The sequence below is a fragment of the Camellia sinensis genome, chromosome 11 (assembly GCF_055761805.1).
Source record: "Camellia sinensis isolate YWXY chromosome 11, ASM5576180v1, whole genome shotgun sequence".
Taxonomy (NCBI): Eukaryota; Viridiplantae; Streptophyta; class Magnoliopsida; order Ericales; family Theaceae; genus Camellia; species Camellia sinensis.
In genome coordinates, this window is record NC_138971.1 from 29,529,646 (window position 1) to 29,601,734 (window position 72,089).

General features: G+C 36.6%; 1 protein-coding gene, 1 long non-coding RNA gene and 1 pseudogene across 6 annotated transcripts; all 3 read left to right on the top strand.

The window, feature by feature from the left end:
- The first annotated feature begins 22,805 nt into the window (after nt 1-22,805).
- On the top strand, nt 22,806-34,805 carry LOC114266098 (uncharacterized). 4 transcript variants are annotated; one of them, XR_014343681.1, is made up of 5 exons: nt 22,806-23,062; nt 23,213-23,352; nt 24,854-25,081; nt 34,188-34,232; nt 34,644-34,805. It is a non-coding gene; the product is annotated as an uncharacterized LOC114266098 (long non-coding RNA). The 4 variants fall into 4 exon arrangements; XR_014343682.1 differs by lacking the exon at nt 24,854-25,081; XR_014343680.1 differs by lacking the exons at nt 24,854-25,081; nt 34,188-34,232.
- A 533-nt stretch (nt 34,806-35,338) lies between these two features.
- On the top strand, nt 35,339-36,904 carry LOC145788686 (uncharacterized). Its single transcript, XM_082893684.1, has 4 exons — nt 35,339-35,509; nt 36,343-36,428; nt 36,525-36,597; nt 36,675-36,904. Exons 1-4 carry the CDS (start codon nt 35,453-35,455, stop codon nt 36,828-36,830), a joined length of 372 nt encoding a protein of 123 aa, XP_082749810.1. The 5' UTR covers nt 35,339-35,452; the 3' UTR covers nt 36,831-36,904.
- A 9,525-nt stretch (nt 36,905-46,429) lies between these two features.
- LOC114297446 (glutamate receptor 2.8-like) lies at nt 46,430-48,565 on the top strand (annotated as a pseudogene). The gene is made up of 4 exons (XR_014344546.1): nt 46,430-46,624; nt 46,741-47,053; nt 47,156-47,556; nt 48,029-48,565. The product of XR_014344546.1 is annotated as a glutamate receptor 2.8-like (transcript).
- The last annotated feature ends 23,524 nt before the right edge of the window (nt 48,566-72,089 follow it).

Here is a 72,089-nt window from a genome sequence, read left to right on the forward strand (position 1 = left end):
GGAGCCGATGGAGGTCACCCAGTCGGCAGTGAAACCGACCAAAGGGGTTTGGAGGAGAGACAAGCTTTCTTTCCCAATCTTGAGCTGGCAGAAGCAGTTGAGGAATATGATGCCTGAAGAACTGCCATTGTCGATGAGAACCCGTCTGACCTTATAGTTGGAGAGGAGGGCAGAAATGACGAGAGGGTCATCATAAGGATAACGGATGCCTATACAGTCGGCATCCGTGAAGGTGATGGGCTCTGTCCACTGTTTAGGCTGTTTGGAGGGTCGGTCTACTGTGGCAACTGCTCTGTCCGAGCCTTGCCTTATCTTCTTAAGCTCTGCCCTCTGAGCAGAGCGGGATGGTCCGCCACAAGCAAGGCCACCTGAAATGACTCGGATTTCACCAACTGGCGGAGGGGGATTACCTGGTGGCCGAGGCTGTTGTGGGGGGCGATCATGGCCTTGGTTAGGTTGGGCTGGCTGCCGGAGTGGGGTACGCCGGCGGTTGTTTCTAAGGGCCTCGGTTTTTTGCCTCTGCTGTGGGCGGGTGTCCGTGAACCGGCTGAGACGCCCTTGACGAATGAGGGTCTCAACCTAATCCTTGAGGTTGATGCAGTCATCAGTGTTATGGCCATGGTCCTGGTGGAAACGACAATATTTGGATTGGTCCTTCCGGTTAGAAGCGGTCCGTGAAGGTAGGGGCCATTTGAGGGGGTAGTCCCGTTGGATCTGGTAGAAGACTTGTTCCATGGGAGAATTAAAGGGCGTGTACCGCTCGAACCGACCGGGCGGTCGGGCTAGTGCCGACCGGTCAGCGCGAGGAGGTCGGTCTGTATAGTGGGGTGTTTGGCTGTTATACTGGGTGTTTCTGAGTTCTGAGTCTTTTCTCTTTTCTTTGGGGGTCGGGTTTTTAGATATTGGATCCTGCCGTGCGGCTAATGAATCTTCGGCATTCATGTATTTCTGGGCTTTGGAGAGTAGGGCGGCCATGGAGGTCGGGGGGTTTTTGGAGAGGGAGAAGAGGAAATCTGACGATCGTAGCCCGACCATGAAAGCCGTGAGGATGACCTTGTCATCATTTTTCGCTACCTGCAGGGCTTCGGTGTTGAAACGGGTAATGAAACTGCGTAGCGACTCCCCCTCGGTCTGACGGATGTTGAGGAGTTAGGTTGTAGGGCGGCGTTGGCGCTGGGCCCCAATGAAATGGCTAAGGAAGGAGTCGCTGAGATGCTGGAAAGTGGAGATAGAGTCTGTTGGTAATTGGCTGAACCACAGTCGAGCTAACCCCTTCAGCGTTACAGGGAAAACTTGACACATGATCTCGTCAGGGAAGGCATGGAGGATCATGAGGGTATGGTAAGTCTCCAGATGGTCGACTGGGTCCATCGTACCGTCAAAATAGTCAATGGTGGGCATCTTGAACTTGGCGGGTAGAGGTTTGTCCCGGATGAAGGCAACAAATGGTGAGCTTGCCGTGGTAGAGGGTTTATGTTGAATGTTCTGCATGACCCCTTGGAGCTGGAGCTTCATTGCTTGGAGTTCAGCGTCCTAGAGGGGAATGTGGTCACCATGGTCAGTCAATGGGGGCTGGACGTTGCTGGCTTCCCCTTCAGGGACTGGTGCCACGACCGAAGGGTGTGGGGGTGGAGGTGGTAGATTTATATGCCGGGGGTGTGGTTGCAAACCTTCCAAGTTGGATGGATAGGGTTGTGGAACAGTATGGCTCGGGACTCTTTCTTGGTTGGGTGGGATATCTGGAGGTAGTGGAGGAGGCATCGGAAGGTTTCTTTGGAGTAAAGCATTTATCAGGGCCTTGTTTTGTTCGGCCATGCGGTTAATGCTGTTAGTAAGCTCAATGATATACTGTGGTGGGTTGTTTGGATTGGGAGGGTCAGTTTGATGGTCGACAGCATTATGGTGAGAAGCCATGGATCTAGTCGTGACCATACACTTGGATGGGTAGGATGAAAAGGTTGTTAGGACAGGGTCTCCGGCGACAATGAGCACAACTGGCGTCCGGATAAGAAGCACTTCCCACAGACGGCGCCAACTGATGATACAGTTTGTCCCAGTGAATGGATCGGACTGGTCCAAGCTCCTCAAGCCCAGGTCCAAATGATCAAGCCCAACGGATAACCTGCAAACAAGTTCAACGGGGAACGAGGTAGTCCCCCAGTGAACCCTCCGACGAGCAAGTTAGGAAGAGAAGTGGAGTGTAGAGGGAGAGATTAGAGATAAAAAAGCTTAACCTTCTTCTTGTCTTCAATGTTTGCTTATATCCTTTGGTAATAATTTCGCTGTCCTTTCTGACCTGCCCTCCTCGCCGAAAGTCTATGCTGTAGCTTACCTTGTTCAAGATAAGGGTGTCCTGCTCCGACGGAGAGGTGTTGTCGTAATAAATGTTGTGATGGGCTGCATTAATGGTGATGTGCAGTGCCAATAACTTTGTAGATCTTTGTCTGCTGATGTGGCTCGTCCTTTACTTGTCGTGTGTCTGAATGTCATTGGTTCTTTATGCCATGTTGGACTCCAGCTGCCCTGGACCTCACCAGCTGGGTTATGCATTGGGCTCCAAGTGATGGGCTTGGATTGTTCATAGTGATTCGTGGCCTTTATGGGCTTATACACGTCAAACTTAATAAGTATACTTATTTGCTTATAAGTATGACTTATTTTTTATTTTATTTTTGACTTTTTATTGATTACGAAAATACCTATAAAAAAAGGTAGAAAAATGATATGATTAATCCAATAAGTCAATAATTATTATTATTATTATTATTTATTTTTTATTTTTTTTTTGTATCCAAAACAAATATAAATAAGCAAACCCACGCTAACCCCACCAATTCCTCATTGCGCCTTTAGTACAAAACGATCGTCACTTGACGCTCTCTGTGGTGTACTGATCTGCGAAGGTGTGCTCTCACATCTAGATTCTAGGGTTTGGTTTAAAAATTAGTTTTTTTTTTTTTTTTGTCAATTGAAGATATTGTGCAATGTTTAATCATATGTTCATGTATTTTTTCAATCATACGTGTGTTTGTGTGGGCGCTAGCAAGCATATCTGTGTGAGAGAGATTCAATATTGTAAATGTACTGATAACATGTGAGTTAATTTTGGTAGCAAATTCAAGGCCAAAAGTAATAGAAATTATCCAGTAACCACGTGTTCATGTGTCCGACTAATGAATTGTTATAATTTGTCCACCTTCTCGTTGTTATTTGGGTCATTTATTTATTTAGCCTCTTACAATTGGTTTGTCACACAACCAATATGGAATTTCTAGAGGATAAGATAGTTACTTCAAAAATAGAGCCTAAAAGAAGGGTAAATTACAAATACACATTCTCAAGATTTGTTTAAAATACAAATTGTCTTATGTGGTTCTCAAAATTACATTTCGCCTATTGAAGTTTCTAATTTTATAACAAATGACTCATTTTATTAATAAATTTTCAAGTCAATTAATAATTTTTAATGATGTTAGAAATATATTTCAGTTAATAATTTAGGTAATTTTATTATATAGGAGAGCAATTAACATTTTTAGTTAATTTTGTTAAAAAAAATTCAAACAAGGAGTATTTTTAATTTTTCAAATTATACGGACAATTCATATTTTAAGCAAACGTCATAAGTATGTTTGTAATTTACCCCTAAAAGAAAAACTGAAAAGGGTATGCTTTTCATTTCTTGGGATTAGCCGAGGTCGAGTTCCTCCCTTATTGAGAATCTATATGGCTTTGTTCGTCTCTATTATATTCTTTTTCAATAGCCAAAAACTTGAGTTTCAGGCCTACAAGAGGTCAATGTACTAGGGCTCATTCCCAAATAGGGGCTTTCTTTTCTCTTGCATACGCCTTCGTTCCTCATTCATTCAAATCAAAGGAAGCTTCATCGGGAAGGGATAGGGATGGCGCATTGGCTTGGTTGACGGCTGGCAAGCTTAGCTTAGAGAAAAGGTTACTTCTAGTTCCTTTCGGATAGCGCAAGTGGAAAGCCCTACAAAGTCAGCCCTCAAAGTCTTTAAGGAAGCCGAGTTGAACAAAAGATGGAGTTTCAGTTCCAGTGAAAGCCCCTACTCCCTACAAGTTGGGAAGTGAAGTTCAAGTGCCGAAGTCAAAGAGAAGTTTCTTATTTCTATGGCCGTGGTTACAGTTGCAATAAGTACTTTAAAGCTCATTAGAATTTCTTTACATTTCCCTTATATTTTAGTTTTCATGACACTTGCAACTTAAAAACCTTTTGCAGCAAGGACAATGCATCAGCCAAAGCCTAAAGATGGAAAAGAAATAAGTACTTTTTGGCAGTTTTGATTTGTATATAATTGTAACAATAGTTTGAGAAAGAGAGAAGAGAGAGCAAATGAATAACTCTATATTTCTGTGTGTTTTTACAAGAAGATGAACACTCTCTTTATAGAGAGGAGATGACAGCATAGGATGCTAAGTTAGGCACCGAAAGCAGGAAACATTACATATTATATAATATAAATGACAACTAGCTATGCTTTACTTTACAGCTTTTCTGTACACTAATAACACTAACAGCCCCCCTCAAACTCAAGGAGGATAGATACAAACCAACTTGAGTTTGGAAAGAATAACAAAACAAGAAAATAAACTAATACATAAAATAAAATAAGATGGGAGACACTGTATGATCGTGTCAGACCGTTGGTGAAGACACTGTATGGTCGTGTCGGACCGTTGTAACAGCTAACCGGAATCAATGTCGAGACAGTTTACGAGGTCATGCCGGACCGATGTAGAAGCTAACCGGAATCAATATCGAGACAGTTTACGGGGTCATGCCGGACCGTCGTAGAAGCTAACCGGTTGTGCACCAAGGGGGCGACTTAGGGAGTGTGCCATAGGGTGGCTTAGGTGGTTCCTATGGTGTATAACCATGCTCACCAGCTTGGGTGGTTCGCATGGTGTGTAACCATGCTCACCATGATGTGCAAGCCGGATGGCAAGAATGGTACAAGATTGTTGGAGCAGAAAAATCAATCAGGTGGTGTTGAATTTGTGTTTTGTTTTGTGCTTTTTTTTTTTTGGTGGAAAGAAAAGTAAATAAATAAAGAAAAATAAATAGGTAAATAATAATAATGTATTTGAAATCAAAGAGGAGAGAATGGGAAGCATGTAAGTGAAAAGGGACTCACCAACTGAGTTTTTTTTTTTTTTAATAATAAAATAAAAAGAAGCACAACACAACTATCTCGAGGGGATGGGGCCCAAGGGAGTAACAAAAAAGAGAGAGCATGGATGAGTGAGGTTCGGCGGGCAATAAAAAAGAAAAAAAGAAAGAGCAAGTGGGGCTATGATCATTGTTCCTGGGGAGGTGCTCCCCCTTTGCCCATTGTTGTGGCTTTCAAGCGGGGAGGTGCGCAGGATACGCAGAGAGTGGGTGTAGGATTAGAGCTGAGGAGAGAGAGAGAGAGAGAGAGTCCGCCGTGTTGTTCTGCCGGGCTTAGAAGTGAGCTCCGGCAGCGGAGGACTGCGACATAGCGGTGGTGCGATGGACCAAACGACGTCGCTTGGCACGTCGAGGTGTTGGGCGAGCAGGGATGAGCATGAGACTGAGTTGACGTGGTAGGTGTGGAACTCGGTGATGAACCGATTCAACTCGTTGAACACGTCCTGGGTTAGACCTGGTGGTGGGTGGTGGTGGTGTCGTTGGATTGTTGGTTTTCTTCGGCGAAGGAGGAGGTTTGCCCTTTCTCCATTGCTGCATATGGAGAGAGAGAGAGAGGTTAGTGAAAACCAGATGCAAGCCGACCTCAGTGCATGCATGTCCATCTGTGTATTATTCCCCTGAGAGAGAGAGCCGTGGGTGTGGTCTTTGAGCTAAAGAGAGAGCCCATGTGTGTTGATTATTACCCTCCTGAGAGAGAGCTTGTGTGTTCATGCATGTGTATCTGTGTGATCTATCCGAGAGGGAGAGAGATGAAGATATGATCTGTTGGGTGTTGCAGAGACCGAAGAGAGAGTTGCAGAGAGAGAGTTGATTGTTGTGTGTGTGGAGAGAGGATTGTTCCTCAGTTCAGCAATGATACGTAGATGGCTGGGCTCTATGTTGCTGTTAGCCTCTCCCCAGTCTAGAGAGAGAAGAATGATATTCCTGGATGTGGAATTTTTGTGGAGTTCCGGAGGTGACCAAGATGGACGATGGTGATGATGCTCTGATCTTGAAAGTGAATGTTGAATTGGGTTTAGTAGCAGCAGAGTCAAGGTATGTGTAGAGGTCCAGCGGGCGGCCAAGGCGAGGCTGCCGCCCGCCGGTGAAGCAGAATGACTAGGTTCTTAACTCTCTGATACCATGTAACAATAGTTTGAGAAAGAGAGAAGAGAGAGCAAATGAATAACTCTATATTTCTGTGTGTTTTTACAAGAAAATGAACACTCTCTTTATAGAGAGGAGATGACAGCATAGGATGCTAAGTTAGGCACTGAAAGCAGGAAACATTACATATTATATAATATAAATGACAACTAGCTATGCTTTACTTTACAGCTTTTCTGTACACTAACACTAACAATAATGATTATTCTAATTCTACATGTTGATGAAGCTATTCTTGCAAGTTCTTTTTCTTCTTTCTTACTAGGTGGTGATGCAGACATGGATGAGCGGATGAAAACTAAGATGGACACTGAGGTTGACCAAGCACTTCACAAACTAAAACTTGAAGGAGAAGAGGTATTGGTGGAATTAGATTCTCTAGTTATTTTTATTCACCTACTGTTTTTGTTTAATTTTCAACTTTGATGAAATTGTGGGGTTTTTCTTGAAAATCTCGAGTTGCATGTGTGTGCACATTGCTTGTTTTGATGAAATTGTAGTCTTTAACTTTTTGGTTATTTTTCAATGGTGCTTCTGAATGCTACCTCGTACAATCATTTCTAGATTTGTCAGTTGATTAATTTTGTTAATATAATACTATATATATATGATAGTCTAATAGATAGTTGTCCGATAGTTGTCAATATTAATATACTATGTTACCACTAATAGCATGTATATAATATAGAAAGAAAGCTTTCGGTTGCTTTCGGTCGCCCACCACCTTTCGGCGTCCTTTTGCTTATTTTATTAAATTCCATCATCATGATGTTTTGTATCCGAGCTCCTATATTATGGAGTCTCTAATTTGTTTCTGATATAGAGTTAATATTACAGAATTCCCTTTCAATATTACTCTCTCAATTTCTCTTTCATGGTATCAGAGCACAGGTGTATTTCCTAAGTCTCTGCATCACATATCTTAGACAGTACCATCACCTTCGTCTCTTCACGACGAAGCCAACGCCACCAGATTCATCATCATCTGCCGCCGCACGCGCCTCCACGCGCCGCCAGAACATTCGGCCACGCGCTCACTCGATCCAGACGCGCTCTACGCGCTTCCTACACCGTCCCTACACTGTTTGGTGCTATTGTGCGCCCGACCTCATCTGCTAACGTGAGCCGCGTGTTTCTGACGTCAGCCGACGTCAGCCCTAGCTGCTTCCGTGCGCCGTGTGTCTCTCACCTGCTAACGTGCGCCGCGCCACTCTCTGCTAACGTGAGCCGCGCCTATGACATCAGCCCTGCATCATCCTGTTTGACCAGCTTCGTTGACTAATCCATTTTCGGCCTTTCTGGTCATATTTTTGGTCAGTTTACTCCTTTTCTGACTAATTTCGACCTTCTGAATTCACTGGTAACCTCAGTTTTTTCAGATTCTACCTCATTTGTGCTATTTTTCTCTCATGGATCGCCTAGACTCCACTACCCACCCTATTTCCGCTATTCTTGACGGGACTAATTATGTCCTATGGGCACAAGCTATGTCTGGCTTCCTCAAAGGAAAGAAACTTTGGCGCATCATTACTGGGGATGTGTGCAAACCCATTCCAGAGACCACAGATTCCGCTACCACGGGCTCCGCTGCCAAATATATCGACCGACTGGAAGATTGGGATAGTAAGAACTATCAGATCATCACTTGGTTTCGCAATACTTCTATTACATCTATCAGCCTTCAGTTTGGTCGGTTCCAACTTGACTCTGCTTCCTCTCCTGCCAAAGCCATCTGGGATTTTTTACACGAACGCTATCAGACTACTGGCCTTGCTCACCAATATCAGCTTCTGAGTCATCTTCACGGTATGCGCCAAGAAACCACTCAAACCATTAATGATTTTCTCTCCCAAATGTATTATGCTTGGGATCAGCTCGCTCTTTTTGAACCTCCATGGGACTGTACTAAGGATGCTACCTTGTTTACTACTTACCGTGACCAACAGCGCTTGGTTCAGTTTCTCATGGCTCTCACTCCTCGATTTGAGCCAGTACGCGCATCTCTCCTTCATCGAACTCCTTTACCTACTCTTGAGCAAGCAATTTCAGAACTGTTGTCCGAGGAAACTAGATTTGGTACTCTCCATCCGCACCCTGTGGACTCTGTTCTTGTCACTCCCCAGATTCGAAGTTCTCCTTCCTCACCTTCACCACAGAGGTCCAATGCCTGCAATTACTGTCACAACCGCAATCTTCCATCGACTCATCTTCTGGTTAATTGTCCAGTTCGTCTTTGTCGGTTTTGCAACAAGACTGGCCCTGGTCATCTCCAGCAAGATTGTTTCCGCAATCCCGCCCGTGCCTCTCGCAATGGTCCTTCCACCGGGAATTTTTCTCGCAGCCACTCTCACCGTTCTGGGACTCCGTTTAAACCAATACCTGCTCAACGCACTGCTGCTGCTACCTCCGAGGATTTACCTTCCTCTGTCCCTATAGACCCTTCCACGCCAGTCTTCTCTCAAACCGATGTCGCAGCCATGTTTCAACATTTTTGGCAAAATTCCGATACTCCTCCATCTACTGCTTTATCTGTCACCGCAGGTAACACTTCTTGGTACTTTGATTCCGCTTGTTGTAATCACATGACCTTTGACCCTACTATTTTTACTCCTCTATCTTCTCCTCCTCATGTTCCTTCTATCCATACTGCTGATGGGTCTCTTCTGTCTGTAAGTCATGTTGGTTCTGTTTCAACCTCTCACTTATCTTTATCCCATGTCTATCTTATGCCTACTCTTACTTTAAATCTTATCTCCATTAGTCAATCATGTGAGCATGGTCTAACTATTACCTTTTCCCGTACTGGTTGTTTGGTGCAGGACCCTCGGACGGGCAAACTCTTGGGATAAGCCGTAAGCATGGACGTCTCTACGAACTCATCCATCTTCATGTTCCAGATTCCTCTCAGATCGCAGCTCCTACCACAGCTCCTACCACTACTCCCACTGCTACCACTGCTCCTCTTTTATCTTCTTTTCAGCTTTGGCATTGTCGTTTAGGCCATCTTTCTGTTGGTCGTTTAAAATCTCTAATTTCCAGTGGTCATTTAGGTCCTGTAAGTTCTGATGTTTTAGATTGTGTGTCCTGTCAACTTGCCAAACAACCTGCTTTGTCGTTTAATAAAAGTGACTCTGTTTCTCTTGCACCATTTGATCTCATTCATTCTGATATTTGGGGACCTTCTCCTACTCCTACTATGGGAGGCGCACGCTATTTTGTTGTTTTTATAGATGATTTTTCCCGTTTTACCTGGTTGTTTCTTATGAAAAATCGCTCTGAGCTCAAACAACTTTATTACAATTTTGCTACAATGGTTAAAACTCAATTTTCTAAAAATATTAAGCTTTTTCGCTCCGACAATGCCATGGAATATAAAGATTTTGACTTTCTTTCCTTTCTTCAGAGTCATGGTACTCAACCTCATCGTTCCTGTCCCGGTACGTCTCAACAAAATGGACGTGCTGAACGGAAACATCGACATATCCTTGACACTATTCGCGCTCTCCTTCTGTCTTCCTCTTGTCCGGAACATTTTTGGGGCGAGGCAGCTCTTACTGCTGCTTACACTATCAATTGTATCCCTACACCTGTCATTCATAATCACACTCCTTATGAGCGTCTGCATGGCACCCGTCCCCCTTACACCAACCTTAGGGTCTTTGGATCTGCCTGTTTTGTTCTTCTCTAACCTCATGAACGTACCAAACTTGAACCACGTTCTCGCCTTTGTTGCTTCTTAGGGTATGGTATTGAACACAAGGGGTATCGTTGTTGGGATCCTCTCTCCCAGCGCCTCCGTATCTCTCGTCATGTAGTCTTTTGGGAACACAAAATGTTTTCCTCTCTCTCTCTCTTCCGTTTGTCTGTTCCCTCACCCTCTCTGTTTTTTACTGACCCTTCCACGGATCTGTTCTCTGATGACCTTACTCCCTCGCCCTTGCCAGCCTCTCCACCGCCCCTGCCGGCCTCTCTCGAGACTGCCTTGCCTACTGGTCTGTCCCATGCCCCTGCTCACTCTGATGGTCCTGCTCTTGCTTCCTCAGGATCCTCCTCTCCTGGTGAGTCTCTCCCTCTGGCTCCTCCTGCCTCTACTCGACCACACCGGGTAACCCAACCTTCTACTCGTCTTCGTGACTTTATTGTTGGTTCTACTGCTTTTTCCACTTATGAACCGACCTCCTATCGTGAGGCTCGCTCTAATCCTCTTTGGCAGCAAGCTATGACTGATGAATTGCAGGCTTTAGACAACACTCACACTTGGGACATTGTTGATCTTCCTCCTGGCAAGACTGCCATTGGTTGCAAATGGGTCTACAAAATCAAAACTTGTTCTGATGGATCTATTGAGCGCTACAAAGCCCGCCTTGTTGCAAAAGGCTTCAATCAAGAATATTGTATTGACTATGAAGAGACGTTTGCTCCTGTTGCTCATCTCACCTTTGTTCGCAGCCTGATTGCGGTTGCTACCTCCCGACACTGGGATCTTTATCAAATGGACGTGAAAAATGCTTTCCTTAATGGTGTTCTTCTTGAGGAGGTCTACATGCAACCTCCCCCTGGGTCTACTTATCCCCCTCATAAAGTCTGCAAACTTCAGCGTGCTCTATATGGTCTCAAACAAGCTCCGCGCGCTTGGTTTGCCAAGTTCAGCTCCACTATTCATGACTGTGGTTTCACCTCCAGTTCCTATGATACTGCTCTTTTTATCCGCAACACTGCTCAAGGGACCACCTTGCTTCTCCTTTATGTGGATGATATGATTATCACCGGTGACGATCTTGATGGTATTGTCTGCCTTAAACAGTTTCTTAGCCATCATTTCGAGATGAAAGATCTTGGTCCTCTCAGCTATTTCTTGGGTCTTGAAATCTTCCATGATTCCACGGGGTCTTTTCTCTCTCAGGCTAAGTATACCTCTGATCTTCTCACCCGCGCTGGTCTTACGGATTGCAAGACTGCCTCCACTCCCCTGGAATCTCAGAGTCGTCTTACACCTCTTGATGACACTCTTCTCTCTGATGCTACCTTATATCGTCAGCTGGTTGGCAGCCTTGTCTATCTCACTGTTACTCGTCCTGATATTGCCTATGCCGTTCATATTGTCAGCCAGTTTATGTCAGCTCCTCGTACCCCTCATTATGCCGCATTAGTTCGTATCCTTCGTTATCTCAAAGGTACCTTGTTTCATGGACTTCATTATTCCGCCCACTCCTCTCTCCAGCTTCGTGCCTTTTCCGATGCTGATTGGGCTGGGGATCCTACTGACCGACGCTCTACTACCGGGTTCTGCTTTTTCTTGGGTGATTCTCTTATTTCTTGGCGCAGCAAGAAACAATCTCTTACTGCTCGCTCCAGTACCGAGGCTGAATATCGTGCTCTTGCTAATACTACTCAGGAACTTCTCTGGCTTCGTTGGCTTCTTACTGACATGGGTGTTTCCCCCTCTGGTGCTACTGCCCTCTTTTGTGACAATCAAAGTGCTCTTCAAATTGCTCACAATGATGTTTTTCATGATCGCACCAAACACATTGAGATTGACTGTCATTTTATTCGTCAACACGTCACTCATGGTACTGTCCATCTCCATCCAATCTCCTCTGCTGATCAACCTGCTGATATCTTCACCAAAGCCCATTCTCCTGGTCGCTTCGTTGAACTTGTCTCCAAACTCAAGTTGGTTCATGTTTGTCCTCCTTGAGTTTGAGGGGGGCTGTTAATATAATACTATATATATATGATAGTCTAATAGATAGTTGTCCGATGGTTGTCAATATTAATATACTATGTTACCACTAATAGCATGTATATAATATAGAAAGAAAGCTTTCGGTTGCTTTCGGTCGCCCACCACCATTCGGCGTCCTTTTGCTTATTTTATTAAATTCCATCATCATGATATTTTGTATCCGAGCTCCTATATTATGGAGTCTCTAATTTGTTTATGATATAGAGTTAATATTACAGAATTCCCTTTCAATATTACTCTCTCAATTTCTCTTTCAAATTTTATGGTTGAGATGTTCTATACTCCGTGTTTCTCTTCTCTATTTAACCCAAAAGGTAGATGTTGAAGGTTGTAAACCAACCATTTTAAATATCCTTGGTGTTGTTCATCCATCAACAAGCACAACTCAACTAAAAAATGGTTATTGTGACAGTGCTTGATCATGCCATCATCTGTGGCTTGGAGTGAACTGGTCTTGTTAAACATGGAAACGAGGCTTCTTTCATACTGTATCTACGTGTGTTAAATATGAATTATAAAGGATTGTTTGGTTTTTACCATATTTGAATTGTAGTTGTGAATAGCTTGTATAGAAGTTTTGATTATTTTTGTTTCTGGCCTACTTTTCTAACGTGAAATGAAGAGTCTTTTGTCAATTTGATACAATGTACTAATTCATAAATATATAAACTTTTTCCTAGATATAATTAAGATTTGAATCATATATATCAATCTTTTAAAATGCAGCCATACCTGGTACGCAAGTGGTGGTGACAAAGCTACCTTGCCTGATCACAAGAAATTCCTCGAAGATGTTTTCGGCTGGTGTTAAATGTTTTGCCTTTCTATTTATTTAATGAAAAAGTAGTTGATCATTTAAAGTTGTCTATGATAATTACATGTTCAATGGGATATTTTCAGTCGTGCATCTGAGTTAAAGGCCACGGTTAACCCCATCAATGGCCATGTATTTGTGGTTTGGCCGACAGAGGAGGAGGTGGATCTACTGGCTGGCTGGTTATATCTCTGTGTATGTTGTATGTATGTTCTTTGCAGGGCCGGCCCTAGGCTAAGGCTGGTAAGGCCTGTGTCTAGGGCCCCAAAAATTAGACTCAAAAAAGGGCTCCCAAATTTAGTCTTGTATTGTATTAAAATTTTAAAATGGCCCAATTCTGTTTAATTAATTTAGATCATTTTAAAGGAGGTTTCAACAAATCTATTTAGCCCAATTGATAAAAGGCCTAATTGAAAAATATTTATAAGTTTTAATTGTTAGTCCAATTAAAAAAATAAAATATAAAATATATGTATATGTATTAGTCGTTAGTCTAATTTTATGTGGCCTATTTTTTTTCTCTTTATGGCCCAATTATGTGTTTTTTAGTATTTTTTTTTAAATATTTTATACAATTTTTACTTATTTATTTTGTAGATATATCTAATTTAGATACGCTTAAAAACTATAATATTTATATTTTTTTGAAAAAATGTTACCAAATAAAAAAATATAAAAAAAAATACAAATTATAAACTTAGACAATTATTTTTGAAAATTCTAAACTAAACAAAGTGATTTTTATTTTTATTTTTAATAAATATCTAAAAAGACCCCAAAAAATTAGTTTGCCTTAGACGCCGGAAACCAGGGCCGGCCCTGGTTCTTTGTGTGTATAGTGAGTAATTTACTTTATTGGTTTGCAGGCAGGGATGAAACATTGCAGATTAAAAGGTGGTATCCAACAGAACTGGTGTAGTAGAATATTTAACAATGAATGTTAATGTAAATATCCATTAGAATATGTATGTTTGATTGGGTGGATTAGATCATGAGATTGAAATTATTAATTCGTAGGCCCAATAATTTTATATTTGTTTGAATATTTTGGTTTAGGATTATTAATTCAATGAATAATTAATCCAACAAATTTGCAAGATTATTAGTAATGGGGTAGGGGTAGGATTATTAATCCAATTGGATAGTGAATACTACACTAATTTAATAGGATTATTAATGCTTCACTATTAGTCTTGTGAATCAAACATGGGATGATTGGGTGGATTAGAGCATGTGATTGAAATTATTAATCCGTGGACCCAATTATCCTATATTTGTTTTAATATTTTGGTTTAGGATTATTAATTCAATGGATAATTAATCCAACAAATTTGTAGGATTATTAGTAATGGGGTAAGAGTGAGATTATTAATCCAATGGATATTAATCCAATTGGATAGTGAATACTATACTAATTTAATAAGATTATTAATACTTCACTATTAATCTTGTAAATCAAACATGACCTAATGATCTTATTATCTGTAAGGTTAATAGATCTATAATTAAGTCAGACAATGAGCTGGCAATATGTGTGAACAATTATTTCCAATATATATATATATATATATATATATCTGTTTTTTCTAGTATATATATGTTTTGCCGTTTTAGTTAAGAAAAATGCTTGGGAGCCCTAAAAATGGAGCACTAGAAGGACCACTAATGATGTGGCAGTGGGTCCCGCTCACTTTCTATGTCTTGTTTCTTTTTTTTATCTTTCTTTTTTACCATTCTCAATGCATTAGTGCTATTAATGGTGTATTTTTTAGTGGTCTAAATCATTATTGTTTAGTTAATGGTTGTTTAGTAGATATATTTAGTTATCGTTGCAAATCCGGAGATATTATTATGGGAAGGGATGAACAAAAATCAAAAGCTATAATTTAGACTTCTCTCGAGTCATCCCTACACGATGAATTGGCAAACCATTTGATTCTTTACCTATTTCAATATAAGATTAGTTAATGGGTCAGTTTGAAAAATAAATAATTTAATAGTTGTAGAATATTATTATTGTCAGACTTAAACATAACTAAAATAATAAAGATTTGGATAATTTTGTTATTTTTTGCGATGTAAATATACTTATGGGTTAAGATAAATGACTTTTAACTTTTTCTCCCATTTATGTATCATAAACCAGCAAAGAGATTTTTATTCCTTATCTACTCCTTCTAGTTCCAGTATTTTTTATGACATAGCAATTCGAAATAGATAATCTATATCAAAGATAGATCTAACTATTAAAATAATGATATGTATTATTATGGTCAATAACATTATTACATTAAGGCTTAGCTTGGCATAATAAAAAAAAATTAAAAAGTCAAAAAATCACTATCCTATTTAAATCACATCATTTTATTTGAGTTACATCATCTTTTTACCACATTATTTTAAATCCAACTCATATTCAACTCATATGTCATAAAAAAGTTAAAAAGTACACTTATTTAATTTATCCCAAACAACTGAAGGTAAGGTAGAGAACCCTTGGTAGGTGTTCACCTGTGGGAATACGTAAGCGAATCGAATGTAGTGGGCTAGGAAATTATGAAATATTAGTAGGTGATTTGTGAGATCGCACAAGAATTTGTTTTTAAAATAAAAAATTAATTAATATTTTATGTATAAAAAATTTAATAATTGAAAATTAAATATAAATAGCTTTATTGATGACTGATGAAAATTATTTTTACATCTTAAGTAAAATAGGTTCATAAAAATAATTTCTATCAAAGTAAAAACAAAGTATATTTTCAATCTAAAATCAAATTTGCTAAAAATCATAAATTCCACTTGTATTAAAATATTTTTTTCTAAAAAAAAATAAAAACAACTGAAAATTTTATAATATACAAATTATGACTTGATTATAACTTATGGTGTATTATTTTAATTATTAACCGAAAATGTATTTGCTAATTTTTTATAAGAGAATATTTAAGTATTTTATTATATGAAAAAGTACTTAAAGCGAGTTGACTGAAACGTAGGATTTTTACTTATATCACTCGGACTGTTTCTCGAAAAGTTAATCCTTTTATCGCTTTTTCTTTCATTATAATTTATTTGTTTTACAAAGACGCTTGACTTTGCACATCAAAATGCTATGGAACATATCAACACTATGCAAGTTATACTATTTGTGAGTTTGATTATCACAAATGACATAACTCAATATTACATTGTGTTTGGTTAGAGGATTTGTAAAGGGATTTGAAAAATGAAAGGAAAATGTGTGTGAAATTAGGTGAAATGTAGGTATATTTTATTGGAAAAATTACTTATAAATCCCATTTTGGTAAATGTTACTCTAGATAGTCCTAGGTGTTTTTTTCTTAAACCATTTAGTCCTTTTTATTTTTGGTATGATATATGTTTTTGATATATTGCATATGGAGTTTATATTTTTACCCATATTGATTTCATTTTGCAGGTCTCCCAATCTCTCCAACAATGGCAACTCTTTCTTCAATCGCATCACTCTTCGGCATCACCTCCCTCATCTCTCTCCTCGCCTCCAACAACCTCCCTCTATCCACTCCACCTAACCATACCCTATCCGCTTCACAGACTATCAATATCCCCTTCCCCTGCATTTGCGCCAACGGCACCGGAATCCCCAAAGATTCGCCGCTCTACACGGTGGTTTCCGGCGACAACCTGGACCACATCGCGATAAAGGCTTCACCAGAAAGAGCACCGTCGGCGCACTCGCCTCTCCAGCTTGGGCCACCCCGACGAAGCCCTCCGCATAGCGATGGCGATGATGTTTGATGTTCACATTATTGATGATTAATGTTGAAGATGTTAATGATGTTTGATGTTCACAATGTTGATCATATAGTAAGCTTGATGATGTTTGATGATGGCGATGAAGCTTGATGATGGCGATGATGTTTGATGTTCACAATGTTGATGATTAATGTTGAAGATGTAGTTGATGTTGATGATGTTTGATGTTCACAATGTTGATGATATAGTAAGCTTGATGATGTTGATGATGTTTGTTGATGTTTGATGATGATGATGTAGTTGATGTTTGATGATGTTCACAATGTTTTGATAATGTTGATAGTGTTTGATGATGTTCACAATGTTTTGATGATGTTGATGACGTTTGATGATGTTGATAATGTAGTTAATATTTGCTGATGTTCAGAAAGGGGGGAAATCATGAAAAGGCCTATAGTAAGCTTTTTGGGTATTTTTCTTATTACAGCTTCAGTAAAAACTTACATTTGCCCTTCATCAAAAAAATATTATGTATTAAATAAATGGGTATATACGTAATTAATATTCAAATAGGACTTATTAGTCTACAAAATAAAAGGCATGACCAAATGGTTTAACAAATTAAAACTTGGGATTTATTGGTGTTCACATTTCATCTTCCTTTTTCATTTTTCTTTCCAAATCTTTTCCCAAATCTCTCAATCAAACATAACGTTAATAAATTGATAACCTCACACGAGATATAACCAAACAATTCTTAAATCATAACAAAAATAATGTCATAACCAAAATCACAATGTGTCATAAATAATAACACAATATGTCATAATCAAAGACACAAAAATTATAGCTAAAGGCGCATATGATACCCAGCTCAAACACTACAAGAAAAAGCATCTTTGGCGATTAAAAAAGTACCTTTGGTCGCTAAAAGTATAGGTTTTGGTGACTAAAAAAGCATTACTAGCCAAAACTAAAGATTTTTGGCGACTAAAAAACTTTAGTAGCCAAAAGTATAGGTTTTGGCGACTAAAAATCTGTTTGGTCGCCGACATATGGTTTTTACCGACTTAAAAAAATTTAGTAGCAAAAAGTAAGGCTTTTTGGCGATTAAAAAAAATTTAGTAGCCAAAAGTGAGGCTTTTATCAATTAAAAAAAGTTTAGTAGCCAAAAATGAGGCTTTTTGGCAACTAAAAGTAATTTAGTAGCCAAAAGTGAGGCATTGGGCGACTAAAAAGATGTATAGTAGCCAAAAGTGAAGCTTTTTGGCGACTAAAAAGAAGTTTAGTTGCCAAAAGTGGTAATTTTAGTGCGGGAATTAAATTTTTTAACAACTAAAAAATAATTAGTAGCCAAAAGTATAGAATTGGCGACTAAACTTGTCTCTCTTTATTTCTAGTAAATAATTTTTTTTTTATATAAATTATGTTCAATAAAAAATAATTATCTTTATGTATATACTTTTATATTAATACGGGTCTATGTATTATATAAATAATATATGTTGCATATATAATCATATGGTGTTATAGAGGCGTAGTGGAAAGAGTGTATTGTATAAGGTTTATGGTGTGGGAGGTTGACGGTTTGAATCTCTACAAGAGCAGCAGATGAGAAGCTAGTGAGTGTAATTTTTTTTTTCACGAATGAGCTTTTGGCGACTAAAAGCTTTGGTTGCCGATTCCTTGAGTATTGGCGACTAAAACATTGGTTGGTAAATGTATAATTTAAAAAAATATAATTGACTATTGGCGACTAAAACATTGGTCGGTAAATGTATAATTAAAAAATATAATTGACTATTGGCGACCAAAGTTTTGGTCACTAAAGACTTGCTTTTTGGCGACTAAAAGTTTTTTAGTTGCCAATACGTTTCCCGACCGTCTTCCGGTGATCAAACCAACGACTAAAAAATTTAGTCGGGGAAACTAAAAAACCAACTTTTGGGGACTAAAAATTTAGTCGCCAAATGTATTTTTTCTTGTAGTGAAATAATGGTCTCACTTGGAAGTTCGCTATTTTAGTTGGCTTTTTTATTTTTTAGTTATTTTAGCCTAACTAAAATAGTTATGTGTAAAAATTTATTTGACTTTTTTTTGTAATTAATTTAATGATTGTAAAAAAATAAGATAATTATCAATTGAAAGTGACATTTTATCTTATTAATTTTTTTAAAACATATTTATCTTAATTTGTTATTTTAGTTCAAATGGTGTTTTCCAAAAGGGCCATAAAACACTAAAAATTAATCCTAGGGTTGAGAATTTCATGACCATCTATCCATCTCGATCTCAACTAAAACCCTCCTTCTAAAAACCCTCTCTCCTCGTTCCTTTGCACCTTTTAATACCAAACTGTTGTCACTGCACCCTCTTTCCAATGTACTGATCTGCGAAGTTGTGTCGTATGTAACCTCCCTCTCACATCTACATTCTAGGGTTTGGTTTAAAAAAATTAGGGATTATGTTTGGGAGTAAAATTAGGGTTTTTTTTACTTATTCACCAAAAAAAAAAATTAGGGTTTTTTTGTTGTTGAAGAAATTATTCTACTCTTCTACGGAGTTTAATTAGGGGTGTTCGCGGATCGATTTTTGATGGTTCAATTTGCGGTTTGGACTGGCCCGCATGTCTGCGATTTGGAGAAAATTGAACCCGCAACCGCAACTACCCGCAATGCGGGTTGCAATTTGTGTGGATAAGGTTTGTGAGTAGTAAGGTTTGTGGATTAAGCGTTTTCCTTTAAAAAGTTATTTTAAATCATTTTTATTGCAACACTATCTCTATTAAAGCTGGGTTACAAAAAAATAGAATGAAAATTAAATAAAAACTAACATACAAAAAAAAAAAAACATCACATAACTAAATTTGCAAAAAAATTGAAAAAATTCCAATTGAATAATAAGTTTTTTAAGCAAAGCAATGTGTCAGGTTTGATAATCAGATTAAAGTGAGTGAGAGAAGAGAATATTAGGGTTATACACTTATAAAATTTACAAGAAAATCTGATGGTTCAGATAAAAAAAAAAAATTTGTATACAGATGCCGGTTGGTGAGTACGGGTGCTGGTAAAACCTGCGACCCATCCGCAACCTGCAAAATAAGAAAATCCTAAACTGCATCCGATTCTAATAATTCTGCGAAACCGTCCAAATAGGTGTAGGCGGTTTGAGTTGGACAGGCAGTTCGAGTTGGACGGTTTTTGTGAACTGGATAACCCTATGTCCACCCCTATGTTTAATCATGTTCATATATTATTTTCTATCTAAATTATGTTCAATTGTCTTTTATACGCGCCTTCTAGCTAGCCACAATTTGTTTTTTTTTTTTTTTTTATTTGGAACTCCCTACTCGTATTGAATTTTCTTGGGCTGCATAGATTTCCCTCTTTATCATATCATACTTAGTAGAAAAACACAATTCTTAAGTCTTTTGACTGTTTGTTTCCTTATTGGTTTCTTTCTTTCATCCATGTGCTTTTAGATGGAATCTGAAGCAAGCCAAGTTGCCGATATGGCTGCAGATAACCAAGGTTCAACTGGGTCAACATAACAGGCTGCCACAAATTCTGGTAAAATACCTTACATCCCTAGGAAGATTAATAGGTTAGAGGTTTACAAATTATGATTTTTACCATCTAAGTTAACATAAAAAAATGGAGGGCAGTGATAGAGTCAGGGCACCTTGTAATTATTGCAGTAAATCATATGCGTGTGAAACAAAAAGCTACTGTACAAAGTAATAACTTGTGGGCTCAGCTGCTGCTGCTGCTTAGATGTTTTAGTATTTTAGAGGTTTTGTGTTTGAATGCTTTAGATATTTTGTTTGTTATTCCTGCTTCCTACTTCTATTTGGATGTTTGCTTATTGCTACGTTGTTGGGATGCTGCTATTTATATAATTGGATGGTTTTAGATTGCTAATTGGCATCATGCTATGTAACTATGTTGTTGGATGATTGGGATTGCTAGGCCTAGCTGGGGTCTTGGGGATTTATGTTTTGGAAGATTTTTTTTTTTTTTTGGTTTACTGATATATTGATTAGGTAAATATGGATTTTGGTGATGTATATATTGTATAATAGGTCAAGCACGGGTACTTAAAAAATGTTACCGTATAAATACCGGGTGCATGTGAGCGTATCGGGTACACCAAAAATGCGCCGGGTACATTTTATACAATCAATATAGTGATGGGTACATCATGAGTATGTTTTTAGGTACTTTAGGGTAAAAATGATATTTCTTACAAATTAAAGGGTACAGGAGCAATTGTTTTGGTCTATTTTAAAAAATTATATAAATTTGAGGTTCTTTTGTAATAAACAAAACATAAAACAAATTAAAATTAGGTGTCGTTTGGGAAGTAGATTGGCTTTTTGACTTTTTGGTTTTTTGATTATTTTAGCTTAGGGTTAAAAAGTCTGGTTTGGAGAGGACTTTTTGACTTTTTTGACTTTTTAACTTTTTGGTGAGGTTTCTTAATGTTAAATGACCAAACTGCCCTTCAAGTAATTTGCCCATTTCAACTCCTTGCCGTTGATGCTCCACGTCAGCGTCATTTTGCCGTTTTTCATTTTTTTTTGGTATCAGGCGTCTTTTTATCATTTTTTTTTAAAAATTAATGTTTTTGTATAAGGCGTCTTTTGATGGTTTTATTTCTTTTTAAATTTATGTTTTTGTCTTTTTTTTTGGGTTTTGTATACATTATTTTGTTCCTTATTTTTAATATATGTTTTTGTCATTTTTGTTTTTATTAGTATACATTAATTTATTTTTATTTTTGAAAAATAGATTTTCATGTGTTTAATTTATTTTTAAACAGCGCTGCTTGAGGGCCCTAAATTTCGGGGCTCGAATGCCCCGAAATTCCACTTTTGGTAAAAAAAAAAAAAAAAAAAAAGGAAAAAAGAAAGAAAAAAAGAAAACAGTTTCCAAAAATGGAAATTAGGGGCATTAGGGGCAAATTTTTTAGGGCCACCAATCATTTTCCATTTTTAAATTACGTGGCAAATGCTAAATTATGTTTTTATTTTCTTATTTCTTATTTTTTTTGGTGAGGCGTATTTTTTTGGTTCTTTTTTTTTAATTTAAATTTTGTCATTTCTTTTTTATTTCTATACATTAATTTGTTTTCATTTTTCAAAAATGGGTTTTCTTGTGTTTCATTTTTTTTCAAATTACGTGGAAAATGGTAATTTCTGTTTTTATTTTTTTTTTTTGTTGGATGAGACTTATTTTTGTGGTTCTATTTTTTTTTTTTTCATTTACGCTTTTGTCAATTTCTTTTTATTTGTATACATTAATTTCTTTTTAGTTTTCAAAATTGATTTTTCATGTGTTTTCTTTATTTTTAAATTATGTGGCAATTGCTAATTTATTTTTTTTATTTTTATTTTTTATTTTTTACTTGTTGGTTTTGTTTTTGGAAAAATGTTTTCTTATGTAATTTATTTAAAATGATGTCAAAAATCATTATGTACTTACCGATGCACATGATAAATTTTGATTTTATTATTTTATTATTTTTCTTATTTGTTTGACCTTGGTTATTTTTTTTTGAAAAGGCTTTTTTCTGTGGTTTTTAGTTTTTCACTCCTAGCCAGCTCCTTCCTCCACGTCAGCGTCATTGTACTTTTTTTTTTTGGATGAGGCGTATTAAATTGGAATTATTTTTTTTTAATTTATGTTTTTGTCTTTTTTTTTATACATTAATTTGTTTTTATTTTTCAAAAATAATTTTTCATGTGTTTTATTTATTTTAAAATTACGTGGCAAATGTTAATTTCTGTTTTTATTTTTTTATTTTTTGGATGAGATGTATTTTTGTGATTCTTTTTTTTTTAATTTACGTTTTTATCATTTTTATTTTTATTTATATACATTAATTTGTTTTTATTTTTTAAAAATGATTTTTCATGTGTTTTATTTATTTTTAAATTACATCGCAAGTGTTAATTTCTGTTTTAAAATTTTTTTTTTTCAACTTTTTTTGTTTTTTCTGAGAAAAGGTATTTTTTGGAAAAAGTTTTTTTTTTTTTACTTTGTGTGTGCTGACACTGAGGTGATGCTCCTCTTTCATGTGGGAGTAATTTCGTAAATTTACCTTGACATTGGTCGTTGCCACGCACCCGACAAACTTTTGTCTCCGTTTGGCTAATTTAGCTTTTTTTTTTTTGTTTTTGTCCGGTGTCTTCATTTGGCTAATTTAGCTTTTTTTTTTTTTTTTTTTTTTGGTCCGGTAGTGGCTAAAATTGCCCAAACTTCTCTTGCCAAACGGCACCTTCGGGTTCTATAGTCTATGCGATTGTGTCTCTCTTTCCAGAAACACAGACAGACTCCCAAAAGCCTGAAGAACTCCTTCGAAGCTATTGAAGAGGTTTAATCGAAGGTGCTGATCGATTCTCTCCTTCAAAGATCACATTCCGGTAAGTTCACCTTCGATTCTTCTTCCTCTTCTTTGTTCTGTCCAGATTTTCGATCTCTTTGTTCTTCGATTGTTCCACTTCTCTCATTTTTTTTTCCTGTTTTTTTTTTTTTTTTTTTTTTTTTTTTTTTTTTTTTCGCGGCAAATAAAGAACGAAGACACATCATTTTTCATTTTTTTCCCCCAGATTTCTGTTTCCTCTTTTTTCATTTTTTTTTCCCTAGATTTTTGTACTCCTTCTTGGCAGCAAACGACCTCCTCCGCTCCAATGACGACTCCTCTTCTCGTCAGGTACTCCCTCTTTTCCCTCCGTTTCTAGGGTTTTGAATGCTGTTCTGTTTTTGCATGCTCTTTCTTTTGAATCTCAGTCTGTGTTTTTTTTATGTGTTTGAATGCGTATATTAATATATTCAGTTGGTTTTTTAGACTGTTTGTTGGAATGAGAGGTTTGTTCTGTTGTAATGGTTGTTAAGCTGTTTCTTTGTTTTAGGCTCTGTTTGATTAGAAAGAAAATTTGTTCGAATGTGAAAGGAAAGGAAGGAAAGGAAAATATATTTTCTTGTAAACATTTTATTAGGATGAAATTTTTGCAGGAAAAAGATAGAGATTTTTTTTTTATTTATTTATAATTTTAACTATACGTGACCCCTTGCATTGCATGGACAAATTTTATATTATTATTATTATTTATTTATTTATTTATTTATTTTGTGCAAGAAATTAAAAACTCAGTTACCATTGCTAATATGTGTTGTACAGAAAAAACTAATTTTGTTGTTGTTTCCTACTCTTTCATGCTAAACAAACTTACCAGAACAGATTGGTTTTTGAATCAATGTGAACAACTTGTGCTGAGTTATATTAAAATTTAATTAAGCTAATGAGTGTAGTGTAATAAAACGTTTTTGTTTATAATATTTTTTCTTTGAAATACTTATCAAAAAAAAAAAAAAAAGGGGGGGGGGGGGGAATTACATCCGTATTTTTTATTACACAAATATGGAGGGTGCCCCCCACAGCATTTCACATGTTATCAAAAAAACTGAAATAAATTTTCTTTTTTCATTTTTTTTTCCAGATTTTTGTACTCCTTTTTTTTTTTTTTTTTTCTTTTCTTGTTTCCTCTTTTTTTTTTTTTTTGTAATTTCTCTTTTTAATTATGTTATTGACTTTAATTTATATGTTGGATGTTTAGCTATAAATTAAAAAAAAAAAAAAAATTGGCATACCCCAGCTGTACTCGTACCCTATGTTACACGGACTCGGGCACGGGTATCGGATGCGGGTGCGGGTGCGTATCTAAGGGTCGGATACTTCAAAATTAAAAATTAAGGATAAGTGGATATGTATCCAAATTTAGATACGGGTACGGAGATACGTTAAATAGATTTTTAAAAAATATATATTTATTATATGAAGATGAGTTATATTATATAAATAACAAATAAAAATTATAAAAATAATTTTAGATATAAAATAAATTATATTATATATGATAAAATAAGTTATTTTTATTTTAGACATAAAAATTATATTATTAGTGATATATTATGTTATATAATTTTTTTTTGGATGAATAATATTATATATTATTATCTTAATGTAATTTGTACTATTTGTTAATGCAAATGTAATATGAATAATAATTTACAAAATATATTATTATATATGATATTTTAAGAAATAACAAATTAGATATTTTATTATATATAATAAAAATTATAGTTTATAAATTATATAAATTATGTTATATATATTATATATGATCAGTATATATGATCAATTAAAATAGAGACGAAGAGAGAGGGAACAACAAACAGATTGAGAGATGAAGAGAGAGGGAAGCAGAGACGAGACGAAGAGAGAGAAGCGTAGAGACGAAGACGATCGAGATCGAGATCGGCAGTGAGAGAAGAGAGTGACGAAGATGATCGAAGCCCTTAGAGACGAAGACGATGACGATTGTGATCAATAGTGAGAGCCCTAATCGTGATCGGTGATCGAAGCCAACAGCGACCAGGTTCTCTCTTCCTTTCTCTTCTTTCATTTCTTTTGCTGTCTGTAAAGAGCCGTGTCCGAGAGAGAAGAGGCGAATCCGACACAGATCCCACACCCGCATCCGTGTCGTGTCGTGTCGTGTCGACACGGGTACTTTGTCCCAAAGTGCCGAGTCTATGTAACACAGCTCGTACCCTACTTTTTTTAAAATTTGCCGTATCGGCGTACTCATATCGCACCCGCACCCGCACCCGCACCCGTGCTTCTTATCTTTTATTATGTTTATTGAAATTTGGTATGGCCTTATGGTGTGAAATTTGGATGATGTCTATTATAATGGACCATTTATAAGTTTGCTTTGAAGGGTCTTTTTTTCTATGTGAGGCCATATTGTGAAGTGCCTTTTCAAATTTTTCTCATTTTTTAGTCTATGTGCACCTTGCCCCTAGTCCCCAAGAGACCTTGGCACCTCGATGCGCCTATCACTCTTAATAACACTAGAAAGAACAAATGATAACTTGACATGTGTGTTTTTGTGTTTCATAAGGAAAAATATCGAGATCTACAATTTAAGTCTCACAATTGTACGCATAATGACATGGCAGGTAATATGTGAATTTTTTATTTGTCATAAACTTAACTATGTAATCCTAGACTCTCTTGCCATGTCATTGTGAGATTGAAATTGTGGGTCTTTAGAATTTATCATTTTATAAACTCAAAATTTAGGAAAAATTGGGAAGAGTAGAACTTTCAAGCTAAAAAACCTAAGAACATATGATTATAGTATATATAATAGATGAGCGTATTTATTTTCATTTTGAATAGACTGAACCAATTATTACTTGAATTGAAACAATAGTATGTTTGCTTCGCTTTAGTGGCATAGTGTGATGCGGAATGTGCGCTCTCTAAGTTTGAAATGGAGATTTTATTTATTTTTAATTGTAGCTTGATTAGAATCTTATTAATATTTGGTTTCTTGCATGTGTTTGGAAAAAAAATGTTGATCTTCTTCATCACTTGTCGTCACCCATCATCTTCAACTTCATCGTCATGTTGTCAATCTTCATCTTCAGAGTTTGAGGGAAGGGGTGAGGAAGAGGGGTTTAGGGAGGAGATGGTGATCTAACTTCAAAGAGAAGGGAGGGCTTTGACAAATTGAGATGAGGGATGAGGGCTTAGGGTTTTTAGATTGTGGAAAAAAGGATGAAATTCACTGACACATGTCCGCGCAATAACACTTCAAATTTTAGCTATTGGGTTACTATTCAAAAATTAACATAAAAATCATTAAGAATATATATATATATTTTAAGAAAAAAATAGAGTAACTAAGTCATGAATTTAGCACACAACCCGTACAGGTACGGGTCATGTATTTGATAATAAATTCACCATCTTCTTTAGTCACACATGCCGCTGGAAGTGGAAAGATTAGAGATCGAGGTGTATCATTCCCCTTGCCTATGAGGATAACACCTGCAGCACCAGCTCTCAAGGCAGACATTCCATTTGTGTTGATTGCATAGACATCTATTTTTCCTTTTACTTTTTTGGGATCTAGCTCATTGCTTGACTTGAATTCAAATTATGCAAAACATAACCATTATCATGCCATTTGACAAATAAAAATAGTATGTTTTATTTTATTTTATTACCGGGCATAGAACTTGAACTTCCAGTACAAGTCGCACCTATTGGGGCTCTTGTATTTTTAGAATAGATAAAGCTGCAAAATTCAGTATCCCCGAATCGATTAATTGAGAATCCCTGCATGCAAAATCCAAAATTAAATTGAAAAAAAAAAAACTAATATAATAAGCGTGTGTTTCTGCGGAATTAATAGAATTTTAGCAAATTAAGAATCCCAGGGATGAGACAGCTTTTGGAATGTTCAATTAGCAGTAAGTATTTATTTGTTTTGAAGGTTTAATTTTTTTTTTTTTGACATGATTGAAAATCTTATCTATCCACTAATCAAATATCCAAATTAATTCGGAAAATTCTTTTGAGTTGTGTATCATAGGTACCTTTGGCTGTAACTTTTGTGTCTTTGGTTATGACATATTGTGTTATTATTTATAACACATTTTGATTTTGGTTATGACATTATTTTTGTTTTGATTTAAGAGTTGTTTGGTTATATCTCATGTGGTGTTATCAATTTATTAATCACAAATGACATAACTTGCATGGTGTGTACCATAGCATTTTTTTTAATTATAAATTCCACATATTTTAAGTATGCAAAGTTTATACTTGCTGTTTTGATGTGCAAAAGCATCTTTGTAAAACATATAAATTATAATGAAAGAAAAAGGGAAAAAAAGATTACCTTTTTGAGAAAGTTGCTGTGGCCAACTAATATTTTGGTGGTAAATGTTTTCGGTGAATTATAGGCTGCAACACACAATGTCCATGGGGCAACATTCTTGGTTGTAGCTCTATCATTTCCCGCAGCAGTACAGGATAATATATCATGCAACATAGCCTCGTAAGTTCCAAGTTTAATTTCGTCAAAGTAATCGGATTCTCTCATCTTAATCTTTTCATCATCATTTGTATGGCCGATGGATAGATTTAAGATATCTACTTTATCTTCAATAAGGTCATAAAACCATAACGTAGACTTCTGAGAACCAATTTGTAAACAGCTATCCTTGCTGCTGGTACTCCTCCTCTCGCCGTACCAATCTTCAATTCACCAAAGCTAGCATTTTTCACAAGATTCCCCGCTGTTGTAGAAGCACATTAGGTGCCGTGCTCAATATAATCCTTTATAGAATACAAATTAGCATCAGCACTTCCTTCTATTGGGTCGAACAGTTTAGCTCTAACTATTTTACAACATAAATTAACATAGATATAGGCAATTCTTTAAATTATAGTCTAACTTTACTACCTATAACACAAAAAGGTATAGGTAGTAAAGTTAGACTATGATTTAAAGACATAGGCAACCCCAATCAATGTCTTTTTGTGTTATAGGTAGTAAAGTTAGACTATAATTTACAGAGTTGCCTATATTACAGTAAAATAGTTGGAGCTAAACTGTTCGACCCAATAGAAGGAAGTGCTGATGCTAATTTGTATTCTATAAAAGGATTACATTGGACATGACACCCAATGTACTTCTATAACAGTGGGGAATCTCGTGAAAAATGCTAGCTTTGGTAAATTGAAGATTGGTACCAGCAGCAAGGATAGCGGTTTACAAATTGGTTTTTGGAAGTCTACATTATGGTTTTATGACCAGGGCATTCACTGCTGCTATTGAAGATAAAGTAGATATCTTAAATCTATCCATCGGCCATCCAAATGATGATGAAAAGATTAAGATGAGAGAATCCAATTATTTTGACGAAATTAAACTTGGAACTTGCGAGGCTATGTTGCATGATATATTATCCTGCACAGTTGTTGGAAATGACAGTACTACAACCAAGAAAGTTGCCCCATGGACAACGTGTGTTGCAGTCTATAATTCACCGAAAACATTTACTACCAAAATATTAGTCGGCCACAACAACTTTCTCAAAAAGGTTATCCTTTTTTCCCTTTTTCTTTCATTATAATTTATCTCTTTACAAAGACGCTTGACTTTGCACATCAAAACAACAAGTATAAACTTTGCATACTTAAACTATGTGGAATTTATAAAAAAAAAATGCTACGGTACACACCATGCAAGTTATGCCATTTGTGAGTTTGATTATCACTAGGAATGGCAATGGGGCGAGGCGGGGCCGGGGATCACCGTCCCCAATCCCCGATTGCCAAAATCTCCCGGCCCCGACCTCGATCCCCGACGGGAAACTTATCACCACCCCTGCCCCCATCCCCTAACGGGGATCGGGTTTCCCCGACCCCGAAATATCCCCGACAATTCTCAACACACATACACACACAAGAACTGTTCAGATCAACAATCATCACCAACAGCAACAGATACATATATATATATATATATATAACAACAGATGTATATATATAACTTTAAAAAAAAAAAATTGTTCATCAACAAGAGAGAGAGAGAGGGCTTCTGCAGATCGAACCACGGTCTGTCCAGCAGATCGAACCACGGTCTGTCCAGATCCAGATCGGTAGCTTCAGATCGATCGGAGTTGAGAGAGATCTATCCATCGGTAGCTTTATATCACGGTCTGTCCAGCAGATCTGTCCATCTTCAAACTTGTCCTGTATACGGGGCTGTGACACGGTGAGATGAGAGACGTGAGTGAGGGAGAGAGAGACGAAAGAGATGAGAGGCGTGAGAACAGAAGCAGTGAGGGAGAGAGATATGGGAGAAGCAGTGAGATGAGAGAGATGAGAGACGTGAGTGAGGGAGAGAGACAAAAGACATGAATGAGAGAGAGAGAGTAGATGAATCAAAGATAAAGTATATATATATAATATATAAATCATTCGGGGGACAAACGGGGCGGGGCTTGGGGTCGGGGCCTGGGCGGGCTGGGACTAAAACATGTATCCCCGTCCCCGGCCCGAATATTATCGGGGATTTTTTTTTTATCGCCATCCCCGGCCCATCGGGGGTATTTTTCGGAGAATAACCGTTATATTCGGGATCGGGGGGTCGGGTCCCCATCGGGCCGGTTTCAGATTGCCATCCTTAATTATCACAAATGGCATAACTCAATATTAATAAATTGATAACATCACATGAGATATAACCAAACAACTCTTAAATTATAACAAAAATAATGTCATAACCAAAATCATAATGTGTTATAAATAATAACAAAATATGTCATAACCAAAGACACAAAAGTTATAGCCAAAGGTCATATGATACACAACTCAAAAGAAATTTCCGAATTAGTTTGGATATTTGATTAGTGGATAAGATTTTCAATCATGTTAAAAAAAAAATTAAACCTTCAAAACAAATAAATACTTACTGCTAATTAAACATTCCAAAAGCTGTCTCATCCCTGGAATTCTTAATTTGATAAAATTCTATTAATTCGCAAAAACACACGCTTATTATATTAAAATTTTTTTTTTCAATTTAATTTTGGATTTTGCATGCAGGGATTCTCAATTAATTGATTCGGGGATATTGAATTTTGCAGCTTTATCTATTCTAAAAATGCAAGAGCCCCAATAGGTGCTGCTGGTACTGGAAGTTTAAGTTTTATGCCCGGTAATAAAATAAATTAAAACATACTATTTTTATTTGTCAAACGGCATGATAGAATGGTTATTTTTTGCATAATTTGAATTCAGGTCAAGAAATGAGCTAGATCCCAAAAAAGTGAAAGGAAAAATAGTTGTCAATGCAATCAACACAGATGGAATGTCTGCCTTGGAAGCTGGTCCTGCAGGTGTTATCATTATAGGCAAGGGGAATGATACACCTCGATCTCTAATCTTTCCACTTCTGGCGGCATGTGTGACTAAAGAAGATGGTGAATTTATTATCAGATATATGACCCGTACCTGTACGGGTTGTGTGCTAAATTCATGACTTAGTTACTCTATTTTTTTCTTAAAATATATATATATATAATCTTAATGATTTTTATGTTAATTTTTGAACAATAACCCAATAGCTAAAATTTGAAGTGTTATTGCGTGGACATGTGTCCTTGATTTAAAGGGGTTTGGAATAGGGGTTTGGGGGCTGAATTAGATAGAGAGATAAGGATGAAATTCATTGAAAAAAATGATCAAGGGTGGCACTTAATTCTTTATTTTTTAAAAATGGTTGTTTCGTTCGGTTTCAGCTGGTTCTCCCTGATCTCAGCTAAGATCCGACCATCACCTGAAACATTTATAAGAAGTTGCGTTGTTGACTGAATTTGTTCATGAAATTGTCTGTACACATCCAGCTAGACGAGGGGGTTGGGTGAATAGTTATTTGAACAATCCTAAAGCTGTAATTGAATTAGGGGCAAACACTTGGTGCTTTGCAAGGGTGGGGAGACTCTCATAGATACTAATCTAACAACTAACAATTGACTTTCACCGATCAAAAAAAAAAAAAAAACCTTAATGGAAGTATAAGAAAATCTCACAGAAAATAGTTTCACCAAAAGAAGAGCTTCCTACTAACTCATCACCAATTGATTACTTTATCAAGTTCAAAAGGGTTGTCGTTGAAGATGTTCTTTGTGTGTTCAATCCATGTTTGATGGATCTTGTCAATAACCAGGAAATGAAGATATTTTGGAAAGTGTACTTGGACAAGTTCTTTTTGTAAGTTAGAGAGAATGACGCGGAACATGCACACTTTTAAGTTTGGAATGGAAATTTTATATATTTTATAATTTTAATGTTTATTTATTTATAGTTTAATTAGGATTTTAGTCACTCTTTTTGATTTTGTTTTCAAAATATTTTTTTCTTAAAAGCACTAAAAACTAATTTGGTGAAACATAAGGAAAAATTTAAAAACACTAATCATTTTCTTTTTCTTTTTCTTTTTTTTTTTGGGTGCAAAAATGAATTTAAAACATCTTTTTGGTTTTTATTTTCATCATACTAGTTTTTAGATTTTTTTTTTTTAAAAAAAAAATTTGAAAACAAAACCAAACAAAGTGAGAAATTATTATTATTATTTTGGGGATTTTGAGTTTTCTTTTTTCTATTAAGTTTAGTTTTATATTTTGATTAGGGTTATCTGTCTATAAATAAGATGTTTTCGCATTGTATTGGACAGATTTGGTTATAATAATATTGTGAGAATAGGTTGTGGTCAGCGTTCTTCTCTCTCTTTCCCCAATTCCGTTCTACATTCTACATCAGCGCATCTCCCTTGGGTTTGAAGATTTACTTTTGAGTGGGCTTCTTTCATGGTGAAAAATTTATGGTAGTATACCCGATGGCTGGACCCGAATTTTCGGATATTATATAGAAGTCCATCCCACAACTCGTCCATTAATAGTGAGGCTAAAATTTTTCCAAAGAATTGCTCACGACCTTAAACTAAGCTATCCTAAAATGATTTCATTATGTGTGAAAGTCCTGAATATTTGGTTTTTAAACTTAAATGGCATATTTATTACTTGTCATTCATAAACAGCATCAAAGTAACAAGGTATTTTCTTCCAATTTTATACAAATAGCAAGAAGAGGGTTTTTTTTTTTTTTAATTTCCCGTTAGGTATGACGCAATCATGCCAAGACTACCAGTGGCAATACCATAGAGTAGGTAGATAGATTACCCTACTCTCTCTCTCTCTCTCTCTCTCTCTCTCTCTCTCTTTGAGCCAACATTCTAGCACTAATGATTATTGACTCGCTTTATATTCATTTTAAATATTGCATGAGCAAGTCAAATTAACTGCAATATATATTGGGTTTTGTTTGACAATGATACTTATGTTTTTTTCATTAAGTTCAAGTTTTGTCTTTATTTTATTTTAAATTTTATATTCTCCAATTTGTTATTTTGGCATCTTAATTTTGTTGTTGTAAATTGAACATGTTTTTAGGCTTCGTTTATTTATTATAACATTTTGGTAACTGGGGTGTATTTTCTTAGTATATTAACACCATGCAAACAATATTGTTGATTTAAAAATTTATCTTCATAAGCTTAGACTGACCCTATCAAATAATTTTTTGAGTCTGCCCCCTGTTTTTCTCTCTAGCTCTTGCAATAGGGCAGGACACTTGAATTTCACACTACCATGATCTACTTATCATGTCCAACTTTTGTTTAAAAATTTATTCCATTGTGTGATATTTGTTGCGTTAATCTCATCAAGGTACTGATGGTTGGTTTTGGAATCAAAGGGCTTGTTTCTTGCTTGTGTTTGGGTGTACCATTTAACTAAAATCGAAACTCATCCTTTTAATTTAAGGGAATTCGGTTCCAGTCTTAAGTAAATTAATAATGAGGCAAGTATTTGGCTCAATCCCCTTTTTGATACCCCCTCCCCCTCCTCTTTGAAGCCAAAATCTAGTGCTCATAAAATCTGTTTCAGTTACTATTCCAAAGCAAAAGCTTTCTTTGATTGCTTTTGTTTCTGCTTTGGGTTTAATATTACACGAAACTTGGTTTTCAATTTTTAATTTGTACATTGTCCTTTTGATGTTTGTTTGCCCATTGTTTCCGTTTATTGTATTTTTCTGGAATCTCCTTTAACATATTTTGCGGTTTCTTGTTTGTCAAGTCCTAAGAAACACCGTCACTTCTAAGGTGATGGCATGTCATGTTTGACATGTGTCTGACACAACACGACACAACCCACGTTAGACACTTCCCAACAAGTCATACTATTTTAAAAATACTTTTAAACTTGGACACATTTTTGATAGTTGAAGAAGATATGTTTCTATTGCTTAAACACATCATTACTAGTCTGGACAAGACATGTTTATCCTTAGAAGAAGACTTTAAAAAATATTGTCCTCAATAGTCTTCTTCATTACTAGTCTTCTTCATTACTAGTCCGAAGAAGACATGTTTCTATTGCTTAAATTTATTATATAGTTGAAGAAGACATGTTTATCCTTAGAAGTGACGGTGTTTCTTAGGACTTGACAAACAAGAAACTGCAAAATATGTTAAGCAATATTCCAGAAAAATATGTTAAGCAATATGTTTATCCTTAGAAGAAGACACATCATTACTAGACTTTAAAAAATATTATATTTGTATTAAATATTCATATGTATGACATAATAATTGCTTATCCTTATATATGCCATATAATAAATATATAAATTTATATTGTTGCTCATGTTCCTAAATTTTTTGAAAATTTTTGTGTCTGTGTTGTGTCACGTATCTGTGCAAGTCCAGTTTTATATGATTTAAGCAAATCACGTAATTGAATCCCTTTCTTTGTCCTTTGTGGTTTCTAGTATGTGGTGGTGGTGGTGGTGGTGGTGTCGATGATTCTGTATTCTCTAAATTGCTTTGTGTGTATTTGTGTCGGTGCTCGCAAGCACCCTTGCGAGATAGTTATTCATTATTGTGCATGTACTAATAACATGCAAGTTCAATTTTGGAAAAACAATTAAAGCCAAAAGCAGGGCCTAAAAGAACAACTGAAAGGGGTATGCTTTTCATTTCTTGGAATTGATTAGAATTTCCTTACATTTCCCTTATATTTTAGTGTTCATTACACTTACAACTTTAATACCATATGCAGCATGATCAATGCATCAACCAAGGCCTAAAGAAGGAAAAGGAATATGTATGTTTTATTTTTTTTAATAGTATTGGCTCAAATTACAGCAGTTGCATATGATTATCTTGCAAGTTCTCTTTACATCATTTTACTTTTTTTGGTAATTGTTTAAGCCCATCATGTTTTTATTTTTATCAACTACTGGACACGTCATACGTTTTTATTTTTATCAACTACTAGACACATGTCATACTTCGTAGTTGAAGTCCATTTTGTTCTATGATTTGAAGACACACAAGTAATGTAACTGTATCACTTTCTTTGTCCATTGTGGTTTCTATTTTGTGTTGGGTATGATGATGTTGATGATTCTGCGTTCTTTAAGTGTGTGTGTTTGTGTGGGCGCTAGCAAGCATGTCTGTGAGAGAGATTCAATATTGTAAATGTACTGATAACATGTGAGTTCAATTTTGGCAGCAAATTCAAGGCCAAAAGTAGAGCCTAAAAGAACAACTGAAAGGGGTATACTTTTCATTTCTTGGAATTTATTAGAATTTCTTTACATTTCCCTTATTTTAGTTTTCATTATGCCCACAACTTTAATACCTTATACAGCAAGGTTGATGCATCATCCAAGGGCTAAAGAAGGAAAAAGAACATGTATGTTTTGTTTTTTTAATAGTATTGGCGCAAATTATAGCAGTTGCATATGCTTATCTTGCAAGTTCTCTGTACATATTTTTACTTTTTTTGGTAATTGTTTAAGCCCTTTATACTTTTATTTTTATCAATGACTGGACGCATGTCATACTTCTTAGTTGAAGTCCATTTTGTTTTACGATTTAAAGTCACAAGCAATGTAATTGTATCACTTTCTTTGTCCATTGTGCTTTCTGTTTTGTGTTTGGTATGATGATGTCGATGATTCTGCATTCTTTAAATTGGTTTGTGTGTTTGTGTGGGCGCTAGCGAGCATGTCTGTGAGTTCAATTTTGGGTAAAAGGAAAACTGAAAAGGGTATGCTTTTCATTTCTTAGAATTGATTAGAATTTGTTTACATTTCTTTTCTTTTTTTTTTAAAGTTTTCATGACACTTGCAACTGTAAAACCTTTTGCAGCAAGGCCAATGCGTTAGCCAAAGGCTAAAGATGGAAAAGAAATAGGTATTTTTTTGCAGTTTTGATTTGTGTATAGTGATTATTCTAATTCTATCTGTTGACGATGCTATTCTTGCAAGTTCCTTTTCTTCTTTCTTACTTTGTGGTGATGCAGAAGTGGATGAGGGGATGAAAACTGAGATGGACACTGAGGTTGACCAAGCACTTCACAAACCAGAAGAACAGGTATTGGTAGAATTAGATTCTCTAGTTATTTTCACCTACTGTTGTGTTTAATTTTCAAGTTTGATTAAGTTGTGGGGTTTTGCAAGAAAATTTCGAATTGCATGTGTGCGCGCATCGCTTGTTTTGTAGTTTGCATTTTTAAGAAACTTACTCTTCAACTTTTTGGTTATTTTTCAATGGTACTTTTGAATGCTACCTCATAGATCATTGCCAGATTTGTCAGTTGATTAATTTTATGGTTGAGACGTTATATACCATGTTTCTCTTCTCTATTTAACCCAAAGTAGATGTTGGAGGAGGTTGTAAACCATTTCCAATATCCTTGGTGCTGTTCATCCATCAACAAGCACAACTCAACTGAAAAATGGTTATTGTGACTACTTGATCATAGGGCTGCAAGCGAGTCGAGCCAAGCCGAGTTTTGTTGAGCTCGAGCTCATTTGCTTATCGAGCTCGTTTATTGAGCTCAAGCTCGGGTCGATAACTAAGTAGGCTTGAGCGCTCGCTTATCAAGCTCGTTTGTAGCCCTACTTGATCATGCCAGCATCTGTGGCTTGGAGTGAACTGGTTTTGTTTAACATGAAAACGAGGCCTCTTTTACACAAGTATTATGTGCTAAATATGAATTATAAAGGATTGTTTGGTATTGTGAATAGATTGTATGGAAGTTTTGATTATTTTTGTTTCTGGCCTACTTTTCTAACCTGAAATGATGAGTCTTTGGTCAGTTTGTTACAATGTACTTATTCATAAATTTAATATGATAAATATGTAAATTTTTTCCTAGATATAATTAAGATTTGAATCATATGTATCAATCTTTCAAAATGAAGATATACCAAGTTTACTTTGACGCAAGTGGTGGTGACAAAGCTGCCTTGCCTGATCACAAGAAATTCCTCAAAGATGTTTTTTGCAGGTGTTAAATGTTTTGCCTTTTTATTTATCTAATTAAAAAGTAGTTGATCATTTAAAGATGTCTAAGATAATTACATGTCCAATGGGATATTTTCAGTCGTGCATCTGAATTGGACACCACGGTTAACCCCATCAATGGCCATGTATTTGTTGTCTCGCTGACAGAGGAGGTGCATCCACTGGCTGGTTGGTTAAATCTGTGTATGTTGTGTGTGTATACTGAGTAATTTACTTTATTGGTTTTCAGGCGGGGATGAAGCATTGGGGATTAAAAGGTGGTATCCAGAAGAATTGGTGCAGTAGAATATTTGTCAATGAATTTTTCTTTTTGCCAAAAAACAGAAATGAACTAATGGTTTATCAGAATGTTAACGTAAATTATCCATTAGAATATGTACTCTAATGGTCTTATTATTAGGAATGGCAACGGGGCGGGACGGGGTCGGGGATGACCCTCCCTGTCTTCAATCCTCGAAGATTAAAAAGTCCCCGTCCCCGGCCCCGATCCCCGTCGGGGAAGGTATCACCTCCCCCACCCCCGGCCCCTAATGGGGATCGGGTTTCCCCGACCCTGAAAAATCCCCGACAGACCTGTTCACAACACACACACAGAGATCTGTTCACAACACACACACATAGATCTGTTCAACCAAAAAAAAAAAAAATAATAATCTATATATGGAATCAACAACAACATCAATAATAAATCATCAACAACAACAACATCATTTTCATCAACATAATCAACGGCAACATCATAAAAAAAAAAATAGAGACAGATCAGATAGATGGTGGCGGAGGGGAGGAGGAGGTGAGAGGGAGGATCTGAGTGGTAGAGGGAGGATTTGCTCAGATCTGAGTGGTGGAGGATCGGTTCAGATTTGCTGTGGCGGAGGGAGGAGGAGGCGAGAGGCGACGGTTCGGCGGTGGCCTGGAGGAGAAGGAAGCGACGGAGGAGGAGGCGGTGAGTAGGAGCTACGGCGCCATCGTCGATTGCGTGCGGAGAGAAGAATGAGAGAGAGGCAACTCAGAGGAGTAATTAACAAAGGCTTATATATATGAATAACTCAGTGAGAGACAGGCAACTCAGGCTTGTATATATGAATAAATTGAGGGGTATTATGGTAATTTCATATCGGGGAGAAAGGGGACGGGGCGGGTCTGGGGCGGGTCTGGGGCTGTGAAAGCTATCCCCGTCCCCGGCCCAAAACTAATCGGGGATTCAACTTCAAATACCATTCCCGTCCCGTCAGGGATATTTTTTGAGGAAAAATCACTCTTATCAGGGATGGGGGGTTGAGTTCCTGCTGGACCAGGTTTAGATTGCCATCCCTATTTATATCTCTAAGGTTAATAGATTTGTAATTAAGCCAGTTTATGAGCTGGCAAGTGACGTGAACAATTATTTGTAATATATGTATGTTTTTTTTGGTTCTAAATAAGAAAAATGTACGTTGAATTTCTTTTTCATGTTTATGCTCGGTATATTTAGTTTCTATTGAACATCTATGGCCTTGTTTGTTTGTCTTTTGAGAGACAATTTTTTTTTTTTAAAAAGGCTTAAAAATTTGTTTAGTTAAAAAAATTTAAATTTTTTTTTTTCTACTAGACATCAATCAATCACTTTTTTTCTTTTTTTTTTCTCACATTTTATATATCAATCAATCATTTTTTTCTCATAATTATCTATTTAACTATAATAAAAAAAATTAAATTAAAATTTAAAATTATATTTAAAATATACAATTAAACAAATTATTAAATTTGTAAATTTTTATCAGAAAATTATATATTTAAATTATTTTACAAATACAAATCCAACATGGTCTATATGTTTGTTCTAGTATCCCCACCATGTATAAAATGTGCTCGTTGGTTCAATAAGATTGTACAGTTAAAATGTGCCCATTAGCAGAGCCTGCCAATTAGCGGATCATAAATATATTTTAGTTAATGGTTGTATAGTAGTTATCATTGCAAATTCTAAGATATTATTATAAGAAATGAACAAAAATCAGGAGTTATGATTCAGATTTTTTTCAATTCATTCTGCATGAGAAATTGCCAATCTATTTGACTCTTTACCCGTCAATATAAAGGATTAGTTAATCAAATAATAGGTAGTAACAGGTCAAATTGAAAATAAATAAATTGCTAGTTGCAGAATATTATTCTCATCAGACTTAAACCTAACTAAGGAATTGTTTGGGAAGTGTTAAATTAGTATATTTTTTGATTTTTTATGAAAAAATATGAAATATGGGTTGGGTTTGAAGTGAGAAAAATAATGTGACTCAAATAAAAAGTAATGTAACCCAAATAAAATGATTGCGCACATGCCAAACAACTACTAAACTAAGAAGGATTTGGACAATTTTGCTACCTTTTGGCAAAGCAAGTTTAATTGAGGTTAAGATAAATATGATTTTTTTTTCTCCCATTTATGTATTATATAAACGGAATTGGGGTCATTGCTGTGCCTTTGACAAACCCATTATAGACCTGTAGGGAGACTCGTCATTTAATGTCATCGCAATTGCTTAGTGTCATTGACACCCTGGGTCAACTCCAATGCCAATGCCGTTGCCATCATCTACGACCAACAATCAATGCGCACTAAGGATTAACACCATTGATTTACATCACCACTATTAAATTTTTTTGAAAGGGAGGGAGGGTGATTGAAGAAAAAAGGGATCAGCACCATTGATTTGCATCAGCACCATTAAATTTTTTGAAAGGGAGATTGAAAAGTTGGGAGGGTGATTGAAGAAATGGATAAGCGGGCAGAGGAAAATTGCATAAAGTGTCAGAGGCACACTGTAATAAATTTTTTGGAAAAGAGAGAGACTTTAATGAAAGACAAATAGAAAAGGGTAGATGAAAAAGTAACAATGAGGGTCACAATTTTTGTGGCTCAAATGGCTCAAAATTGTTAAAACGATGTCGTTTTGAGTACAAAACAATTTCAAAATTGTCAAAACGACGTCGTTTTGACAATTTTGAGCCATTTGAGCCACAAAAATTGTGACCCTCAAACATTTTCCATGAAAAAGGATAAATCCGTACGTACAGAAATCGAATACAGAGTAAGACACAATTATCTTACAAAAGATGGAGTCCACATGTGTGGGATCCAAATCACCATCCGTCTTCTTCTTCTTCCTCTTCCATTGATAACAATCAACCTCTATCCTACAATTTTTTATTTATTTATTTAAATTGTCTAATTTTTAATTTTGGATATCTTTGAATAAATGTCAAGATTTTAACAAGTTATAAAATATATTTAAATTTAACTTATTTACATAATGAGCAATGTTAAATATTCTATAGAATATATATATATACAAATGAGATTCACACCATATGATCAACGAGTTTATATTTACTAAAGTTAAGTTGATTCAAAAATTATTGTCACACACGTTATTAGGTTATTTTCATATTTACAACATACATATTTTAAGAATAGGCTGTCTATTTGTTATAATGTATATGTGATTTGATCATGTAATTAGATATTTCTGATCAACCTAACTTTTTGCATGAATGTTCTTCTCACCTTATCATATTGAATGAACAATTCAAATCATTGATATAAATATCATTAAACCCATAATATGTCAATTTTACTTATGAAGTTAAGATTTTCAATTTTATCAAATCCGAACTCATGATCCACACTGATGTGAGTTTTGTGGGATATTGGTAATTTGTCTTAAAAATTTGAGGTAAAGATGTATAAGAAAAAGGGATTGGAAAAGGGTATGAAATATAATTTTTTTTTTCATTTTTTCTTCTGAAAATCTTTTATCCAAAAAACCTAATATTATGGGCTAACATGTCATTAGGTATGGCTACACATCTACTTACATTAATGCACATTATTTCTTAATACACATACTTATTAATTTAATTATTACTTATTCTTTTCAATTCACACACAAAATATTTCAATTATATCTTTCACTCGTAACATTATATACGCACCACATCAACCCTCCTCCCACACACACTTTTTGAAAATTGTAGACACTGCTATGGTTCTAGACAAACTTCAACAGTCAAAGTGAAGTGAAGACTGTTGAAGGCCTCCATCCCTCCATTGAAGATCCCATTGAAGACACCCACCAGTAGTTACCCTTTTCCGGTAGTGTTTGTTGGCGGCAAGTTCTTGGGTGGGATTGAAACCGTCATGGCTTGTTACATCAACGGAACCCTTGTCCCTCTCCTAAAAGACGCCGGAGCTCTCTGGCTCTAAGACGGCAATTTGACAAACCACCACTGCAACATCTGACTGACCACCACCAGCCCATTGCCAGAATATGCCTTGAAATTACATTATATACATATATATAGATATAGATATAGGAATATGAGTAGATAGGGTGGGTTCGTGGAGGGGACAGGGGAAGAAGGGTGACAAGAATGTGTTTTTAGAGAGAGAGAGAGAGAGTAAAGGTGTTTGGTAACATGGAAAATTGTTAAGCATGAGAGAGACGGAATATAATCTCTGATATGACTGATATATGTAGTTAGAAAAATGTTTTTTTTTACCTATAAATTCTACTTCAATGAGTCTATTTTCATATTGGAAAATGAGTGAAAAAGTAGGTGCCACATTATTAGTAGTTGTTTTAGAGCACCACTTTTAATGATCTCTAGCATTACCTTTTCATATTTTATGTACTGTTTTTAGCATTGTAAAATGAAAGTAAGTTCTATATAGTTAATGATAAATACAAATGTTTATGTAAATATTTATTTAGAGTATAGAGTGTGTGGTAAATAAAGTGAGAAATAATTGAAGAAGTGATAAATAATGGAGAAATTAGGATTTAATTTTTTTTTTTTACTCAAAAGATTTACATTGAGGTTTTTTTTTTTTAATTTTTAAAAAATGTGTACAGAGAATATTTTAATATAATAGGATGTCTATTATGAAACATTTTACTTTAGAGTATAATTGTCATTAAAATAATATTTCATTAAATATGTGCACTGAGGTAAATAGGTATGTGGAAATAGAATTTCCTCTGGCAATTGCTCTTTTAGCCCCCTTTTTTTGTTGATTTTTTTTTTTTTTTTTTTAGGCTTTATTAACTTTTTCAAAAAATTTCAATAAACATTTTACTTTTAAGTTTTACTAGATTAAATAGACCTAAAAATTAAATAAATAAAGTTTTAAAAATTTATTAAAGACAACCAAAAAAATGACCTCTTTTAGTTTTTTTTTTCTTTAATGAATTATTTTTGAATTTATTTAATAAAAAAACTATTTTGTAAATTGTTTTAAACTACGCAAACTTGAAAAATAAATTGTTTTTATATAAACTCTCTCTCTCTCTCTCTCTCTCTCTTTTCCTAACTAAAGACAACAAAACAAAATATAAAAGAAAAAATACTACAAATTTGTTGATATTTATTTTTGTAGAATTTATTTTTATATAAAAGGCGAGTTTTTATTGGGCGGGCTTAGAATTGTAACGTCATTTTAGAGTTGGGCTTCAAATTGTTTTACTGGACCCAATGTTACATTCAAACTGGGCATGACGTTTTTGGTTTTTCTAGCCTCCTCTTGGGTCAGTCCATGCTCAATCCTAAGCCCAAACCAAAAGCTGCTTCAGTTCAACTACGGTCATATTGGGATGAACACCACTCTATAATCAATTTTATTTGATAATTATAAACACAAAAATAAATTATATTTTATTTTATAAATGATTGCTGTTCATTTTATAAAACAAAATCTAATTTATTCATATTTTTATGAATTTCTAATGAAATTGATTATTTTTGTCATGAATGATTTTTATTGCATGACTCATAAGATAAATATTTAAATTATTAACGTGAGTCTGAATTGAAGTCTAAAAAAAAAAAATATGAATAAAATTTGAGAGATAAATGTTTGAATGGATCCAGAGGCATGAAATTTCTATAATCCCCTCAGATAATTACTCGACTTTTTGTGAGTTTGGCATAGGTTGGAGTTAAAATAATCACAAAAATGATAAAATAGTCTTGTCGTTCTGGGTTAAAAATTATCGCATTTAAATTATAATTATTTTATTTTTTCTTTTAAAAGGGCTAAAAAAACTCATCCCAAATAAGGCTATTTTAATTTCAAACTAAAATAATAAAAAAATTAAAAGACTTTGGCAGTCTGTACGTGTGGTGTGTTTTTTGATAGGCCATAATCTCTCTCGCTCTCTCACTCACATACTTTAATCGATTTTATATAATCAAATTTGTATTCTTTTCGTGGGCTTTTGACTTTGGCAGTCTATAAATAAGCCTCCTGTGTTTTTTGATCGGCCATAAGCTTCCTCTGTGAAAAAAAGGCTTTAAGTTGCTGCTGGATATTTGTGTTTGTGCATTGTCAAAAGTGGCACTAATTTTCTTTCTTATACATAACTTGCGCTTATAAATTACTAACCTATCATCCGTGCTATGCACAGAATAATTATAGATATTTATATTTATTTTATTTTTTTTAATATATAAATTATGTTTTTAAAGATTTTTTATAAAAGTAATTTAACAATTTTATCACTAATTATACTGTACAGGAGAAATTAAAAAGGCTACTGCAGTAACTATACACGGACTGTATCTATAATTCTTTATATGAGGGGATTTTAAATAGTAATAAGGGATTTTGACTAAATCAATAAATGCAGGCATATAGATTGGAAAAAGTTAATAAATGCTGATCAGAGGATTTTGACCAAATCAATAAACGCTAAGGTTTTTTTTTTTTTTTTAAATCAAAAATTTAGAAAATTAAGATTGAGAGATTGGAGCTCCTACAAGGCTTGGGGTTTAGAAACTCCATTTTTCTTAATAAATTTACAATTATCTATATATGTGAATTGCGATTTTTAAATGTCTTTTTTTTTTTTTAAATGTCTTCTTTTTTTCCTTTTTTATATTATATTAAAGTTTAATATTTTGATAATAATCATATGTGTTGGACTTTTCAAGAAATTAAATGTCTTTTTTTTATTATATTATATTAAAGTTTAATATTTTGATAATAATCATGTGATGGGCTTTTCAAGAATTTTTTTTATGCTTGTTCTTAATGCATTAAAATGTTATTATGAGGGATAATAATCATATATGTTGGGACTTTTCAAGGAATTCATATGTGTTGGATTTCAAAGAATTTTTTTTATGCTTGTTCTTGATGCATTAAAGTGTTATTATGAGAGTAACACTTGGGGTTTGGGAGAAGTTAATAAATGCTAAGATTTTTTTTTTTAAATAAAAAATCAAGAAATTTAAATTGAGAGATTGGAGCTCCCACAAGGCTTGGGGTTAAAAATTCCATTTTGCTTAATATATAGTATAGATAGGAAAAATTACAAGACACTAGAACGTTGAGAATTTATTTATCAAAAGCTGAGGGTGCAACTTTTGTTATGATTTTATTGTAGGGAAAAAGTTGCATCCGCCCATCTTCTTGAAATTATTTTTGATCTTTTACACTGATTTGTAATTTTCATTAGGTTATATCATAACAAAGGTTTGTTTTGCCTTGCTAGTCTTTTCTTACAATAATGCTAGGTACCTAAAAAAAATAAATATATGAAAAACTTGGAATTCTTATCTTCAATCTTGTTCTATCTTTTGTATTACAACAAAAGTTGTTTGCCTCTTTAAATAGAGAATTTAGTACATTAACCATTTCCATACATTCATGTATATTCACACATCCAAATCCCCCTTTCAAACCCTAACATTTTAATTCATGAACTAGACTCTTCAATGTTTCTAATAAATAAATTTTAAATTAACTTCCAATGTCATCAACCTTTTGTCTAAGACTTTGATCACCACCTATGGAATGTGAAATTACCTCCACAGGGAAAAGCGAGATGATGTGTCCCCTCCTTGACTTCCGCAAGAGAAACTAAAGTCATTGATCACCCCCAACCTGGTGAGGCCAGGAGGACCCTCCGACGATCAAGTTAATATACTGATCGGCCATGGAAATTAGATATGGAATAACTGAATGAAATGGGTTCTTTGGCTTACGTTGGTTTGTCCTTTGTATTTTACCTGTCTCCCTATTTATAGCGTTTTAGTTTTCATTGTGATCGTCTATTTATCCTTTGATCGGAGGGTTCTGCCCTTGCTAGTGGTCACTTGGGCTAGTTGCCAACTTGCTTTTGTTATTGATCGTCGGATGTGAGCTCATCGGACGGTGAAGATGGTGTTAGGTAGTAGTGGCCAACTTGTTTTGCATCATGATCGTTGGATGAGAGTGATCAGACAACTCTTCCTTTTGCTAGCCCCAGTCTATGCTGCCATACTTCTGACATCGACTCTGATCCGTTGGATTAATATTCGATCTAACGATTCTGGTTATCTCCTGTGATTTCCCTTCTAGAAGAATATCTTTTTATTCACGCATCCAAGTTTGGAGTGCTGGATTGATATCCGTTTTTGGGGCCTATTTCAATCTTTTGGGCTTTTCCATTTTTGGGTTGGGCCTGGAACCCATATTTTTCCCTCCAAACCACCTTGCACACAGACCTATCCTAGTAAGCCACATGTTCTGCTCGGTCCACCTTGGCATGAGCTAGGGTCCGCGTTAGGTTTAGCCTATTATGCCTAATGGTTGTAGTGTTTTGGACAGGAGGACAGTGAGATTTAAGAATAGAGGATCATTGGGTGTATCAGACAGGCAATAGCATTAATTTGTATATAATTTAGTACATAATTTCAGGTGAATTAAATCTTGTAGGAAAATATTATACTGTATGTTTATACATCTGCATTAATCTTCTTAGTACTTATGCACACAGAAGTACTTAATTATTACTTTCTATCTTAAATTTTTCTCTGTTATGTAAATACAGCTCTTGATTTGTTGAAAGATATAGAGGTGGATGCAATAGTTGGTCCTCAAAAATCTTCACAAGCCAATTTTGTGATGGAACTTGGAGACAGAGCTCATGTGCCTATCATTTCTTTCTCTGCAACAATTCCTTCTGTGCTTTTCCCAACTCCATAGTTTGTTCAAACAGCTCTTAGCAATGACACTCAAGTTGGGGCCATTGCTGCCATTATTGAAGCCTTCCAATGTAAAGAAGTTGTCATTATTTATGAAGACACAGACTATGGGAATGGAGTAGTTCCATATTTGTCAAATGCATTAAAAGATATCGCCCGAATTTCCTACAGAAGCATCATTCCTCTTTCAGCTAGTGATGATTTTATACTCAGTGAGTTATCCAAGATGATGAGAATGGAAACAAGGGCATTTGCGGTGCACATGACACACTCTCTTGGCATGCGTTTATTTCTTACAACAAAGGAAATAGGAATAATGTCCGAGGGCTACGCATGGATCATCACTGATGGGCTAATAGACCTACTCTCTACTCAATGGATTCCCATGTCATAGAAGCAATGCAAGGTGTCTTGGGGTAAAGCCTCGCATTCCCAAATCATCAGAACTCGACTCTTCCATATTTAGGTGGAAGATGAAGTTTCTTCAGGATAATCCTACTGTCAAACAGGCTGAGATAAGCATTTTTGGGCTATGGGCATATGACACTATGTGGGCACTGGCTATGGCAGCAGAGATAATTGGATTTAGGAAGCCAATCACTTTAGAGAAAAATGCAATGAATTTGACAAACCTATTTAGTTTTGGAATCTCTCAAACAGGTCCTAAACTTCACAAAGCAATGTTGGAGACAAGATTTGAAGGGCTGAGTGGTGAGTTCTATCTTGTTAATGGACGATTACGACCTTTGCCATTCCAAATATTAAATGTAGTTGGAAAGGGGGAGAGAGAGGTCGGAATCTGGACACAATCTCATGGAATTTCAAGGGAATTCAACATGAATGCAGCAAATTCTTCATCAACTTTGAAGGAAAACTTTCGAGCAATTATATGGCCTAAAGAATCAACACATGTACCGAAAGGCTAGGAAATTCCAGTAAAAGGTAAGAAGCTAAGAATTGGGGTCCCAGTAAAAGATGGTTTTACTGAATTTGCAAAGGTGGAAATACTCTCAATCCAATTCCACAACATTCAGTGAATATTGTATAGAAATATTTGATTATGTATTAAAAGCATTACCATACGATGTGCCAAGTGAGTACGTTCCCCTCAAGAAAGTTGATGATGAGAATTATTATAATGATCTGGTATACCAAGTTAATCTTCAGCAGGTTAGTTACATGCTTACAGATAAGATTTTTAATGGTTTTTTTGCCTTCGAAATTATCAGTTTATTCTTGTGGAACTAACAGTAAAAATGTGAGGTTTTTTTTGCTGGTTGAATTAGAATTATGATGCTGCAGTAGGGGACATTACAATCACAACAAATTGATCGTTCTACGTGGATTTCACATTGCTATTTGCAGGTGGAGGGGTTTTCATGATAGTACCAATTACATATGAGGACAATAACAGTAAATGGATCTTCTTGAAACCATTCAATATGGACCTGAGGCTAACAAGCATAGCTTTCTTCATCTTTACTGGATTTGCTGTTTGGGTTCTTGAACATCGAATAAATATTGCATTTAGAGGTCCACCTTCCCAGCATGTTGGTATGATCCTTTGGTTCCCCTTTTCATCACTAGTATTTGCACACAGTTGAGTAATGTCTTATTTGTACTCATTTTGTTTAATTAATGTCCAACTTCCTTCTCATAGACCTCGTGCATCCTTCTCAAAGACCTCGTGCTTTCTTGTAGGAGAAAAAATAGTGAGCAACTTGGCTAAGTTTGCTGTGGTGATATGGTTGTTTGTGGTGCTTATATTGAGCTCGAGCTACACTGCAAGCTTGTCATCTAGATAAACATTGCAAAGGCTTTAACCAATTGTGACTGATGTGAACTCACTCTTAAAAAATGGGGACTATGGTGGGTACCAATATAGCTCTGTCATTGGTGATATCTTGAAGGGAATGAAGTTTAATGAATCCAAACTCAAGTCGTACAATTCTCGTGAAGATTGTCATGAAGCTTTATTAAAAGGAAGTAAAAATAAAGGCATATCAGCTTTTTTTGATGTGCTGCCTTACAATACGATTTTCCTTTCCAAATATTATGAATATGGCCCCTCTATTGACAAATACATGGCAATAAAGGCTATGGTACTGATTCACTACTAAAGGTGCATGTACTTGGTTAGAGCATCCAAATTAGAAGTGGTTCCTTCAATCCCATCTTGAATTTAGTAAATTTTTGGTATTTGAGGATTTCATCACACTATACACAGATATATGTTTGGTATCAAAGTAGGAATTGTGATCCTGTAATTATGTTTGGAACTGTTTAGTTGAAACATACTATGGTTGACATTATAATTATTCAAAAGATAGCAGTAATAGGGAAAGTCTATTCTTACATAAAATTTATGCAAAAAGTGTATACAGAATGATATGATGATGAAATTTTTGAAATTAAGTTCCTTCTTATGGATGTTTTAATTTAAAACGAATTGCTCAGTTCAAACATGTCATGCTGTACCCCAAAAAATGTATTTCTTTGTTCATATAGCTTATCACCCGTAGTAATTTTGCTCATTCATGATATAAATCACCTTCTTTGCATTTATATTTACAGGTTTTCCCTAAAGGGTCTCCTTTAGTTACTGATATATCTCGTGCAATAATCAACATAACAGAAGGTCGTAAGATTTTGGACACTGAGCAACAGTGGTTTGGAAATACCACATGTCCAGAGCGCAATTCTTTCACCTCAAATAGCTTAACCCTCCAAAGTTTCGTAGGCCTTTTCTCTATTACTGGATGTGTCACAGCTTTACTCCTTATTGTATACATAGTCAAGTACATATATGGAAACATAGATCTTCATAAAAGAATGTGGGACTCCAGCACCACAACTTGGTCTAGATTTTGTGCACTATGCAGGCATTTTGACCAAAGAGACCTCTCATCCTACCCTTTTAGCAAGAAGAGAGACAGGATAGATCAAGAATTGGAACTTAATGACATTGGTGGATCGTTTCATTTTAGTGACGCGCCAAGCTTATCAAGAAATTCTAACTCCAATGAAATGGTTTCACTAGTGGGAGAAGTATATGATGCAATTGAGGGTGTCGATCCAAACTCAGAAGATATGGTTGTAGTACATATTTGACATCAACTGGCATCTTTTAATGCTTGGATTTAACAAAAGGCGAAAAGAAAAGAAAGCACTGTGACAACTCTCAAGGCAAGAAAAAGAAAAAAAAAATTGTGTTCCATGTAGACATTGGGACAGTTCTTGACTGCTACATCCCTAGTTGCTTTCAATATTTTGCAAAAGTTTTGGTTAATCTGGACTGTGAACCACTTGATCTCCTTCATATTTATCTCTTCCAATGTCTTTTTTCAGGATGTCCAATTGTCGTAAACTGCCTCTATTGTGGCCTCCTTTTTTGCTTTAACATTTTAGAATAGGAATGACTGTCGCAAAAGGATAGACTAATAGCTATAAATTTTTTTGTTTGTTTTAAGGTTAGTACACTGTTAGTCCCCAATTATAAGATCTATCTTATTTTAATATCGGATATTTCAATTGTGTCGATTTAGTCTCCACATTGTTTAAATGATCTCCCAACATCGTTTTTTGGATAAAAATACCTTGTTTTCGTTATAAAATTTGGACAAAAAATGATACTGGGAAGAAATTGACACAATGAAAAGTGGAAAGAAATTGACATACTGTGAGAAAGAAGAGAGAAAAGAGGATACTTGTCCAAATTTATGTTTCTCTATTCTTTTTTTTTTTGATGAGCAAAAAGGAGTCCTTTATTAACAAACAAAATAATACATCACAAATGACAAGGACGATTGAAAAAAATGCATTATAGCAGTTTGACTCATCCCAACTAGATTGGCACAAAAAAAGGATGTAAAGCTCCCAAACAAAGCAAGGTTGTCTGTCAAGGGTGTAAAACCCAAGTTATGTGTAGAATTATTTTATTGGATAGATTAGTAATTAAATTAATTTATATGGGTCATTTAGTAATATCAATGAATTAGTTATGAGATGGTTTATAATTTCTATTACTTAGATGGGTAATTTTGTAATTTTAGGAAAATTAGGTTAATAAGCCAACATGTTTTGCTTCAAGTCTTGGAGGAAAACAGAGGTCTCGACCTGGTTTTAAAGGCTGCCGCAGGGTTTGAAAAAAAATAAAATAAAAATAAAGAAAAAAAAAAAAAAAAGGAAACATTCATAGAGTGGTGATTTTGATCTATTTATCTCTTAGAGGTAAGATTTATTTTATTGTATTCCTATTTATAATTTAGTTTTAATATATCAATAGATGATTTGTATGGGCATATATGACTAAATAAATATATTGATGTAGTCTATGCTGGGGGTGTCAATTTCGCCGGACTTAGAGCGTATTTTGCATTCTGTTTGGGTGGTTTGTGTTTTGGGATTGATATGTGATGGGTTAAGTTTAATGGTGGTGTATTTGTGGGATACAAAATTGACTGCAAGTAGTTACGAATTTATACATCTATATAAACAACAATAGAATAACATAAGTTGATAATTTCCAAAGCCGTGATGGCTCTGTTTTGATGCTGAAGTGTGGGAGTTCTTGGTAGACTATTGGATTAATTTATTCTATCTTTGTTACAAAGAAAAGAATGATGGGTGCAAATAATAATTGTTTGTGGTGTAATATTTTATTAGGTTTGTGAGATTGAGGTGGATCTTGGTAATTTAAGATTAGCTTGGGAAATATTATTTTAGCTATTTGAGGTAAGTAATTCTCTATCACTGTTAGTTTATTTTTATTTCTATCGAATCGTTTGAAATTATAAATATTTATTTATAGTCTTCCTATTCTTTTAAAATAAAATATGGATAAAATATAAAATAGCATTGAATATTATTTTCAAAATTATTTGAATATTTTGTGAAACTATTCTGAAAGTTGTACCAAATGTTTATTTTGAAAATATTGAATATTTTATTTAAAAATTGTGTACCAAATGTTTATTTTGAAAATATTGAATATTTTATTCAAAAATTGTGTATTGTTTGAATTCTGAATATCACTCTAGTCTGACTATGATTTGGACCCTAGCTAATCGGGGTTATTTATTGGCACAGAAACTAATTTCTTTTGGGGTTTAACCATCGGCCTGTGGCTGGTTCTGAGTCTCGCCACGGGTTAAGTGATCGTAATCACCAAGACTTGAGTTTTGTGAATCGAATCATTGAACCGTTTGAATATCGAACCATCTATTTGAACAACGAAATTTCTTCGAATTATCTCATTGTCTTTTCAATTAAAATGTATTGCTACATTGTTTATTTTCAGTTATGAAATCATCTTACAAAATAATTGTTCATTTATTGAATTGTAGCAAAAATATATTTATTGATTATCGACTATTTTTTTGTATACTTGATCTAGCTAGGTTTTTACTTGTGGGACTGCCAAGAGTAGGACTATGATTTAAGTTACTTGGATTACTATTTTGTTAGTGGATTATATTAGTGGACTTTATGGATAATTTCGTATGATAAAGATCGTTTATTATTTATGGATTTTGGCATTATGATAGTTAAAATTTTAATTTGAGTATTTTATATTATTGGTTTATTCGATTGTATTCTTAGCCTCATATGCTCACTTAGATAAGTGTGCAGCATTGTGATGGGACTTGGGGCGTGACAAAGGTCAACAAAAGCAACAGGGGAAAACAAAAATAACAAACACCAAACTGAACCCCAGCTGCCCCTGTTCCAAAATAGCAACCTGAAGACATCGAAAAAACACCTTATCAATCTAAACTAGGAACGAGAATTTTAAGACATAATTTAATAACTTATAATGCTTTGGAACAAGGAGACATAAAAGATTTAAGAAAAGAGGATGAAAAAGCACATGTGAAAACAAAAGTGTTGTGACTTTAAAGGCAATTTTGTCCATTAATTGTTTTTTTATTTTACATATCATTAGTGTGAAAGCAAATTTCTGGTTCTTGGCATATCCATTCTATTTTTTGTTTGTTTGTTTGTAGTTGTCCTTGTTATTAAGCACCAGGTTGGTGATTGGCAGCAATCAGGCAAAGGCAAACAAGTGTTAAAATAACACTTTGAGAAAGACCACTTATGTGTTTTTATCTAATCTTTAATTAGTCGGAAAATTGCACAGGAAAGACAAAAAACTACAATATCAACTCTATATTTTTAGAATATTCGTAGAATGTATAATGGATAGTTTCTTACTTCATAAAAATTATTTTACTAGCTATTTATTTGATCAGCATTTCATAATATAAAATGAAATGATCTCCAATTTTTTCACATGTCATTCAATAACATCAATTTCATCGAGTTGATTTTATTTATACAAAAGGTATTTATTATTTTTTTTTATGTTGTTTTAATTTAAAAATTTAAACATTTTTACATTTAAAAATTTATTTATACAAAATTTTATACAAAAATAAAAAATAACTTGTTAAATTTATCTAATTTTCTCATTCAATACTTATTTCGGAACCCTTATATGAAAAATGATCTTCAATTAATATTGTACCTAAGTCAACTCAATTTTTTTTCAACGCTGCTACAGACCTCCAGTGACGTGGAGGGCCTCCATTGGCCAGTTTTCTGTTTTTTTTTTTTTTTTTTTCTTTTCTTCCAATCCTGCAGTGCCACGTGGCACTGGGGGTCGGTGGGGGTGGGGTTTACTGGGGGTCCGGCGCATTTTTGATTTTTTTTATGCACATCTTGAGCCCCCTTGACAATTTCTGCTTCTGCCCCTGCCGAGCTAAGAGACCAAAAAAAAAAAAAAAAAAAGGGAGGGGATTGCTTCCCATCACGGCAGCAACAAAAAGTTGCTCCCCTCCTAATTTAATTTAAGGTTTAGGTTCTCTCCAACCGAGTTCGTTGGTTGGATCAGTGTAGTTCGGGTCTGCAAATTTATTGCAAGTTTTACTTTAATAATTTGATTTGTTCGCTTTACACATCCTTCTATGTACATCATCTATATATAAAAAAAAATTTTTTTTTTAACTTTTTTTAATAACTAGATGTTTGGACTAGTTTGTGTACACCTCAACTAATTTTGAGACCATAAATTAATAACCCGACAAACCTCCTCCAGTGACCTTTTAATATGACTCGAACTTGAAACATCTTAGATCTTATTATCAATTAGTTAAGTGTAATTAGATGATATTATGTGGACCCAATATACTTAATCATTGTGTATGTGAAGATATAGTAAACAAAATATATGAAGCTTGTAGTCTGGTATCTTTTGTTGTTTATATCTATCCTAGTCTTTTATTGTTGCTTGGGAGTTGATAAATTGGTTTTTGAGCTTGTTTTAAATAGGTTGGGCTTAGTATTTTCTGGGGAGTTTTTGTTTGGTTGTTTTTGGGTTCACTCGAGTGGTGAGTTGGTTGCTTGAGCGATCTTTCATTTCTCTCAGATTTTTGTAATTTGGGATTCTGGGAGGGGGTTATTCTTCGCTCAAGCGGTCTGGTTGCAGTTTGAAATACTGAGAATTTCTATTCTTCATTTGAGTGGTGATTTGGTCACTAAAGAGATCTATTATGCAAGGATGATCCTTTGAGAGTTTGGTTTCTTCGCTCCAACCATGTGACGTAGCGGAATAAATCACACGAGACTAGATATCGTTCAAGTAGACGAAAATTCTTGAATCCACAAGAACACCCTTGAATCCACAAGGAAGATAGAAGAAAAACTCTTCAAAATACTATTAAGGGTAAATTATGCAAATAGTCCCTGTACTTTACACGATGTGTCAATTTGGTCCCTGTAATTTCAATTTGCTCGATTTTGCTCCTTAATTTAACGGATTGTGTCATTTTAGTGCAATAAATAACGGTTGTTAAATTAATTTAACGCAAGGTCAAATAATGTGTCAATTTGGTCCCTATATTTTACACGATGTGTCAATTTGGTCCCTGTAGTTTCAATTTTCTCGATTTTGACAAGGACTAAATTGACACATTGTGGAAAATACAGGGACCAAATTGACACATTATTTGACTTTCTGTTAAATTAACTTAACAACCGTTATTTATTGGATTAAAATGACACAATTCGTTAAATTAAGGGGCAAAATCAAGCAAATTGAAACTACATGGACCAAATTGATACATCGTGTAAAGTACAGGGACTATTTGCATAATTTTCCCTACTATTAATTGAATGAATGAATGAATTACATATGCTTGTAGGCTTATTTATAACAAACTAAACCTAATACTTGTAGGAAAAGTAATTCTAAAATAAATAAGGAAATTTAAATCAACACAAATTAGGAAACGTAAGAGACTAAAATTCTAAACTATACAAAATCCTAGTCAAAATCTAATTCCAAAATAATAAAATTAAGAAATATAAAAATTATAGAATTTTGTTCTACATCTTTCTTGCCTTTTGTCGGTCCAATTGTTCCAAGAAGTCTTCGGCTACTTGTTCTACATCAGTCCCTTCTTCTTGGAGAGAACTCGACCTTGAGTTCGATTCTGGATAGAGGGGCTCTTCAACATGATACTCATATAAATCGGCTACATTAAAAGTCTTGGAAATCTTCATGTCGTTTGGCAGCTCAATCACATAAGCATTGTCATTGATTTTCTTCAACACCCTATATGGACCATACTTGCGAGGCTTTAATTTGTTGTATGTGCCGACTAGAAATCTGTCTTTGCGCAAAAAAACCATTACTGAATCTCCTTCCTTGAACAGTTAGGAGCGTCGATGGTTGTTTGCGGCTGCCTTATATTTGGTATTTGTTTCCTCCAGCTTCTATCATACTTCTTCTTGTACTGCTTGGGCTTGTTTGGCCATGGTTTCGGCGGCAATACTCACTCATGGACCCCGAGGCAAACGAAGCAATCAACTGCATGTTTTGGAGGAGTGACATACACCAGAGAGAATGGTGACTTTCCTATGGCACTGTGAACTGTGCTATTATATGCGAATTCTGCTTGAGGCAAAGCAAGATCCCATTGCTTTGGTTTGTCTCCACAAATGTTGCGAACCAAATGGCCTAAAGTCCTATTAGTCACCTCTGTTTGACCATCTGTTTGAGGATGCGCGGTTGAACTATGATTCAAGGTTGTGTTAAATATCTTCCACAAAGTCACCAAGAAGTGGCTAAGGAACTTGACATCACGATCTGAGGTAATAGATTGAGGGACTCCATGCAAACGAACTATTTCTCGAAAGAATAATCGAGCCACATGAGAGGCGTTTGAAGTCTTTCGACAAGGAATAAAATGCGCCATCTTTGAAAACTTGTCAACCACTACGAACACAGAATCAACTCCACGTTGGGTACGAGGGAGTGCCAACACAAAGTCCATTGACAAGTCTTTCAAAATGCTGTTAGGAACAGGTAGAGGCATATAGAGGCTAGTATTCTGAGACTGCCCTTTGGATACCTGACAAATATAGCACTTCCTCACAAAATGGCCAACGTCTCGCTTCAACTGAGGCCAGAAATATTGCTCTTCCATACTTGCAATAGTCTTGTCCCTACCCAAATGTCCACTTAAGCCATTACCATGGAGATCCTGAATTAGTTTCTCTTGCAAAGAGGTACAGGGAATGCATACGCGATTTCCTCGAAATAGATAAGCATCAGTGATGTGGAAATCAGTGACTGGTTTCCTTTGAATACACTTTACCCATATCTCCTTGAAGTCGTCATATCTGGATAAAGGTCTTTTAGGAACTCAAAACCCACAATCTCATGTGTCAACATGACTAATAAACTAGCCCGTTGACTCAAGGCATCCGCGACTCGATTCAGAGTCCCTAATTTGTGGCGAATAGTAAAAGGAAATTTCTGAAGGAAAGTAGACCATCTTACATGCATGTTATCCAGGTGCTTCTGGTTGTTGATAAACTTTAAGGCTTGATGATCAGTATATAACACAAACTCTCTTTGTATCAGGTAATGTTCCTAATGCTTCAAAGCTCGAACCACTGTATAAAATTCTTGGTCATAAGTGCTCCCCTTTTGCCGAGCTTCACTTAATTTTTTGTTGAAAAAGGCCACTGGTTTATGTTCTTGAGATAGGACAGCCCCGATGCCCACACCACTAGCATCACACTCTACCTCAAAAATCTTCTCAAAAATGGGCAAAGCTAGCACTGGTGCAGTGTACAACTTCTCTTTGATCAACAAGAAGCTCTTTTCCGCATCATCACTCCATAGGAATTTTCCTTTCTTCGTGCACTCTGTGATTGGTGCCACAATAGTGCTGAAACTTCGAATGAAACGCCTATAAAACGTAGCCAACCCATGGAAACTCCGAACATCACTAACAGTCTTGGGTGTTGGCCACTTTTGGATGGCTTGAACCTTCTCTTGATCCATATGAATGCCATCTGAACTAATCACATAACCTAAGAATATCAAGTTACTTGTGAGGAAACTACACTTCTTAAGGTTAACGTACAATTTGCTTACCTTCAATGCTGTCAACACCTCTCGTAAATGGGCCATGTGGTCCTCCTCTGATTTACTGTAGATTAATATGTCATCAAAATAAACCACGACAAATTTCCCAGTGAAAGGTCGTAATACCTGATGCATAACTCGCATAAAGGTACTGGGAGCATTAGAAAGGCCGAATGGCATAACCAACCATCCATACAAACTATCCTTAGTCTTGAATGCTGTTTTCCATTCATCCCCAGGATGGATTCGAATTTGATGGTACCTGTTTCGCAGATCGATCTTTGAAAACCACTTTGATCCTTCTAGCATGTCCAACATATCATCCAGTCGGGGAATGGGAAATCTATACTTTCGCCGTAATTCTTTGATTTTCTCCCATAGGATCTCACTCTCTTTTGGACTCATTCTATAGTGTGGTAGGTTTGGCAGACTTGCTCCTAGTATGAAATCAATCTGATGTTGAATGTCCCTCATGGGTGGAAGTTTATCTGGCAACTCGTCAACAGTAAGCTCCTAGAATTCCTCGAACAATGGTTGAATTTTCTGAGGGATTGGTGTGACTGTGTTCTCCTTGGCCGCAGGTACCATTGTTTTCACAACCATAGCATATAACTCTTGTGAAGTTTTCGCATCTGCCACAAACTCGACCTCTGAATTGGTTATAGTAAGGAAAGACTTCGCTTCGACTTTTGGAGGCACTGTGTGTTGCTTTAAGGGACTCATAGCAATTTTATGAGACCCCCAATTGAACACATAAGTGTTGTCTCGCCCTCTAAATGTAATATCTACATCAAATTGCCAAGGTCTTCTAAGTAATACATGACTAGCATCCATATCAACCACATCACATAATACATTGGATTTATAATGTTTGCCAATGGAAATAGGTACCTTACATACTTTAGTTATCTTGACAGCAAGTCCTTTTTTGATCTAGCCAATTGTAACAACCCTCACTCCATCTTGGTCATGCTCTCATGCATTTATACGATTTTGTCTTGTTAAGCTTGCATTACGGATCTTGTCTTGTTTTGCTTAAGTGTTGTTTGCTTTGCTTTGTTTGTTGCTTGGTGTGTGTAGCCGAGATCATCCTAAGCCTAGGTCACCTTTGAGCCTCTTATGCCTAGGACCATCTTGGGATCACCTTGACTGACCTTCACCTTCACCCTGGCATATTAGCCGAGATGTCATAATCTAGGCTGAAATGTTATCCTTGCACCTAGTGATCTTGTTCCTGGATTAGTGCGACCTAGACCGAGGTGTGACACATCTAGGCCGAGGTGTGGCACAGCTAGGCCAAGTGTTGTCCTTCCTAGCCGAGATCATTGTTCCCTTACTTGCCGATGCCTTGTTATTAGCCGAGATCATTACCTGCCGGAGTGCCTATGCCATCTTGCTTGTTGAACACACTTTGTCATAGTCTTGTCTTTTCACTCAGTCACCTTTTTTAGTAGAACCAACCACCCGTTGCCACGTGTCCGAGCTGAGTGTTAAATCAGCCGGCAGAGGGAGAATGCATCATTTTGTATCATATCTTGTTCTTGAGGAGAGAGAAGTTCTTAGAAGAGGAATAGATTTCCAATCTTGATCTTTAGAGTTCAAACCGTTTGATTCGTGTTTTGAGGACTTGGATTCTCGCTTGACCCCAACACTGAAGAACTATGTGAGTGGTATTTTTAATAAAGCTATGTTATAAAGTTTTGATAAAGCTTTGCTTCGTTTTGGAAAAAGTATTTGTTAAGCATGAATGATTATCCCTATTTTGTGTATCAAGTGTTAGTCTTGTTTTGGATAACAACCTTTGAAAGTCCGTACGTGCTAGGGGACTATAAGCATTTGTAGCACAACCTTTGAAAGTCCGTACGTGCTAGGGCACTATAAGCATTTGTAGCACAACCTTTGTTAACGTCACCCCTTGAAACTTGAAAGCCTTGAAAGACTTTGATTGATGAAGCTTGAAAGACTTGTTAGATGAACTTGTTTTGTCTTTGATTTCATGCAAGATATAATGTGTGTAGCTTTGATAAAGATCTCGGATATTATTCATGCAAACCCCTTTATTATTTGTACCATTCACTGAGTATCCAAGCTCATCCTCTCTATATATATGTAGGTGATGAGCAGGATGGCGGTGACGCCTAGATGTGCTTTGCAACTTGTTTTGGACTCGCATTTTGTAGCATCTTGAAGATCATGCTTCTTAGCTTGTAATTCATTGTGTTTTGTATATGATGGCTTGAGAAGCCTTTTGGTCAAGATGTGTTTTTGTACTTCATTTTATTGTACCCAAGTTGTAAAGCTATGTAAAGATGTATGCCATTTCATTTGACTTATGTACAGCTCTTACAGACTAATTAGATCTAAATTTATTACTTCTGCACATGTTAGCCCCATATATATACTCTGATTGTGTGTGAATTCTTGTAAGTTGGCCTTTGGTAATCTCGGATTACTGGCCATCACGGCACCATTCTGCTTGGGGCGGAATGGGGTCGTGACAGATTGGTATCAGAGCCAGGTTCCTTATAGTACATTATTCACACACTTTGAGTCCTAAATAGCATAGGATTTCCCTTAGAAAAGTATTAGAATTGCATCGTATTGTTTGCTACTTGACACTGTGTGCATCACCTCGGCGTGACTATTTGTTATTTGCATGTATATTGTTTGATCGTTTTGTTTTAAAGTCGCATTTTGCATACTCTTAGCATCATAAGGAGGAGTAGACCACCAATTGGCCGAGATCATCCCGAAGACAGATTGGATAGATTAGAGAGATTGGTCGAAGGTTTGGTCCGTGAGTTGAGACAACCTAGGCCGCAAGACACTAGTACTACTTTTACCCAGGCCGAGCAGACAAACGGCTGATATGCAGTTCCACCTCTGCCTCCTCCAGCGCCACAAGTGCCTCCACAGCAAGCTTTATATGGGGACGGCACCATAGCCCTGATCCGAGAGTTTAAGAAAATGAAACCGCCAAGATTCTCTGGAGGCATAGAGCCGATGAAAGCCGAAGCGTGGGTCTTGGAAATGGAGAAACTATTTGAGATTTTTCCAAGCACCGACGCCCAGAAGGTGTCATTGGCCGCATTCACACTAGACGACGATGCACGAAGATGGTGGATGATGACCCGAGAAAGTAACCCAGGTTTGACTTGGGTCAAATTTTTAGAGTTGTTTTACAACAAACACTTTCCCCTTAGCGTTCGAGACCGCAAGACTACAGAGTTCCAGACTCTAACACAGGGCAGCAGGACAGTGGCAGAATATGACCGTGCTTTTACCGAGTTGGTGAGGTATGCACCTCACATGGTCGATGATGAATATAGAAAAGCCAGGAAGTTTGAAAGTGGGCTTTGTGGGCCGATACAAGATCGAGTTAACATGCTCAACATGCCGACTTACGCCGGAGTATTGGACAAGGCCATCCTTGCAGAAGCTACCTTGAACCGATACCAGAATTCAGGAGAGAGCCAGAGGAAGAGACAGAACTATGACACTCGCCGAGTTTCGTTTAACACTAAGAAGAAAGTGAATGTGGGCAGCTCCAGCAACTCGAACCAGGAAGGTAATGCTAAGCCGACGTGTGCAAGCTGTGGGAAACCGCATTCCAGAGTTTGTCGTTGGGCATCAGAAGCCTGTTTCGAATGTGGCGAAATAGGTCATCGCGTGAAAGACTGTCTGAAGACAAGGACTGATGATGGTAAGAAGAATAGGAGTAGCTCCGGCTCTGCACAGAGAAATAACATCGGGAGGGCCCAGGCGAGACAGGGTAGAGTTTTTGCATTGGTACCAGGAGACACTCAGAATGCTGAGACAGTCGTGTCAGGGATACTCCCAATCTGCTCTCAAGATGCATACATATTGATTGATTCGGGTTCTACACATTCATTTGTATCTACTAAGTTTGCCGAGAAGTTAAATAGAGAACAAGAACCCCTTGATTATGTGTTATATGTATCTACTCCATCTGGGAGAACTATGATTGTCGCATCCATTTATAGGGCGTGTGTCGTTGTGATTGAGGGCGTAGAATTATTAGTTGATTTAATGCCGTTAAGCATGACTCACTTTGATGTCATATTGGGAATGGACTGGTTAGTAACGAATCATGCATCTATTAACTGTGTTTCAAAGAGTGTCACACTGAAACCCCCAAACCAGCAGAGGTTATTTTCCAAGGTAAAGGAGTAGTACCCCCGCCTTACTTAATCTCATCCATGAAAGCCTATAAGTTGATCCAAAAGGGGTGCCATGGATATCTGTGTAGTATATTAAGTAATTTGAATGGAAATGTTGAGTTAGCCGACATCCCCGTGGTTAGAGAATTCCCCGACGTCTTTCCAAATGACTTGCCTGGCCACTTAGTCAATAGAGAAATAGAATTTTCCGTTGACATCATGTCGGAAACGCAGCCTATCTCCAAAACACCCTATAGAATGGCCCCAGCTGAACTTAAGGAACTGAAACTACAATTACAAGAATTGTTGGATAAAGGATTCATTAGGCCGAGCACTTCACTATGGGGAGCACCCGTTCTATTTGTTAAGAAGAAGGATGGCACACTTCGCCTTTGCATTGATTACAGAGAGCTTAACAAGGTGACCATTAAGAATAAGTGCCCGTTGCCTAGGATTGATGATTTTCTTGATCAACTACAAGGAGCACAAGTCTTTTCAAAAATTGACCTTAGGTCGGGTTACCATCAGCTGAAAGTTAAGGCCGAGGATGTCGAGAAGACTGCTTTTTGGATAAGGTATGGCCACTACGAATTTTTGGTGATGCCTTTCGGAGTGACCAACGCTCCTGTAGCATTCATGGATTTGATGAGCAGAGTTTTTAAGCCGTACCTAGGCGAGTTTGTGATTGTTTTCATCGACGACATACTGATCTATTCCAAGAGTGGTGATGAGCATGAGCAGCATTTGAGACTAGCCTTACAAATCCTAAAAGACAGGAAATTATATGCCAAGCTTAGCAAGTGTGAACTTTGGCTTTCCAGCATTTCATTTTTGGGCCATGTGATTAATGAAGAAGGAATCTCCGTTGATCCAAGTAAGATTGAAGCTGTCGTGAATTGGCCGACGCCGACTAACATTTCCGAGGTTCGCAGCTTTCTGGGTTTGGCCGGCTATTACAGGAAGTTTGTGAAGGATTTCTCAAGGATTGCAGTACCACTGACACAACTAACTCAGAAAGAAGTGGCGTATGAATGGACCGAGGATAGGGAATCAGCTTTTTGGGAGTTAAAGGCGAGGTTGGTTACAGCACCGGTACTTATACTACCGTCAAACAAAGAAGAATTTCAGATTTATAGTGATACTTCACATAAGGGATTGGGTTGCGTGTTAATGCAGGAAGGTAGGGTTATAGCGTATGCATCCCGTCAATTGAAACCTCACGAAAAGAATTATCTGTAGACGCGCCCGCGTGAGGCCCTCGTGCTACAGTTCGGACTCAATTTGTCACGGTCCTTAATCTGAACCAAAGAGTCCAAATCCGGCAAATCGTTTTGAGAAAACAGATTTTTAGAAAAAGAAGTGCCAAACATGGACTGCTTTGCCAGATACAGAGTCGCCACCTAAATATTTTTTTATGGGGGAATTTAGGAAACCCTGACTCGGTGCCAAAGGCCATGTGTCCGTCATCACCAAAGTTGCCTCGGCTCGGGAGCTTGGGTACGATTAGGGAAGGTTAGCTATGAGCACCCCTTCTCGCTCGATCCGAAGATCGGCCTCTACTAACCATGATATCTAATTTTGAAAACGTTATGTGTTCTTATCCCGATTATTAGCCTAGAATTACTATGTTATGCGCACAGCACAAAAGTATAGACTAGATTGCCTAATTTGGGAATAAGCATTGCATATCCGTTTGTTTTGGAAAAATGTTTTGGAATTTGTTACTCGCAAGTAGGCTAAAACACGGATTTCAATGAGCTATTCTAACTCAGACAATCCAACCTTCACCCACAAGCATTCAAGCAGTTATATCACATAAGCAGCTAGCCTCATGGTAATCATGCTATCATGGCAACACTCACACGCATGCAAGGATGCTAAAGCATAACTACTTACATCGTACTTCGTGCCAAAACAAAGAACTCGTTAGCAATCAATGCATGATCAAAGTCCATGTTTAAATGTCTAATGCAACGCATGTGGAATGTCGCTAGAGTAGGCTCGGCTAGTCTATGAATGACATGTGAAAATGCACAAGTAGCATGTATTCAAGTTAGATTTGAAATACTAATGCAGTTAGCATGATGCGCCGAGCCCGGCGCATGCAAGACAAATGTGTGGATGCACGCATGCATAGCATAAGGTATGCTAAATTAAACATGTCCTAATACTAACCATCAAAAGCAGGTAAGTAAAAGGGAGAAAGAAGTGGGGATTGGAAAACATGCACACACTCACCCACACTTATTACAGATTCGCCCTCGCTCGGAGGGACCAAAAGAATAATACAATTCGAATAATGAATTAACTATCCTAGCTAATTAATTATTACAGACCAACTAAATTAATTAAACAAATTAATTAATTTAAGAAAGCAAGAAAAAGGGCCTCGGGAAGAGGGCTCAATGCACGCGTGCTCGGGTCTTGCTCGGAAGTCCACTGCCATGCGTAGGCTGCCTCTGTTTTCCCTGCTCTGCCCCTCTGAAAACTGCCAAAGTCTCAGAATTGCTTCCCTGGACATTGGGAGACCCCATCGGCTGAGGAGAATGGCCACCGGCAGTAAGATGTGATCATCGGCTGTTGATGAAGCTATTGGCCACGGATTTATGGTCGGTCGGCACTGAACACTGCCGGTCGGCCAAGAATGTCTGCAGAACCTGCAATTGACAGCAGCAGAGGGCAAGGCACAGCATGGCAATGCATTTCAAGCAATGTATGCACCGATCATATCCCTTATCATGTTTATGACTCAAAGGGACATGGTCCTTGGTTCTCGGATCATCAAGCGCACATTTCAATGCGTGATAGCCTAAGAGACCAAGTTGTGCATTTTTCATTTCAAATGTAATGCAATGCACATAATCAAACCAAGGGGCTTCTACCTCTATCATGACTCACTTCAAGAGGTGAGGCAATGCATGCACAATGCAATGCAACCTAGGCATGCGAGCTAAGGATGCAGCATGGCAATGTAATGTGTACATGCAAGTATGCAAGCAACCATGCGAGGTGAGCATGCAAACAAGCAAAGAAATGGACTTAAACATGATTAGGCAATTCTCAAACAAGCCTAAATCAGTGGCTAAAGTGCTCAAACATGGAGGCCAACACACGCACACACATGCACATGTTAAAGGGCTAATACTTAAACACAAGAGGGCAACTCTCAAGCACACTTGAAAGAGGCACAACATGGACAATTAGCATGTAAATTAAGCTTTGAAAATCATGCAAGAACATGGTGCCAAACCAACCCAAACAATGCAATCAAGGTATGCAAGCAAAGTCCAAGATTCAAAGCAAGCTAAAGGGGTATTGAACCACACTTAACAAAACCAAACATGGCATGAATTCAATGACCCAAAATAGAGTTTTAGCACATAAAACAAAGCCCAAAAGATTACTTAGATGGCATCTAAATGACTTGAATTCAAAAGCATGCATAATGACCAAAACATGGAGCATGCAACACAAGCCTTTGACACATCAAAGGGACCATGAAATGCAAGCATACAAGCATACTAAGTGGACTGAAATGACATGGAAAATGGTCCCAACCCATTAAATCAAAGCAAGTAATGCATGCTATACACTCACACCCTTAAGGCCAACAAGCCAAAAATGCAAAGGGGCTATACAATGCATGCCAAAGTCGACCTAAAAAACTAAGGACAGACCTTAATCATGACAAAATAAACATGAAAGCTTCACAAAGCCAAGCCTAAAACATGCTAGAACAATGGTTTACAACCTAAGGCATGTTAAGGCAACAAAATGGCATTACAAGGCATGCATGCTAAGCAAGCATGGTGTACCAAAACCAACTTAAAACAATGCTATTTCATGGCAAAATAAGCATAAATAACAGCTAAGGCATGGTCAACAAGAGCCTAAGCTAGGTGCTCCCTCAAGAGGCAAAAATGGCCCTTTTCAAGGACAACAAGGAGAGGGGGTGGCCCTCTCCTTCTTGGGACCTCAAGGCACCATCCTTACCACTGAAATCCCTTAAGATTTCAGTGGTGAGGAGGCCCAAACACCAAAGTCCCGGAGCTCACACAAAATAGCACAAAACAAGGGCCAAACAAGGCTTAAGAGGGGTCAAACAACCCCAAAGCTTAAAACACTCTTAACAAACTATTTAGAGGCCTTAAAAATAGAACTTTTATGTATTATATACAAAGCCAGAAAATAGTTGCAAGATAGGTAAAAGTAGTGTGCAAAAATGGGGTAAAAAGGGACTAGTTTCTTACCCTTGAAATCCTCCTTCACAAATGATGATCTTGTTGCCTCCTTGAGCTCAAATCCAGCAAGAACACCAAGAACAACCCTCTGGTCCCTCAACAACCAAGAGAAGGTATAACACTATGTGTTTGTGTGCAATAGTATGGACAAACACACACTAGACACACACAAGAGAGAGATATAGAGATAGGAAATATGTATCAACCCTAACCCTAATCCAGAGCTCCCTCTAAAATTTTTGTAACCCTAATGCCAAGAGAGGAGCCCTCTTCTTATAGGCAACTCCCTCTTGTAAGGCTTTCAAAACAAGCCATCCAGGAGGGAAATCCCTCCATACACGTGTATAGAGGGGAGCAGAGTGGGTGCCAACTATCACAGCTGGCACAAAATATCTACCAAAAGTAGATGAACAGTGATCGGCCATTCAAAATTGCCATTTTGGCAAAATAAATGGCCGACCGACAACAAAGAGTGCCGACCGGCAATATACATTGCCGATGGCATAAAATCACTGGCCGGTGGCCTCAAGCCATGGCCGGTGATGTGTGGGGATGCCTCACAAGGCATTCCCTGCCCCTCCAAGGCAAAACACAAGTGTTTGGTGCAAAACCAGACACAACACGGTCGAGTCGAGAGATCCTGAGGCAAGGCGCGCAACCGAGACCTCCGGGAACTCAAGACGAACACAAACAAGGGTAATCACCAAGTGTTCTAATGGTGACGTCCAAGTCTTGAGGACGGTCAAAAATGGGGTGTCTATATTATCCTACCCATGATTTGGAACTGGCAGCCGTGGTGTTTGCTTTGAAGATTTGGCGTCATTACTTGTATGGGGCTTCTTGCCAGGTTTTCACAGATCATTAGAGTTTAAAGTACCTATTCACTCAGAAGGAGTTAAATTTAAGGCAGATGAGATGGCTTGAGTTATTGAAATGCTACGACATGCAAATTCAGTATCACCCAGGTAAAGCAAACTCAGTAGCCGACGCATTGAGCAGAAAATCAGTTGGAAGTCTGGCATGCTTAACCATGATTTCAGTGGAGCCGACCGTTATAGAGGAAGTGAAGGCCAGACAAATGGAGGACGGATTCTTCAAGAAAGTTGCCGATGAGATTCTCACTAAGCCGAGGTCAGGGTACACTATTGAAAATCAGGTACTTAAGTTTGAAGGAAGACTGTGCGTGGCCGACATTCCAGAGTTGAAAAGGAAGATTCTGCAGGAATCTCATGGTTCCAGATTTGCTGTTTATCCAAGGAACACTAAGATGTATCAAGATGTGAAACAAACTTTTTGGTGGCCGAATATGAAAAGAGAAATAGCCGAGTTCGTATCTCAGTGCTTACATTGTCAACAAGTGAAAGCAGAACACCAGAGGCCAGCAGGGTTACTTCGACCTTTGCCGATTCCTGAGTGGAAATGGGAACACATCTCCGTGGACTTTGTGGTTGGTTTGTCGAGGACACAAAAAGGCATGGATTCAATTTGGGTTGTCATTGACAGATTAACCAAGTCAGCACACTTCTTGCCTGTTCAGACTACATTCAATGCTGACCGACTTGTTGTACTGTATATGAATGAGATTGTGAGACTTCATGGAGTGCCGACGTCCATTGTGTCAGACCGAGATCCGAAGTTTGTTTCTAGACTTTGGCAGAGTTTACAAAGAGCTTTGGGAACCGAATTGAAGTTTAGCACAACTTTTCATCCCCAGACCGATGGACAAACAGAGAGAACGATTTAGACACTTGAAGATATGCTCAGACTATGGGTGTTAGATTTCAAGGGAAGTTGGGAAGTACATCTACCGTTAGTAGAATTCGCTTACAACAACAGTTATCAAACTAGCATTGGCATGGCGCCATACGAAGCTTTGTATGGAAGGAAGTGCAGATCACCGATATGTTGGACTGAAGTGGGAGATAAAGCTTTGATTGGCCCCGAGCTGGTTCAAGTTACAACCGAGAAGATTAAGCTCATTCGACAAAGGATCAAAACTGCTCAAAGTCGACAGAAGAGCTATGCCGACCAGAGAGGAAGAGAGTTGGAATTTGAAGTTGGGGATCATGTATTCCTGAAGGTTTCACCAATGAAAGGAACTTCCAGATTTGGGAAGAAAGGTAAGTTAGCACCTCATTACATCGGGCTATTTGAAATACTTGAGAAGGTTAACCCAACTGCCTATAGAATGGCTTTACCACCGGAACTAAGTCAAGTTCACAATGTGTTCCATATTTCAATGTTGAGGAAGTATATTCGGGATCCACTGCATGTAATTGATTATTCCGGGATTGTGGTTAACGAAGAATTAGGCTACGAGGAGAAGCCGATGAGAATTATTGACAGACAAGTGAGACAGTTGAGAAACAAGTCGATACCGATGGTAAAGATTGAATGGAAGGAGCATTATGGCAAGGAGGCTACGTGGGAAAAGGAAGAAGAAGTGAAAATCCGTCATCCAGAGTCATTTGTAGAGCAAGGTAACTTAAGTTTGGGGACCAAACTTCTTTAAGGAGGGTAGGATGTAACAACCCTCACTCCATCTTGGTCATGCTCTCATACATTTATACGATTTTGTCTTGTTAAGCTTGCATTACGGATTTTGTCTTGTTTTGCTTAAGTGTTGTTTGCTTTGCTTTGTTTGTTGCTTGGTGTGTGTAGTCGAGGTCATCCTAAGCCTAGGTCACCTTTGAGCTTCTTATGCCTAGACCATCTTGGGATCATCTTGACTAACCTTCACCCTCACCCTGGCATATTGGCCGAGATGTCATTATCTAGGCCGAAATGTTATCCCTGCACCTAGTGATCTTGTTCCTGGATTGGTGCGACCTAGACCGAGGTGTGACACATCTAGGCCGAGGTGTGGCACAGCTAGGCCAAGTGTTGTCCTTCCTAGCCGAGATCATTGTTCCCTTACTTGCCGATGCCTTGTTATTAGCCGAGATCATTACCTGCCGGAGTGCCTATGCCATCTTGCTTGTTGAACACACTTTGTCATAGTCTTGTCTTTTCACTCAGTCACCTTTTTTAGTAGAACCAACCAACCATTGCCACGTGTTCGAGCCGAATGTTAAATCAGCCGGCAGAGGGAGAATGCATCATTTTGTATCATATCTTGTTCTTGGGGAGAGAGAAGTTCTTAGAAGAGGAATAGATTTCCAAGCTTGATCTTTAGAGTTCAAACCGTTTGATTCGTGTTTTGAGGACTTGGACTCTCGCTTGACCCTGACATTGAAGAACTATGTGAGTGGTATTTTTAATAAAGCTATGTTATAAAGTTTTGATAAAGCTTTGCTTCGTTTTGGAAAAAGTATTTGTTAAGCATGAATGATTATCCCTATTTTGTGTATCAAGTGTTAGTCTTGTTTTGGATAATAACCTTTGAAAGTCCGTACGTGCTAGGGGACTATAAGTATTTGTAGCACAACCTTTGAAAGTCCGTACATGCTAGGGGACTATAAGCATTTGTAGCACAACCTTTGAAAGTCCGTACGTGTTAGGGGACTATAAGCATTTGTAGCACAACCTTTGTTAACATCACCCCTTGAAACTTGAAAGCCTTGAAAGACTTTGATTGATGAAGCTTGAAAGACTTGTTAGATGAACTTGTTTTGTCTTTGATTTCGTGCAAGATATAATGTGTGTAGCTTTGATAAAGATCTCGGATATTATTCATGCAAACCCCTTTATTATTTGTACCATTCACTGAGTATCTAAGCTCATCCTCTCTATATATATGTAGGCGGTGATGCCTAGATGTGCTTTGCAACTTGTTTTGGACTCACATTTTGTAGCATCTTGAAGATCATGCTTCTTAGCTTGTAATTCATTGTGTTTTGTATATGATGGCTTGAGAAGCCTTTTGGTCAAGATGTATTTTTGTACTTCATTTTATTGTACCCAAGTTGTAAAGCTATGTAAAGATATATGCCATTTCATTTGACTTATGCACAGCTCTTACGGACTAATTAGATCTAAATTTATTACTTCCGCACATGTTAGCCCCATATATATACTCTGATTGTGTGTGAATTCTTGTAAGTTGGCCTTTGGTAATCTCGGATTACTGGCTATCACGGCACCATTCTGCTTGGGGCGGAATGGGGTCGTGACACCAATACTATAGGGAGAGGGGTGTTGTTTAGGAGACAACTTCAGGTGCGCTACCAATCGTCTAGCCACAAAATTTTCACAACTTCCACTGTCCATAATCAGGTCACACACCTTTTGATTTATGGTACAACAAGATTGAAAAATACTGTGACGTTGACTGAGGTCCTCAGTCTTTGGTGTAAATAGAACCCTTTGAACTACACAGCTGACTTGTTCTTCTTCTTCTTTGGCAAGTTCAACACCTTCATACTGATCACCCTCATATTCTGCATCTTCATCACCCCTAATTTCATCTTCTTCTTCAACTAAATTAGCAGTCCTTCTTTCTGGGCACACATTAGAGTGATGGCCGAGTGTACTATATCTATAGCACTTATCTGTTGTGGGTTTAGCATAAGGTTTTGTGTTTCGAGGTGCCTCTCTACTACTTGATCCAGTCATCTGGTTTCCTCCTCCACCAGCAGTACTCCTCTGCTGATTTACTGGAATTGTTGGTTGGGCAGCCCCTTTTCCTTTTTCCCTAGTAGGAAATGACGAATTAGGAGGGTTCCAACAATATCCAGAATCGGTTGTCTTGAGCTCTATTAGCTTGGCTTTAAGAGCCATATTATGTGCTTCATCCATAGTCCACACTACTGATAACCCCATCTTCTCTCAAATGGTTAATTTTAACCCATTGAGATACTGGGCACGCTGTCTTTCGGTCTTATTTAGATTATTGTGATCTGAAAGTCGACAACATTCAGTTGTATAATCAAATACAGATCGGCTTCCTTGGGTGCAATTTTGGTACAGCTGAAACAAGTATTGATCATAATCTGGTCGTAAAATTCTGTCTTGAAGGAGTTGTTTCATCCGATGCCAAGTCCGTACAGATTCTTTTCCTTGTCGATACCTATTTTTCTGCAATTGATCCATCATACCACAGCACCTCCTTTTAGTTTGTACGCCACCAATTTCACTATCTTTGATTTTGGAACATCCATCGTCCCAAAAAATTGTTCCACCTTTGAAAGCCAGTCAAGAAAATCCTCAATATGCAGATTCCCATTGAACTGGAAAAGATCTATCTTCATTCGGTACTCATCGAACCCTTGTTGTTGTTGCCTTCTGGGTTGATAGTTGGTTGAAAGTGGTTTAAACTCTGGTTCGGACTCCTCTTCACTATCAGATGGACAACGAAAGGGACGTCTAGGAGCATTCTAAACAGGTTGACCTCGGGCGAATCCTTTGGTGCGCACTCTGTCCTTGTTAACAGGTTGGCCTTGGGCAACTCCCTCAGCACGGACCCTATCAACCACTGGTGGCCTGTTGCTGGCATTGAGATTCAGGCCAATAAGTAGATCACAAATTTCGTTCAACTGCTCTTGCTGTTTCTCATATGCTACCCACAGGGCCTCGACTCTACAATCTTCGCCAATAGGGTTTGCATGATCTACTCTGTCTTGTGCCATTGAGCCAGGTGGCTCCTTGGTCTGATACCATTTGATGTTGCAGAATAAATCACATGAGACTAGATATCGTTTTAGTAGATGAGAATTCTTGAATCCACAAGAACACCCTTGAATCCACAAGGAAGATAGAAGAAAAACTCTTCAAAATATTATTAATTGAATAAATGAATTACATATGCTTCTAGTGTTATTTATAATAAACTAAACCTAATACTTGTAGGAAAAGTAATTCTAAAATAAACAAGGAAACTTAAATCAACACAAATTAGGAAACCTAAGAGACTAAAATTCTAAACTATATAAAATCCTAGTCAAAATCTAATTCCAAAATAATAAAATTAAGAAATATAAAAATTATAGAACTTTGTTCTACATCTTTCTTGCCTTTTGTCGGTCCAATTGTTCCAAGAAGGCTTCGGCTACTTGTTCTACATCACCATGTTTTAGTCGTTTGAGCGGTCTGTTTGTATAAAGTTGCAAGAAAAGATATTTTCTTTCACTTTTTTGGTTTCTCTCTCTCTCTCTCTCTCTCTCTCTCTCTAAAAGCTGTCTGGACCATTTTTCTTTCTCTCTCTAAATTTCTTACTTTAAATCTCCGATCTACCCAAATTTGTAAATCTTGCCACCTTGGTGTTTTGGCATAAACGATAAAGCTCAAGGAGGTGATCATTTTAATTTGAAAAAGTTCAAGTTTCATCTCCGTTGAGTTTAGGATTGTTCTTCCTCTCTCTTTCTACTATTGAGGTAGTGGTTTCTTTAGTGTTTCACATAAGATTTAGCTTTGTTATATGCTCCTTGATTAGTGTAGCCTTTTGAGGGATTTGGACTTTATTTGGATTAGATTTGGGTGTGATTTGGGTTTATAAAGAGGGGTTTTTCTTGAAAATAATATCATAATTGTGTATAGTATTGAGACTTGAGGAAATTGTTTTTAAAATGTGAAATGTTGAAATGAATATCTGTTTGTGGTATTTGGAAATGCTTTGGGATTCATGTTTTTGAACAAAAGAAAAAGGGGAAGTTATTGAGATTTTGAAATGATATTATAGTGATATCAGTGAGTTAGAAAATGGACTTTGAACATGTATTGTTACTCTAAATTTTGAAATGCATAAATTTATATCTGTCTCTTCAATTTATCTTTTGAATATCGATATCTATTTTGATTATTGGTGGATGATAGTATTAATTATTGTAGCAATGGCATGAGAACTATGTGAACTAGACCAATCACTCATCCATTTCATTTGAACAATTGATTTTATCATTATACATTGAAAATATATCGTTTTGAGAAAAATGAGTGAATACCTTGGTGAATCTGGTTAGGGGGTGTGGTTGTGGTTATTATTATGTTGGCATGTGTATCCTTGGTGAAAGTCTAGAAACCTGCGCAGTTAGGTGTTGATCTTTCCGACTAATACTGGTAAAATGGCTTTGATAGTACTTGTATAGTCTACTGGCAGACACGTACTTAGAGATTCCCAATGTGTGTATCCACTGCTCTATTTTCTGTTTTGGAAGTAACGATTTATCATTTGAACTATAAACATGGCATTGCATGGTTTGAAAAGAAAACGTATATTGTTTTGGTAAATGACATTCACATGCATTCATTATATGGCTTTGTTAAGCATAATGTAGAATATTAAATTTATCTCTACTGGGCATTAGCTTACCTTATGTGGAAACCAACTTTCAGGTGCTAATAGTATGCCTCTGCTAAGGAATTAGCTTAGGAGGATTGTAGAGATGAAGGCTCGTTTATTTTTGTTTTGTAAATACCATATGTACAAGCCTAGGGCTTTTATTTGTATTGAGCTTAACTCACTTTTGTTTTAACCAAGCACCATCTTGGAAATATGTAGCTATTAGGGCATAAACTTCTCTTTCTTTCTTTATTTCCATGCATATATGTCACATGTTATAGATTTATAATTTAAGATTGATGAATGTATCAATGCATGTAGCCTCATTTGTAATATTTTGAGAAAATCAATGAATGAATATTAATTTATGAAAATGATTTCGATATTGTATGATTGAAACTATGAACTTTTGCATATATATATTGAGAATTATGAAAGTATTGTTGTTAATATTTTCGGAGAGTTACAGAAGATTAAGTCAAATAGTGACTTTTTGTAAAGAAATTACTTTCCCTATCATCAGTGATAGTGAAGCATTCAAACAAGTTGCTAATTGAAA

What these genes read in the sequence shown, in the direction of transcription:
- LOC145788686 (XM_082893684.1), top strand. Translation starts at nt 35,453, where the DNA reads ATGAAAACTGAGATGGACACTGAGGTTGACCAAGCACTTCACAAACCA. An exon ending in TTCACAAACCAGAAGAACAG is followed by an intron (nt 35,510 to 36,342) that starts GTATTGGTAGAA and finishes TTCAAAATGAAG; the next exon opens with ATATACCAAGTTTACTTTGA. An exon ending in CTCAAAGATGTTTTTTGCAG is followed by an intron (nt 36,429 to 36,524) that starts GTGTTAAATGTT and finishes GGATATTTTCAG; the next exon opens with TCGTGCATCTGAATTGGACA.